Here is a 71,857-nt window from a genome sequence, read left to right on the forward strand (position 1 = left end):
GTGTGTGTGTCTGTGTGTGTGTGTAGTAGTAGTAGTAATTTATTTAGTGCAGTTTGTTCCTTTTTTGAGCGTCTGGAAACTCATACATGCTCACAAACCCCATGATGCAATCCTTGTGTGTTCATTTATGAATTCATGAAATAGTTTGGTTAATCTGTTTATGCATTCAGCTATTAATAAAGTGTTGTGTTTTCAGCAACACTGAACGATTAAATCCATCTCACAGAATCAACCTCTAAATCAGTGCAGGACAAACCTGCAGATTTCAGCCTGTAAGATATTTTAATGTTTTTGAAAGACATCTCTTCTGCTCAACAAGGTTGCATTTATTTGATCAAATATACAGTATTTTTTTATATATATTTTTGTCATTTAAATGAACTGTTTTCTGTGTGAATATCTATTAAAATATAATTTATTTTTGTGATGCTCCGCTGTATTTTCAGCATCATTCCTCCAGTCTTCGGTGTCACATGATCTTCAGAAATCATGTAAATATGATGATTTACTTGAAAAAAGTTCCAATATTTTTATGAAAACAGATGCATTTTATTTTTGAAAGACTCTTTTGGGAATAGAAAGTTCAACAGAGCAGCCTTAATTTGAAACACAAAGATTTTGTGACAATATAAATGCCTTTACTGTCACTTCTGCTCAATTTAATGCATCCTTCCAGAATAATAAAAATTTCTAATTCTGTTTAAGATTTAATAAACGGTGGGATGCAAGTCAAATGCTCTTTTTAAAAGAGAGGCACGACCCCACAAATGATGTTAGTGAACTCTGGGTTGTTCAAACAGCAGGGAAACAGCCAGAATGTGAATGATTAAACTCATAGAGAGTATAAGTAGTGGTCTGGGATGAACGTCTCCTCACATTGTGTTGAGCTCTTGCCAGCAAGACATGGCCTTCAGCGGAACGTGGCAGGTTTATGTGCAGGAGAACTACGAGGAGTTTCTGAGAGCCATCTGTGAGTTTCTGTCAAATGATAACAGTTGCATTTCCCAAAGCATTGCATATTTTTGTATGCATGCAGTGCTTTCGGGAAATAAACTGAGAGACATCTGGAGTCATTTGAATTCCTTGCTATGATTGTTGAGCGACCACTCACTATCTTGCTGCTTCTCTTCCTTTCAGCTCTGCCAGAAGATGTCATTAAAATGGCCAAGGATGTTAAACCAGTGACTGAAATCCATCAAAACGGCAACGACTTCACCATCACATCCAAAACCCCTGGAAAAACCGTCACAAACTCCTTCACTGTCGGCAAGGAAGCTGAAATCACCACCATGGACGGCAAGAAGCTCAAGGTAGAACATGTTTTTCTCAAATATTTTTATGATGTGGAACTGTTCAAGAAGAGTTGATTTAGAATACAGAAGCTCAGTTCTTAAAAAAAAAAATATAATAAAAAAAATTATATATATATACATATATATATATATAATTTTATTTTTTTTCTTTTAAATATTTTTTTTTTACATATATGTATTTTTTTATGTTTTTTTATAAAGCTATTTATAAATGTTTTGTAATATTACATGCAAATAAAATTGTGAATATATATGAATAATTATGAATAAATTGCATGCAAAATATATCATGAATAATATTTTCTTCCGGACGATGCATCTGTTGTTGTGTGTTTCAGTGCATTGTCAGACTGGATGGAGGGAAGCTGGTGTGTCAGACCGATCGGTTCTCTCACATCCAGGAGATCAAGGGAGGAGAGATGGTGGAGGTTTGTGTTGCTCATCAGAGCTCAGACCTGTCTAGGTGTGTATTACATATGAACATTTGCCATTTTCTCTTCCCAGACCCTGACAGTAGGAGGAACCACCATGATCAGGAGGAGCAAGAAGATGTGAAGAGTTACTATTTAAATAAAGCTCTGGTTTATCATCCTAGTGTGTGCTTCTTGTGATTTGGTTCATTGTATTATTCGCTCAAATAAACAATCATTTCCATAATATTTCCTGAAATATGAACAAAAATGTAAATGGTAGCATACAGAAATAGCAAACCTTTAGGCCAGCATGTGCTGTAATTAATAAATCAACATACAAAACAGACATAACCTGCCCCAATCTGACATGTCAAATATTCTTGTTATGAGAACTCAAGAATCAAATGTTTTCAAATTGTAAGTAAAAAAATAAAAATAAAAATAACATAAATTTTTAATTTAACAGATCTCAGCCCATGTGTTGCTCTCCATGAATAAATGTTTGTTTGTTTTAAAGATATTCATTAAGATAAAATGAAAAATATAAATAAAATCATAAAACTACTTAACATAAAGAAATAAGCATAATAAAACTCAGATATTAAAACATTCTACAGCTTTTTTATTTTTCATACTCAGTAATGTTTTTAGATATTATTAAACCTCTGCATTCATTACTTTAAAGGCTTATTTTCCCAAATATTGAACGTTTTTTATATAAAGTCCAACATAACGTGAACAACATAACGTGCGTAATGCGTATGTAAACCATAGACAGTAAAAAAAAAAAAACATGATTTTTTAAAAATAATTTTTCTGAAATAACAAAATATGTATATTTTATATTCTCCACTAAATACAGGCCATTATAAAATAAAAAAGTTAAAACAATTATGCAAACAGAAATCTTTGTCTCGGCTCGGCGGTGACGTCATGGCGCGCATGCGCGTGTTCCAGTGTACGTGAGCACGTCGATCAGGACTGCGGCCTTCGCGCGCTTCGTGTTTCTCTCTGCGTTTGAGGAGCTAAAGATTGCTATCTTTTTAGCATGGCGAGATACATGCGACCTCCAAACACGTCTCTGTTCATCAGAAATATCTCCGATGACAGCAGGTTAGTGCGTTTAGTGGGTATCTTCAGTAGTTAGTGCAGCGGTCTGCGTCGGCCGCGTTTGCGTCGCAAAAATATCCCTCACTAGCAGAAGTATGTCGTGTGTAATATTAATAAACGTCAAAATTCGACGGTCATCTAAAGCTAAATTAATAATTGATATGTTTGTCTGATATGTAGAATGTTTTTAGTCTGATATTTGCAGCAGGATTGGGTTTCTTCCTATTTTGGCTGGGATTAGATGTATGAATATTCATGAGGAACGCTGCATACGTAATGAGTGACGTTTCAAAGTCAAACTATCTTAATCACGGTATCTTTAGCTCAGGTTTAGTGTGAAACGCTTCAACTAATCGATTCATGTTGAATCTAGACAAGATTTTAAACGTTGGTGGGTTATTTTTTGTTTGTTTATAATGTTGCTGTTCAAACTTTGGGCCTGTATATGTTTCCCAAATTACCAATAATAAGATCTACCCCTTATACAGTATAGAACATAAAACAGAAATTATGTTTCAACAAAAGTAAACTGGTAATTTTTTCATTCCGTTCGTTTTTGTCCATACGGATTTTTATTTTTTATACTATTCTAGTTTGTTCATATATATATATTTATACATGTATGTTAAAATATTACGGTTTAATTTGTAATACAATTACATTTAATTTATTTTGGGAATGTATTTAATTATTTTTTATTAATTTAGAAATGTAATTTTTGGATGTTTTTTATTTATGGACAATTTTATTATTAAGTTTAATTTATTTTCAATTAGTAATTTTAGTGTTTCTAATGTTTACTGATATTTTTTTTTCTATAATTAAATTTATGCTCCATCACTTGTTTATTAAGCTTTTGTTTATATATTTAAGTTTAAGTTATTTTAAGTGTGTTTATGGTTTTTTACGGAGTTTTTTTTTCTTCAAATATTAATATTTGTTTTATGCTTTTTTTGTCATTTATTTATAATTTCAGCTTTGGTTTTAATTTTTTTAGTTTATAAAAAGTTTATAAAATTTATTTATTAATGTTTTATTTGTTTTCATTAATTTTGTGTTGATTTGTATTATTATTATAAAAAAAATTTTTTTTAAATACCATTACCAAGTTTCATTTATTTATATATATTTTTTCAATGTTAGGTTTTATTTATTTCCAGTTGCTAATTTGAATGCTTCAGAACTTAACGAGAATTGTGAATGTTGGCTAAATCAAAAGGATTGGCGAGTCTCCTCGTGAATATGGGTCGTTTAATTCTTCATGAATTTGGGAATCAAGCATGATTTGAAGCAAATCTGAGAGCTTACATGGTGTGATTTTCCTCAAAGCTCTCAGAGAGACGAACGAATGAATGTCCTGTGATTTCATGGTACTTTAGGCCAGAGGATTTGCGTCGTGAGTTTGGTCGTTACGGACCTATAGTAGATGTCTACGTTCCTGTTGACTTCTATTCACGGCGACCAAGAGGATTTGCATACGTACAATATCCTTTATAGACAAATGTGTAAAAGAAAGAACAGATTGTGAACTTTTAAAGGGATGTTTCATATTAAAAAAATCTGACTTTTTTTTTCTTTTGTGTAAGCCAAAAAGAGATACTGAGCAGAATGTCCAAGCTGCTCTTTTCCATATAATGGAAGTGAATGGGGACTGGAGCAGAGCCAGTCTAAAAAAAATACTAAAACACCATAAAAATAAGTCTACATTGAAATAAGCGATTAAGGGAACTACCTACAACTCCGGTCCCCATTCACTTCCATTGTAATCGGACGAAAACGGTTGTGATTTTTGGGTGTAAAGTCTCTTTAAAGCTTGATTGGACCGTGGACGTGTCCGATGTTTGTCTCCTAACCTTATATTTCCTCTGTTGTTGTCTCAGAAAATGTAAAGACATACAGTTCTGGAGACCTTCCCTACAAAGAGTATATAAAAGGGCCGATGTAGAGTAGATTCAAGACAAAGACAATAAAGAGAGAGTTAAAGCTTGAAGATTCAAAGGGGACCAAAATTGGAGTCAAGGCCTCGTTCTGACCAAAGAAAGAGGAAAAGACTAAAGGTTATTGGGCACAGACATCCCCAAGTCCTTCTCGGAGGCGGTTAAAGACAATAAAGGTCAAGCTGAAGGTCAAAGGTCAAGCATGTTAAAGGTAACCCGTTTTAATGCTGTATCCTACCATCACAGAGCACATGATTTCTGTTTGTAATCAAAGGCAGTTTTACAATCCATCATATCTTTCCCTTTGATTCGCTCCTGTGTCCTTCAACGTTTCTGGGGTTTTCTGTAACTGCAGGAACTTTCTGAACTCGGTTCATTTTCTAAGATTTAGTTTTACTTGATTTTTATTTTGATGTTATTTTTTATTTATGTCCAGTTAGTCATTATATTTTTTTATTTGTATTTATTCATAAATTAAGATTTATAATAATAGCAAATTATATACATTTATAAATTATTAAATAATTGTTCAGTTATTTATTATGGCATATATATATATATTTGTCACTTTTATTATTTATACATTTTTTTTTATAAAAATGAGGGCTGCAAAATGATTCATCCCATTCAAAATAAGCTTGTTTACAAATATATGTTTGTGTGCTGTGTATATTATGTATATAAATATACACACAATAATAAAATAAGGACAATGTTATGTGTGTGTGTGTGTGTGTGTGTATATATATATATATATATATATGTTATTATATGTAATTATTATATAAATATTATACATATTTATTTTCTAAATAACATGTATTTATATATACTTAATGTGCACAGTACATACAGTATGTAAACAAACTTTTATTTTGAATACGATTATTTGTTTTGCAACCTTAATAAAAATAATAAATTTTAGCTTTTATACATTTCTAGTGGGTTTAGTTTTTAATAATATTTTTGTATTAGTTTTTTAGTAAATTTGTCATTTTTATTATTTTAGTTATTTAATTTAGTGTTCATTTATTTTATTATGTTCGGTCTTAGTATTAAAATTTTATCAATTAGTAAATAATTCTCTATATAAGATCTTTTTATATAAAAAAAATAGTCAGTTGTGCTTTTGTCACTATTTCAATATTATATAAAAACTAATTATAAAAAAGTTTAATTTTTATAATGTCAAATTTTTTTCTAGTTAGTTTTAATATTTTTATTAATTTAAATAATTTTGTGGTTCTGTCATTTTTTTATTATCATTAATTTTAGTATTCATTTTTGTTGTTTATTTTAATGCTTCTAGTGTTTATTAATATTTAATACGTTATTTTTTTATTTTCCATATTTCTATCCAACATACGCAAACCAAAAAGTTATGAATAAAATGTATTAATACACGCAAATCATATTTTCACATCTTTTTTGCATGGACATGAAACCATTAGAATATTATTTACATTTTGTTCATGATTCTTTCACACAAAAGTGCCTGAAGTTGAAGAAACACCCTTAAATACACTTGTGTATGAATTTCTTCCATGATTTGAGAGTAATTTCATCCAACACCTTCCCCGTTGCCGTTTATCAGAATTAATTCAGATGATTATTTGTGTTTTGCTTTATGATCTGTAATGTTTTTGGTGAGATGGTGCGTTCAGTTTCTGTCATATGGATGTTCATCGGTGTGTGTGTGTGTGTCAGACCTGTAAAAATGCAAAGCCTTAACCGCATCAGCATGTTCGAGGACGTCCGAGACGCAGAGGATGCGCTGCACAACCTGGACAGGAAGTGGATCTGTGGACGGCAGATCGAGATTCAGTTTGCTCAAGGAGACAGGAAGAGTATGACGCTGGTTTTCTGCATGCCAAAAATTAATAAAACATTTTTGAACTGGAAAAATTAGATTTTTTTTATTTTTATAAATGTATTTAAATATGTTTTTCAATATATATATATATATAATAAAATGTAACTAAGTTGCATGTGTTTGTCTTTTTGTCATGTGCAGCTCCTGGTCAGATGAAATCCAAAGAGAAGCGCTCTCCTCGCAGCGACTCGCGGTATGATGACTATGAGCGCGACGGCCGGCGCAGACGCTCACGCAGCCGCAGTTATGGCAGAAGCAGATCTCGCAGTCCTTCATACGAACGCCGCCCGCGCAGATCCGGAAGCCCCAGAGAGTGAGAACAAACTCGTACTCATCTAGGCCCGTTCTATTTAAATGTTGCAATTAACAATTTTATTTTTAAACCTTTATTTGAATATGACAACGTAATATCGTGCTCTACAGTATTTCTATGTATAAAACTATGACAGAGACTATCAGCCAATCACTGAGTGCGTAGTTAGTAAGCATGCTGACATCATCCACAGCAACGAGGTTAGCCCCGCCCCTTACTCTCAGCTTCAGACTTCTCTCTTTACCTTAGTACAAGTTTGTCTCAGCAGCTTTGTAATTGGTTTTAAGAAAAAACTCTTAGCTAAAACTTTTACTGCTATCTAGAAGAACGCTTAGTGGTAAGATAAAGATGGTCCAGATTTCAAATCAGTCTAAGATACAGACAGAAAAAGTGAGTTGTATTCGATTCAAATTGTTCAGTAGAAAATCTTTATTGTAACACTTTACAGTAAGGTCCTGTTAAGTCATGTGGTGTTTCATTAACTAATAATTATCAATGCAAACATATTACCCCCCCCCCCCCCCCCCAACAAAAAAAAACATCCTTGAGCTTATTTTTATTATAATGTCTGTATTATAATATAGAAAATTGTCATTAATTAAAATTTTGCTGCCCATTAGCATTTTCTCTAACATATCCATAAACCACCCTCATTAAAGTTAAAGAGGCATTTATTTATTTATACTTTTTTCACTTTTGAATTGTACAATTAAAAAAAAAATAACTTCATTTTTTTTCCTAATTTTGAACTTTTTTTTTAAACTGCGCAAACTATAATATATTATATATAATAGAAATGCACTATATTATTGAAGCAGTATCGTAATTGGCCGATAATGGCTTCAAAAATGTAAATATCGGTATCGGAACGATATGAAAACATGATTATATGTCTTGCCGATAAGAGAAAGGAGTTTTAATTCCACAGGGGGCGCTGTTGGCCTACTTCTATTAAAAAGAATGCAAAGGTTAGAAGCTGTGGCTTAGATGAAAAAAAAAAATCACAAACATGACACTTTAATTATATATATATATATATATATATATATATATATATATATATATATATATACTGATGTATTCATTAATGTGTAATATGTTACTTTTTTTTTTAAACAAATTATGAGCTCTAAAAGATTTTCAGAATTTTTACAACTCTTTTGCTTTAGACCATTTACAAATGTTAAATCTTAAAATAAATATTAAGTTACGACTGCATCTTTCTCAAATATTAATTGATAAATCCAGTGATTGAATACAGTTTTTGTATTTATTTTAAAATCTTAAGTTTACTGCCATTATAAAATAACTTCATTATTGTTTAATTCTAACAAATAGCTCCTTGTTCAAAACTAACTAAAAATAAATAATAATCTGCTTATATCTGCACAGGAGATATTTGGTGTTGTTTCAGAACAAAAGGAAATATATCGGTATCGGCCAAATTAGTTGAAAAATATCTGCATATCAGATATCGGCAAAATCCGATATCATCCCTAATATATAATATTAATATTTTAATTTGGAAAAAAAAAAACACACCCTGATTTTCTTGACATTTAAAAAAAATATATATTTTTAATATTCTTATTATAATTTAATTATAAATAAAATGTATTTTTCATTTTAAACTTTATAAACCTAACTTATTTTTTGTCAACCTTTTTTTTTTTCCAAATGATTTTTATTGAATTTTTTATGTAGTGATTGACGAGTTACCCCACCATCCCCAAAGCATTGTTTCTTAACCACTGTTTGCTGATGTATTGCATGTTTTTGAACAGCTCTCGGTCGCACGGCAGACACCGGAGGAGCAGAAGTCGTGACAATGACAGGTAAAATTCACTGCATTCACATCAAGAGGTTGCGTTTTTCTCTTTCTAAAGGTCTATAGTTGGGATGCACGATATTATCGGAAAATTATCGGTATTGGCCGATAAAGGCTTAAAATGTAAACACAAAAAAAAATAAGCCGATACTTAGAGGGCGCTGTTGGACTATTTGTAATATAATGAAAGTAAAATACACAAATATCATTAAGATACTTGTGTTTCTGAATAAATAAAATTGTATCAATTGTCACACAATCATGAGTCTGTATTGATTTAAAGGTCAGAAGCTAAAAGCTTACATTATTAAAAATCAGTCATTTTTAAAACTTTTTATGTACTTTCATTTTAATAAAGTTTATTACATCTAACAAACAAGTTTTTGCTCAAAAGCAAAAAGATTTATAATTTCTGCACAGGAAATATTGTAGCAATAGACAACAATACATTGTATAGGCAAGGCAAGTTTATTTATATAGCACATTTCGTACACAATGGTAATTCAAAGTGCTTTATAATTTTTAAAGCAAAAAAAAACTTTCTATTTTTATTAATGAATAAGCAATTTTAAAACTTTTAAAGTTATACAACAAATTTACTTATTTAAAATGAATTTAAAACAGTTTAAAAAATTATTTTACGTAAAATAAAATAAAAAAACTGTGAAAATATATTGCAATCAGTTCGGACATTGCACAGTGCTCATTCAATAAATGCACAGCTAAACAGATGAGTTTTAAGTCTAGATTTATAGGTCAAAATTATACATAAATTTTCTACAGTAAATATATCAAAATCTTTAATTAGTCGAGTAAGAACTTAATTTGGACGACTTTAAAGCGATCACAAAAGTTACATTATTTGCATGTGCTTTAAAGCCTTACTAGTTAAACATTTCATTCTGATGTGCGCTTTTCTGAAAGTATACGCTCAAAGCATGCACTAAAAAGCTGGTGATTACTGAACTAAGTTATCTTTGCACTAATACTGTCAAAACACAATGTTTACATGTTTACTCTGTTGGTAATGTCTAAAGTAAAAAGTTAAGGAGAAAAACAGATGTGTGCAGGTCTTAAAGGGACAGTATTAAATATGCAGCCGACTCATTAAAGGGATATTTCATTAATGTTCAATAGAAGAAAGAAACCCATTCAGGTTAAAAACCACTTTTGAGTAAATGATGGTCTAAAAATAAAACATTGTGACAATTAACAGACTGATTTTTATTTTTGGATGAACGATTCCTTTAATTTTAATAAAACAACACAAAGAGAAAAATAACACACTGCTCATGACTGAAGAACTTTAACACGGTTGCTTTAGGAATCAGTTCATATAGTGTTTTATTTTATTATATTTGTTAATTCAGTTACTTGATTGCTCTGCTAAATACACCTATTGTACCTGAAAATAAAGCACTGTGTGTTTTATTTGTATAATGTGTAGTTGTAATATGTATCTTTTTTCTAATTTTTTTAAAATAACATAAAAAAAAATAATTTTTTTTAATATTAAATATACGTTTTTATCTTAGCCCGTTTTGGCCTAAATATCCACCATACTTGAATTATTTTTTTTTTATGTTTTATTTTTTTTACTTTGAAAGACTCAGTCTTTATTACAGGAAACTTAATTTGGCAGTACTGCTCGGGCAACTTGACAAAATAGTTAAACCTACATGACAATGAATAGTGGTTAAAATCGTAAAAATTAAAAACCGTGATATTATATTTTTCCCATATCGCCCACCCCTTGCATATCGGATATCGGCAAAACTCTTAATATCGTGCATTCCTATTCTCGGCGCCAAAACAATAATGCATTGAGCTCAGCATTAAAGATGTTTTCCCACATTGGAAACAATCATTAAATCAAATGTTGTGTGTTCAGACACAGGTCACGTGATCACGGCCGCAGACGCCACCGATCAGCCTCGCGATCTCCTTCACGTGACTCCAAATACAAGTCCAAGAGCCGGCGCTCTCGCTCCCGGTCCAGATCGGCCAGTCCTCGGGCGGAAGAGCTGCAGGTGTTGACCGGATCCCGTGAGGAAGAGCCCCGCGTCCGCTCTGCCTCCCGCTCACCGTCCCGTTCCCGCTCGCGCTCCAGATCCTGGGCCGGACGCAAGTCTGGAGGCCGCTAGCATCGCTCTGCTCTTAAATACAGTCTCGTGCAGCTTTCATTCAATCTTTGTGTTTAATCATGACGGCGCAGTAGCTTCTGCTTGTTCTCCTTAATATTGGATCCCAAACAAACGATGCAACTCGCTTGAAACTTGATGTTGTCAATGCAGTTCTTTTGTAAGAAGTGTGCTTTGATGCCAGTGTAAAGATGGCTTTATTTTTATAGTCAAAAGATGAGCAGAGCACCAGCCGTTTTATTTCTTTCTATGTTTGTTTGTAGAAAGATGCATGCAGAAACACTGTTAATAATGGGGGGGTTACCCATGACTTCTTTGTTTGGCGTTTGCTCGGAAAGATCGCAGTGTTAATGTTTTTGATTTTTCCAAGGTTATAATGTATTTGAAACTCAATTTGTATTTGTCAAGTCTTGATCGTAGCATCGGTTTATATTAAAGACGTAGTATTTTTTGTCATTGCAAAATAAACCTGATTCAAGCACTGTCTGCGTGATGCTTTATTTCTTTTCTGTATTGCATCTAGCCCAAAATGCACATTTTAGCTGATGTTTTTTTTTTAAATAGAAAATAAGTATTTGTAGTTTTAGCAATAAACTATTTGTAGCCCCGCCCCTTTTTTAAGCTCTATGCTTGTTGCCTTCTTTTTAGTTTGTAGGCTATTTTCTCACCATTGTACGATTTTACGAATTAACTATTCTTTTAAAAATCTTCCCGGTCTACTTTATGATAACCGCTACAAACATTACAATGCACGTGATTTTGCATTTTTGTATTTCTTGTAGTTAACTAATGTTACTATGTCGTTATTACCGCAATGCTAGTTGCTTAGGTTAGCATTTACATCAGGATGTATGTTGCATATTTAATTATTTTGGACATAAACCGCTACTTTGTATTTTCAATTACATTTAGCATTGCACTTGGTGGTCTAGTCAAATGATGAATCATAAAATTTAACACTTTACACAATTTACCACTGCATTTTAGTACAGGTCACCTGGATATTCAACACTAATAGAATGGCCATGTATTTATACAAGACTATTTAAAAATGCATATATTTCTGTAGTAAATAGGTTTCTTGTGCACTGCATGTGGATTAATGCAAACGAGCTGCTTTAATTTCCTACTTATGAATTAAATTCACAGTATCTTATATAGCTAATGTGACCAGTGAGCGTAAAATGCAAGTTTTGTGCATCTTAGAGCATTTCTTAATGTAACTTTTTAATGTGCATTTTGCAAGTTGTCCAACTTCTTGACTATTTATGGCAAAATATTCAAAACCAATTTAAAGCCTTTCAAGACAGTGAGGCAAATAGAGTTACAAATGTTTATATAAAAGTATTGGAAACACTTAGTTAACAGGAACATAGCATTAAATGATTAATAAATGCATCAACAAATAAGACCTATTTGTTAAAAGTGTTACTGAAGCACTCAAAAAAAAAAAAAGCAGCAGCACAAGACTAGTTTGCATCCAAGTTTATTTCTGAAATTCCCTACTCCCTCTATACAAGAAAAAATGACTTTCCACGAAGGCAGCAGTGAACTCTCAGTGATAGTAATATTTATGTTTAGGGTCAGGGTTGGGGAAGAAATCAATCACAGTGTAAGCTTTTTTTCTTTAAATACTCCTGCTGTCATCTTTGGCTGGGTTTGGCGGACAGTTTAACGTCAGGCCAAAGTCACGGGAAGTTACGGTTCAAGCCAATAGAGCTGCAGGCTTCAACTTCGCAAAAGCCAATGCAGGAATGTAGCATTATACTCGGATAACAGAAATAAAAAAGAAAATAAGGACAAGCCGTCCAGCGTTTGCAACGCAGACCAAAAACAAAAAGAAAAGACTGCCAGGGATGCGACAGCACTTTGTACATTTCATAAAACTGTATAGACAAAAAATAAATCTACAAAAATGGTACTAGTAATATTACACAACGATTAAACAGGGTTCATCTACACAAAACCGAAGTTCTTGGTCTTGATGGCTAGTAAAAGTTTCTGTTTGAGAATCTGTTTGGAAGAGTAGAGTGGCACGTAGAGGCGAGAGATGCAGGTGTTGGCGGTGGGCAGGTGCTGGTCGTCCGGCGGCCGGATGGTGATGGAGGGCATGGGCTGGAAGCCTTCTTCACTGGCCGGCAGAGACGGGCTGGACGTCCAGAAGTACACCTGCGGGCGGCACACACACACACACACCGATGCATTAACATCTGACACAGGTTTACACAGGGGAATCGAACCCGCAATGCTCTACCACTTGAGCTACAGGAACAATAAATAATCTCAGAACGATGCAGAACAATTACTCAATTCACAATGCATCGATTTATTGTCCTAGCCTTAATATTGTGTAGAGAGAAAACGTTTTCTTTGTACCAGGTCTTGGCGCTCCGTCATGCTCATCTTCTCAACGATGGACCAGAACCAGCGCTTGAACTGAAGCAGCTTCTCTGCATTCTCACCTGGACGATCAAAACCACACGATTACCGATGAACAACAACATACACACTGCTCATGCTTCAGTTATGAACATTACAACAAACAGATCGGATTTATTTCATTCCATAGGAGCTGAAAAAGTGATTTCATAATATTGAAAACAACAGGATATTCCAATAAAATATGCTTCATATTCTTACAAAAAAAAAAAAACAAACACCAAATTATACACTTTAACAAAGATTAATTTTACAATGCATGTGTAATAATGAAAAACATGCTTTATATATATATATTCAACAGTTATGCTTCCATCCTAAAGTTGCAAATTAAACTGGAATATCACATTAAAGATAAGCAACGAAAGCTGGGTTTGCATCTCATGTGTCCCATCACGGTTACAGGTTTCTTATTTGATTTTTTTGCTATTCTGGTTTTTAATTTTAATTAGTTTTAGGAATTTTGTTGTGTGCTTGTCATTTTTATTAATTATAGCTTTTTAATCATTTTTATATCCGTTTTTTTCTTAACTAAATTAAGACATTGGCAACTTTACTTTTATTTCAGGTTTTCCAAATAACTAAATGTTGGGTGATTAGTTTGCAATTTCACAGAAAGATAGACTTCATTTTAGATGTTTATTTTTTTGCAGTGCATGCAACATTGAATATCAAGCCTTAATGAATTATGAGTTAAGACCTTAATTTTCTAAGTCCTGCAGAAAGATTGAGAAAGATTTATCCTGGCCCGAATTGTGCCTAAAAATACAAAGGATTAAAATGCTTGAAGTCTCACAAAAAAAATACTAACTGACTAATTGGAACTTTCAAAAAAGAAACAATGTTATAATTGTAACAAATGTAATGAAGATTCCAAACTGTCACATTTTCAAATCATTCTGAATTCAAGTTCTTATAAAGGCAAAGATGTATCAGTTTCATGCATCTTGGAGAAGCCCCAAAACAATGTACCTGACTCGTCATTGAAAGAGGTGAAACTGATGAGCATCTGGACGTTGACTTCTCCACAGCCGTTGACCAGCAGTCTGAAGTCCTCCGCCGTCAGGTCCTCCAGAGCGTTCTTAGGAAGCACATCCAGAAGACCCTTCCTCATGGCCTGCAAAACAACATCCTTACACTTACACATCTGCATGCTTCTCCTCATTTTTGACAGAACTTTACAAAGCAATAGCACATGTTCTCGTATCCTTCCTCGAACAGTAAAAGTTGGCTTCAGTTCTCAAGGAGTGCATGCACTGAAAACCGTTAAAGTGTGAAGTGCACTCACATGCAGAGGCTGTTCTGCCACCACCAGCATGCGGTGTTCTGCGTATCTCCTCACGTACTCGTACACGTTCAGAGGCGTCACAGGCATGTTGACCCCGCCGGACAGGAGCTCCACCTGCAGAAGCAGCAGGAAACCTTCAGTCATGAGCACAGAAGGAGAGCTCTAATGCCTGACGCAAAGGGAGAACGCAGCTGTTACCTGTCCGGATCCTTCCTCCTTGCAGAGGTCGATGGCGAAGGCCAGGTCCATCGCTGCAAACACAGCCTCCGCCTCCTCGGTCTGAGAGTGACGAATCAGCTGCCGCAAACTCTCGTACATCACTGGATCGAAGAACGCAAAGTCGTGCCAGTTGACCTGCAGACAAGAGAACGTGGGAATGCAAACCTCAGTATGATTTCTGTGATGGAGAACAGGATCCAGTCATACAAAGGAAACTTACAGTAGAAGTATATAGATTTTGAAGGAAAAAAAACCCAGAAAACATTACATTTAATAATAAAATTTTTTTTTGGATTGCAACAATTTTGGAGAATAGATTAGAATTGAGTTATAAATTCATAAAGGAGACATCAATTGTTAAAGTTGTATAAATGCAGCCGATTAGATAGGTTTTTATTACATTTATGCCATTTAAGCACAATACAGAAAATGTTTAAATCCCAAAAAAAATAAAAATAAATCTTCATATGGCCCTAAAACATTTTTTGTTCAACTTGATAAATTGTTGAACAAAAATTAACTTTTCAATTACATGAAATCATGAAACCTTATTTGAATAAACATGAATACGGAAAAATTAAAAAAATAAATGGGGGTGGCAGGGGGTACACTTAAATTAAAAAATAATGAACAGATTTCATAAGGCAGCATTAAAAATAAATAAGTGTTAAAAAAATGTATATTTAGTTTAAGTTTCATGAATTATTTTCTAAATTTAAACAATCTAGAAAAAATATTCATAGGGCCATAAAAACATTAATTCTGTTAAATCTTCTAATAAATTGATATAGAATTCAATAACAAAAATTACCCTTTTAGGGCTCTGTGAAATCAGTTTTATTTTTCCTAAAATTCTTTTTATTTTTATTTTCAAAATCAGTTTTCCGTTTTAAATTTGAGTAATAAACAATCATGTAAAATTAATCGTAAGGAAACGTACATAATTTATCAGTTTATTCAAAGTTTCATTAATTAAATTAGACATGCTTTTAAATAAACTTTTAAATAACCATTAAAATGGAATAAAAAAAAAAAGCGAATACAATTTTTTTTTGTTGGCAAAAATGATTTTGTCACAATTAAAAAATAATGAAGATTTAGATATTGACCTTCCTGCCGAGTAACACTTTGATGACGTGTCTGTTGAGGGTGATGGGGCAAAGTTCGTTCTGTAACAGACACAAGCCAAGTATCCTGGAAGCAGAAGAGTCAGGGTTACTGGAAGTTCATTCAGTGGTTCAGTCTCACACAGGTGCTCAGGTGTCTCTCGTACCTGCCGATGTTTCGGAAGCAGTTGAGCCTGGCCTCAGTGTTCTTGCCTGGACGGGGCGAGTAAAAGCCCCTCTTGCCGGGCTGGTAGAACAGAGGAGCGTTATCGTCTCCATCCTCTGGGTCGTCCAGCTCCATGTCAACCACACTGCGGGTCGAACCGTGCCTCTTTCGGTTCTCCTGCTGCTGGAATATATGCAAATTAATATTCAAATCAGATCATAGATAAAAAAAAATTAAATGCTGAACCGAACCTGATGCAAAGGACCAGACAAGTTTTATACAAAACATACCTGTGCTTTTTCAGGAGTGTCGAGGAGGCCGAGGTCCAGGATACTGTCAGCGCCGTTCTCCCTGTGCAAGAGAGAGAAGCTTAATTTGTTTAACATTTAATGTTTTAAACAAGAATAATAATTTAATTAGTTTATCTTTAATAGCATTAAGTATGTAATAAAACGGTTTGTTAATTAAATGTTGCATGCATATAATGATGATTAAATACTATAATAATAATAAATAAAAACTAAATTATGTACAGTTAAATGTAGATGATATAGATTATTTAATAAAAAAAAAAAAATTAAAGTTTTTTTTTTCTATTTTTAATAATGTAAAGAATACATTTAATAACATTCAATAATGATGATTGAATATTATAGTATTAAAAATACACAAATTATTAACTACTATAATTACATAAGTTACATGGTTAGCTAGATAATTCATTTTATGTAGTTATTATAGTTTTAATATTTCATTTTACTCAACACTACATACACTAATTGGTAAGAACTAAAATGGTAGATATGCATGAACATAATTATGCAATACTACAATAGTAATTTCATAATTATGCACGCAGTTATTCAAGTATTTCTTCATGCCATTACTTAGATTACGAATTAAATGCATGTCTTTTTTATTATATTTAGATGCTGCTATATTCATCATGGCTAGGGTTTTGTATGTGTGTATGTGAGGTGTTCCTGACAGGTGTGTGGAGATGACTGACCTTCCGTGAGTGATGAGGAGCTCCATGGCTTCTTCCACACGGGCTCTGAGCGAGTCCTCGCTGGCCAGGAGCAGCAGCAGCTGAGCGGGAGAGAGCTCCAGCAGCATCCCCGTGATCTTACTGGCAAAAGCCTGCAGAGAAACGCACACATAACACACTTAAACCGCTTCTCAAAGCCCCATGTGTTCCTGTGATGTGAACGCTGATGGCTGCGCTGGTGTGTACCGGCTGCATGGCGTGCACTCGAGGGTAAAGTCTCTCTCCTAGAGCTTGTCTGTGAGCTGGCAGCGGCTCCGATTCATCAATCGGGTTTCCTTCTGATGCAGGTCTGAACGGCCGTGTGTCGATCGACAGCTGTCTCCTCGAGTCCCTGCAAGAAATCAGTAAGTAAATAAATCAATAATTATAAATAAAATTATATATATATAAAAAGAAATATGGACATGTATATTAATAAATACATAGTTTATATTTTAAAAATCCCCCCCAAACTAATATTTCTTTAAAAAAATAAAAATATAAAAAACAATTTTGCCAGAAAAAAAAAGAAGTAATATTTTATCTAAAAATAAATAAATAGTTAAACAGTAAAAAAAGAAAAAAAATTATATATATATATTTTAAATGCCCCAAAAAAATTAAAACAATGATATTGCCATATTAATGTATGGCATGATATTAACATAGTATGAAAGATTCTTTTAAATTATTTAAATGACATAAATATATAATATGGTTGGATTATCTCTGTGAAGGAGAAGTGCTCACTAACACAGATTTAGACAGATTTGTGAAAAATATTTGAGAAATAGGCCTTTTGTGTACATAGAAAAAGTCTTAAATCTTTGAGTCCAGCTCATGAAAAATGGGGGCAAAAACTAAAGTGTTGCGTCTATAATTTTGTTCAGTATATATATATATATATATATATAAAAAACGCTTACATTTATTAAGCAAGAAAAAACAAATATATCAATAAAGATTATTTTAAATAATTAAATAGTTTTAAATAATGGTATAAAAAAAAAAAAATAATGAAGATTATGTTTCCAGAAAATACATCAGATATATCAGATAGATTATGACAGATTTTTACATTTTAAATAATTATTAAATGATTATTCCGAACAATGGTGTTTAAAAGCGTCACCTGTCACGGTCTCGTCTGGATGCAGCTCTCAGTCCTCCGCTCCTCCTCTCACGCTCACGGTCTCTGTTCCTCAGACGCTGCATGAGATCTGCACACACACACACACACACAGAAGCATCATGACTATCCTGGAAAAACATAACTATTTAGGGATTAGAATTAGTAAAACATTTACTGAAGATGAAAAGTATCAAATGAAATCAAAGGGCTAGAAACAAAGGAAATGGTCACATACTGCTAGCCTGCATTCCCTTGCTAACGCTCTGTACGCAGTCCAGGTTGGGCAGCTTGTCGTTGGAGAGGAAGGCCTGAGCGATGGCCGTGTAAAAGCTGCGTGCCACTCCACTGCCCTCTCCAGGTTCATCCTTGAAGGTCACTTTGACGCGGTGCACTGCCATCGGTGTGGTGGTGCAGCGGCGGCCGAAGTGAGCGTTGATCTGCCGCATGGTCTGCTGGATGAGCTGCTCTCGGTCGCGGTCCACCTCCAGAGCCAGATCACGAGACTGCAGGTTCCTCAGCTTCTCCATCTCACGCCGAAACTTGGACTCCTTCACCTCGAACCCACCCAGTTCAGTCAGGATCTGCACCGTTCAAAACAGAGGTTTAGCACTCGTGGTGCAACGGATCACAAAACTCACCGTTCGCATCATATTGTGACTCCTGGATTTTTCAGATCAGCAAAAAAAATAATAATAATTTGCTTTTCATTTGTTAATAAAAGCCTACTTTACATACTTCTATACATACAGTGGGATCTGGTCTCTACAGATCATCTATTATCACTGGGAATAAAATGCAGATAAAGTGCTTCCTCTCAAGAAACTGCAAAAATGAGCTGTACTCACAGATCCTGGTTCTGCTCCGACGTCCTCCATGAAGACGCGTCCGAACAGCTCCAGGGAAAGCCGCCAGCGGCCGAGCAGCATGTCGTGGGAGATCACCATCCCCATGAAGCTGCAGTGAGGACTGGAGGAGACCGACCAGATGTGTCAGTAAAGAAGTCATTGGAAGCTGTTTGATTGAATCTGTGAGGGTGTTGACTCACATGAACGTGGGAAGCGGCGGGCCGTCGCTCTCGGTCAAACCGATCTCAGCGAGCAGACTGCTCTTTAACTGAGCCGCCAGATCATGAGGCGAAGGGCCGGGTTTAGACACGTCCATGACCTGCTCTGCAGCCGTCTGCCCCTCGCCGACCCTCTGACGAGACTCCATACTCATCACGTTCTTCATGTTCGCCGAATACGACATCTTTGTGGGTAGAATCTGGGATGAGAATTACCCGTAGTAAAATATTGTAAAAAATATTGTTTTATTGCTGTTGAGAATTGCTCAGAGAAGCATTTTGGACCGCACTGAGAACCTAATTTTATATAAAACTTTATTTAAAATAAATAAAAATAAAAATAGATACAATAAAGAGAAATAAACTAAACTAAATTTAAAAAAAGAATAAAAAGACGACAGATTAAAATGAATGAGATAAAAATGTAATAAAAAAAAATCTAAGATTACGAGACTAAAGTCGAAATGTTTCGAGAATAAAGTCGAAATGTTTCGAGAATAAAGTCGAAATGTTCGAGAATAAAGTCGAAATGTTACGAGACGAAAGCAGAAATGTTTAGAGAATAAAGTCGAAATGTTCGAGAATAAAGTCGAAATGTTACGAGAATAAAGTCGAAATGTTCGAGAATAAAGTCGAAATGTTCGAGAATAAAGTCGAAATGTTTCGAGAATAAAGTCGAAATGTTCGAGAATAAAGTCGAAATGTTCGAGAATAAAGTCGAAATGTTTCGAGAATAAAGTCGAAATGTTACGAGAATAAAGTCGAAATGTTCGAGAATAAAGTCGAAATGTTCGAGAATAAAGTCGAAATGTTCGAGAATAAAGTCGAAATGTTTCGAGAATAAAGTCGAAATGTTCGAGAATAAAGTCGAAATGTTCGAGAATAAAGTCGAAATGTTTCGAGAATAAAGTCGAAATGTTACGAGAATAAAGTCGAAATGTTCGAGAATAAAGTCGAAATGTTCGAGAATAAAGTCGAAATGTTCGAGAATAAAGTCGAAATGTTTCGAGAATAAAGTCGAAATGTTTCGAGAATAAAGTCGTAGTGTTCGAGAAAAGTCGTAGTGTTCGAGAAAAGTCGAAATGTTAGAGAATAAAGTCGAAATGTTTCGAGACCAAAGTCAAAATGTAACATTTTGACTTTGGTCTCGAAACAATTTGACTTTGGTCTCGAAACAATTTGACTTTGGTCTCGAAACGAGATGAAAGACGAAATGTTACGAGAATAAAGTCGTAATGTTACGAGAATAAAGTCGTAATGTTCGAGAATAAAGTCGAAATGTTACGAGACGAAAGCAGAAATGTTTAGAGAATAAAGTCGAAATGTTCGAGAATAAAGTCGAAATGTTTAGAGAATAAAGTCGAAATGTTTCGAGAATAAAGTCGTAATGTTTCGAGAATAAAGTCGTAGTGTTCGAGAAAAGTCGAAATGTTAGAGAATAAAGTCGAAATGTTTCGAGACCAAAGTCAAAATGTGGCACTAAAATGCCATCGTATAAACCTGATTAAAATTAAATGGATTTTTTTTTAAAGTTAAAAAACAAATATAAAAACGGATTATAGAAATGTATAGAATATTAAAAAAAAAAAAGTTTTAAAAAATCGCTTTTTTCTAAATGTGAATTAAGCTAAATTTATCTTAAAATGATTATTTTTCTGACGAAATGAATTAATATATAAATAATATTTATTTAAATAAATACTTAAACTGAAATAAAATTTTGAAAAAATCTACATTAGCTTGACATGCCACTTAAGAGGACAATCTGTCTGACCATTTTTTTTTTTTTTTTTTTACATTTACTTCAAATCACTTTGTACAAATGGAAAAGGCAGCAGTTATCAGTATTGTAAGCAAAAATGTGAGACCCATGTTAACCTGCAAGCAATTCATGTCCACACTCAGATCCGTCAGGCCTTTACTGGCCATGTACGAAGACGAATACAGACCCTGACTTGGCCGTCCAAACAAGTCCTCTTTTCTGGCATTGGGCTGTGAGATGAAGAAAAACAGAAGTGTAAAAGATATACAACCCTCTGGAATAACCTCTAATAGAGGAAAGGGCATCTCTGACCTGCAGGAGATGCGGCTGGTCAGCCAGAGGAATGGCCTCGGCGAGGGGCACTTCGAAAGGATTGGGAGGGATGCATCCCAGGAAGGTCATGGAGTCCGAGCGGCGGAAAAACGGATGGTGCTGTCCGGTCTCAGCAGGGAGCGAGTCCTCGTCCTTGTCCTGCAGGGAGGAGCCTGTGGAGTAACGGAGCAATCATCTGAACCTGTGAGTTTCACTTCAGCTTGTGTGGAGCGTGCAGGGTGCGAACTGAAACAACTACAACAACAAAAATACAAATACTCACTCTGATTGGTGTCCTCGTCGTTCTCGTGCTCAGAGTCCTCATTGTCCAGACCCAGCTCCAGCAGCTCACGATTTCTGAAACAGGATGAAAAAAGTATTTAGAAATCACAACAGAGATAGACAGCTCTGGGCAATTAGTGCTATTTAAGTATCACTGAAATATTAAGTTTTTATTGGTTTTGAATCAGTTTGTATTTTTATATTGTGGGATCCCATTTAAATTTTAGTCTTTGTTTTCATTTTTAGTATTAGTCTTCGTTTATGTCTATACAGTTATTATTTTAGCTTTATTTTATTGTATTACATCAAGTTAAACTAAATTTAAAAGTGAAATGCGGCCTCTGAAACTAGCTGAAAAAATGTTATACCCTATTTTTTATGTATTTTTTTAAGTAATAAATTTTTTTATGTTTTATAACATAGTAACCCTGCAATATAAAAAAGGCAAAAATAAAAGACAACAATAAAATGAGTTTAAATAAAAAGTATAAATTAAAAAATATTAATATAAATAAAACAATCTGACTACTGTAAACCAGTTCACTCTTTTAAACCAGTTAAAAAATATATATTTTTTCTCAATTGTTAACAAATAATTTCATTAAATTAGAACCAATATTAAATTAAAAAAAAACTGCTAAAATGACAAAAAAAGGAAATATAATTATTTTTTTAAAGATTAAAAAATGTAATAAAAAGCGAATTCAAAGTATTTAAATCTAATAATACATTAAATATTATACATAAATATTTTAGCCTTTTTTGTTGATATTTGACAGGGATATTTTCTTTAAGACATTAATTATCCACACTAAAAACAACTGCTCATATTAGCACTTAAGAACATGATTTTAGTAGTTTACCTCTTCCTGTCAATCTGAGTGGTGTCGAGGGTCGTCTGCAGATTCATGGCTTTAATCCAGTAGATGAGGGCCTGGAACACATACGCCACGTGTTTGAGCGAACACACATCCAGCACAGGAAGAACGTCTGAATGCTCGTCATTATGGGAACGCATCAGAGACAGAGCGTAGTTCAGGAAGTCTCCTCGAGCCGACATCATCCCCTGACGAGCCGTCAGAAGAGTTGCTGCGCGTCTGGGACACAGAGAACATAATTCATCTATAATCAAGTGCTGCAGGAATTGTGTGTTTTTGTAGACCAAAACACGTAAAGGAGTTTGCTTCTTAGCGCTTCCAGTTAAATCATCCCAAAGTCACTGGTTTTTATTGAATGGGTTTTTTGGTTGAAAGACTGAAATAAGATCTGTGGAGAACACAATCTTACGATATTTCACATTTTATTCTACAACAAAATACTTCATATAAAAAAAATAAAATAAAATCTAATTAAAGTTAAATCCAAATAAACTAAAAAATAAAAAAATACGTTTACAAAAATAAAATATTTTATATTTATGTGTTTAATTAAATTTTTGATATATTAGTTTAAATATCTGTGGTGTTAACAAGTGGTTAAATGGCAATATTAAAAAAAGTACAAATTAAAGCTAAATAATTGTGTGTGTATATATATATATATATATATATATATATATATATATATATATATATATATATATATATATATATATATATATATATAAAAACAAAACAAGAAATCTAAAAATCTAACTTAAAATAACCAAAAAATGTAAACTAAATAAAATAAAATAATGACTGAACAAGCAAAAATGAAACCAAAGACAAAAAAAAAAAAAAAAAAAAAAATGATATTATATATAAAATTATAAAATATATATGAGAATAAAAAAACAAAAACAAATAAAGCTAAATTCATTTATTTTATTTCTGCGGGAATGAACAAGGGCTAAATGGCACTAGAGAGGTTGTCAAGGACATTAAATGTGATAACACCAAACAGGTAAACTCATCTACTTTCACAATTGTCACTTCTGTTAAGGCTTGAAATCTAAGAAATCAATTTTCTGCAATATTTCATTAGCCAACGGAAAATTCCTATTGGGTTTTTGTTGAGGGAATCACAGAAATGAGAAAACGGAGGGGTGAATTGTCATCAAATTTTAACTGCTCGGGCATCTTACCTTCGTCCTTCAAGGGTGCGGAGACTGGCCTCCTCTCGCGGCGTCATGCGCTCCCTGCGTCCCGTGTGCTGTGAAGCGTGCAGCGGGTGACTCGGGTGTCCAGGATCCCCGGCTGAGGACAGAGCAGAGCCGTAACGCAGCTGCGCTTCAGTCGAATCCATGATGGACACCATCCAGTTCCAGGTGGGGATCAACTTATCCTCCACGAAGTTCTGCAAAACCAACAACAGAGGTCTCAGACTCTCTCTCTGTGTGTGTGTTTGCATTAATCTAAGCAGTGCATTAATAAGGAACGGTGATGACTTGGAGCTACCGGTGCATTAAACGGTTTTAGCCAATCAGAAACGAGTATTCAGACAGACCGTGGTATAATTCTCAGTTCTGACCTGCAGACTGACGGCGTCCTGATAGGTGAGTTTGACGGCAGCGGGGTACTGCGTGTAGACCAGGTGGTTGTATTTGGGGATGAGGCTCATGAGGTCAGAGATCTGGCGGATGACGATGCTGTAGGCTCGAGCCAGGCTGCTGGCGGAGGTCAGGTAGCTGCTGGAGTTACTAGCCTCCAGAGCTGCTGCTGCGGCGGCTGCGCTGGTGCTGATGGCACTGCTGCGGCGCAGGTTTGAAGGATCGATGTAGATCAGGCCTGTGGAGCTCGCTGGAGGGAGACGCCACAATTAATGCCACTATTAATAAATAATATAAGTTGTTTTTATCAACTGAAACATGATGTTGTAAATTATGGTGAATAAGTTTGTATTTGTAAGTTTGGAAGATGGCCATGTATCTTTTCAACAAGAAAAAGACAACATTTTTAAATCAAGAAAAATGGGAAAAAATAGTGCCACCATTTGTCAAGGTTAACTAAAACGAATCAAAACGAATTACTTTTTAATTAAAAAAAATTAAATAATCATGAACAAATACATAAAAGATGACAATTTTAATTTTAAATAAATTAATTTAGGTTTGGTGTCATAATGAATAATGTTTATATCAAATGCCACTATAATTTGTGTTTATTTTATATGAATTTTTTTTTTTATATCATGTAAATGTTTTGTTGTGGAGTGACGGCAACTAAAATGCATGGTCAGTGTTTATAATGTTTGTGAACATTATATATATCATTTCATTTACTGGAACTTTACATAATTTCTGAATGCAATCTTAAAACTTTGACATGTACCGTATTTTTCGGACTATAAGTCGCACCTGAGTATTAGTCGCATCAGTCCAAAAATACGTCATGATGAGGAAAAAAAAACATAAGTCGCACTGGACTATAAGTCGCATTTATTTAGAAGCAATAGAAAACATTACCGTCTACAGCCACGAGAGGGCGCTCTATGTGTTCAGTGAAGACTACAGGAGAACTGAGCAGCATAGAGTGCCCTCTGGCGGCTGGAGACGGTAATGTTTTCTCTTGATTCATGTCAAATTAATTTTGATAAATAAGTCGCACCTGACTATAAGTCGCAGGACCAGCCAAACTATGAAAAAAAAAAGTGCGACTTATAGTCTGGAAAATACGGTACACTAATAAGACTTATCAGTGTTATATTTAGTTTCTTTTCAACAATGCAATTATGAGTTGGTGTGACTAGGGCTGGGCAAAAATAATTTATTTTTATTAATTCACCATTTGTAAACTGAATAAACTTTTAATACAAGTACTATTGATATTTCTCAGCGAATGTAATAAAATCGAATCGAGAGCTTGCAAATCTAAATCGAATCGGGAAATCTGAATCAAAACCCAGCTCTAGATGTGACATAGTCGGGAGTGACTTGTTTTGATTATTTGTTTTTGTACAGGTGGAGTGAGACACTGACCAGCAGGTGTGGAGGAGCTGGACGGGGCGCCGCCGGAGGAACGCTGGCTGGGTGTCGTGCGTACGGCCCACTGCATGGACCGCGGCGCCTGGGCCGCACTGTTAGCATGCGCTGAGCCCGTGGTTCTCTCTAGAGGCTCGTCCAACAGGAAAGTCTCCTGATCCACATCATCACTCTGACTGCTGCTGCTGTCCGAGTCACTGGAGTCATTCGACTGGGAGTCGTCCTCGGAGAAGAAAGCAGGAACGCTGCTGGCACCTGCAGGAAAAAACAGAGTGGAAGGTTTAAAAGGTGAAGAGTTTGTTTTTCTGCACCATAGTGGCATCAAACAATTACATCAGAGTTGGTTTGAGTGACATGTGCTCAACCAATGGTGTGAGGTTTGGGCGGGGCTACCTATTGCAAATGGGAGGAGTCACAAAAATGTTTGAAAATAAATTTTTTGCTAATTTATTTGATGACACTCCAGGTATAAGAATTAAAAAAAAATTGTCCCTCTATTTTGCTTTTTTTAAAATAAAATGAAAAATATATTTAGGGTAAATTAATCAAAAGTAAAAAATAAATAAAAAAAAATCCAGATTTGTGGACCACAAAACCAATCATAAGGGTCAATTTTGTGAAGTTTGTGAATTTGAAAATATGAATAAATAATATTTCTATTGATGTATGGTTTGTATAATTGGAGACAACTATCTGAAAATCTGGAATCTGAGTGCAAAAAAAAAATCTAAATGGAGAAAATCGTCTTTAAAGTTGTTTAAATGAAGTTCTCAGCAATGCATTTTACTAATAAAAAATTAAGTTTAGGTATATTTACGGTAGGAAATATACAAAATATCTTTATGGAACATGATCTTTACTTAATATCCTAACGACTTTTGGCATAAAAGAAAAAATGATCGATACAATGATTTATAAATAAAGAGAAGAATGTATTGTTGGCTATTGCTACAAATATACCTGTGCAACTTATGACTGCTTTTGTGCTCCAGGGTCAAACTTAGACACACTAGTTAGACTAGTATAGACTGGTTAGTCTGTAATTTCCGCCAATATTAGATAAACAAAAGGCACCTAACTTGATAGAAAAAAAAATAGACTGTTTGACCCACTTAATAGAATTCTACGAGTGTCACAGGAACAAATTCAAAAGGAAATGCATTTATAGCTTCCTGTGTGCTCAGAAGGTCATGTGGAGAGCAAAACAAAACAGGAGGGAGCAGCACAATTGCAGTAATTTCTGTAGCTTTGATGAAGTGATGCACCTGCTTCAGATCCGGCGGTGGCTGCGGTCACTACGCTCCTGCGGCCGCTGGCATTGTCCTGATTGCTGTGATTACTCTCGCTGTCACTCTCAGTCTCCGCAGCAGCCAACAGATCCAGCTCCATGTCACTCCCTGTGAGAAACACCATTAGCAATCATTTGTGACCTCAGAATTATCATCTAGGCAAAAGGACAATGAGCAACAGTGTTTCTAACACATTTGTGTTTTTCTGGTAATACCGAAATTATGAATAGTGCAGAATGAAATGCAATATGAGCAAAAATATTACCACAGTATTTACCATTTTATTCGATATCGATATTTATCGCAATATTCATTTCATACCATTAACGGGAAGGAAATACATCTCTCATGTTGGTTAGATGTGAAGAATTAATGTAAAAATAAGTTGTCTGTTTACAAGTGAAATCAACACAGTAAGCTAATAATTTAGGGCCCCATGAAATCAAAATATTCTTTTTTTTTTCCATTTTATTTTTTATTTTTTTGGATTCTGTGTTGAATTATCACACTTGTATAATTGAAAATTGTCTAATTAAACATTAATAAAAATTTAACAAATTAATTACTATTACAAATTAAAATAAAACAATTCACAAAATATTTTTATTTTTGGTGAAATCATCAGAAATTAATTGTCAGAAATATCTTGGGTTGCAGAATACTCCTTTTTTTTTTTATAATTTATATATATATATATATATTTTTTTTTTATGAGGACTACGTTTAACTATTAAATAGGTCATACTATTCTAGATGAAAAATATCTGTCTTTTATTGGCGAGTCCTGTAAAGTGTATAGTCTCTGTGCGATCTTGTGTTTACCGTCTTCATCGTGCTCATCATGCTGCCCTTCGACCTCTGCGTTCTCCTCGCCCTGCTCCTCCTGGTCATCATGATGATCCTCCTCACCTGCAACACCCTCCACCACCTCCACCTGAACAGGTGAACATCCAGGAGCACTGAGACAAAGAGCTTCAGGCGAAACGCACAAGTGATAGAACTAACTATACAGCCTCGCACCTCTTCTACGTCAGCAGAAACGATATCGTCCTGCTCCTCGTCGCGGCCTCGGGTCGTTTGGGACTGACTGCTGCGGCGGGGCTGAGGGTTCCTGATGATGTAAGAAGAGGCTGACTGACTGGAGCTGAGAGGCACAAGACAGCAGACAACACCTGCATTAATGACAACTTCTGAGTGCTCTCAAATAGCTTCAGTGTATTCTTTATAGGATGAAGAAGAAAAAAAAAAGAGCTGTACCATAACTTAAATCTGTAACACATCTGTAATATGGTCTGTTATAAATAAACTTCCAAGGTGGTGTTATGATGACTTTTTTTTAAAATAAGCTTAAAAATTGCTTAAAAAAAAATTGTAAAACAATTTTTTATTCACCCCCTCAAATCGTCTTTGAAAAATGTCTATGAAACCTATAAATGTGATTTCTAGACCTGAAAACTCACGTACATGCATTAATTCATTTTTTTATTATACATTTTTCTAGTTATGCCAAGCTATAAAATTATTTATTGGTAAGAAAAAGCTCTGTAGTTTTAATTTTGGGGGGCAAAATATAATATAATGCAATAGAATGATGATTTGGAGACGAAAAAGCTTTTTTTTTTTTTGTTACACTGAGCCCTAAAATATTTTAATCTGGGAAAATAGAGTCAAGTATTCATAATTTTTTATTTATTTTAATCTTTATTTTTTTTCCAGTAAAGCACAAATGACTGAAAACATGTAAATTCACTGGTTACAAAGAGAAGAAACCCATAAGAAGATTCTGCTCTTAAAATTTCTGCTTGTGATAATTATTATATTTTAGTTACAAATCTATTGCAGGGCATAGTTCGCTCTTTTCCGACTAACTTTCTCAGTTGGTCGCATGAACACATGATTTGGTCACAATTTTTTTTTTTTTTTAGTGCATGCTGATGAACTTCTATCATCGTTTATAGTTATATGGAAATGAACGTTGTTAACATTAAACTCGTTCTTTTCCATCAGTACTATCTGTGATTTGAATTTTGTGAACGGGAGTTCCTCTTTTGCTTTGTTATAAGCAGGGCTTCGGGTGCTTTCGAATTCGAGATCTTGTCATGTTTTGTCTGTTTTGCTAACATCTACAACACCTTGATGGAGCTTGCATGCATTTTTCCCCAACATGTTCAGAAACAAGAACGGTTTCCTCATATGCAACAGAAATGGCATAAATCGCGCCAGTTTGACCACACACAAAATCTAGTTGCACGGGCAGCTTTGAAATTAAACTTTGTGATTGCAGCAGACGTACCAGAGGAAACCTAAAGAGTCCACATTTTAGTCTGGGAGTTAAAAACGTTGAAAACCACTGAGATGCAGGAAGCTACAGGTATATTTTGGGTCGTCTCACCTGCTGGACTGATCCGGAGAGGGTCGTGGCGGCAGCGGCTCCACGGAGAAGAGCTCCTCGCTGCCCTGTACGGCGTCGATGCTGGTGCTGGCCAGAGTGAAGGGCGCGGTGGGGCGAGCGATGCCCATCCGAACCGGCACGATCAGAGACTCGGCCACATTACAGAGCTCCTCCACTGCGTACGGCAACAGAGCCTGGAAAACACGCCTGCACTTCCCTATGGGCTGCGGGATGAAGTTACTGAAGGAACAACAAAAGAGAGAGAGATCGTGAGCATGACGATGCGATTATTATTTATTTTATTTATTAACATTAAACATGAAAGACCACCATATTAGCGTGTTTTGATTTTGCTGATATGTTTTCTTAAGACAGACAGACATGTATAGTGATGCATGTCAAAATATTAGATAGATGAGTAATCCACTGTTTTGTAGATGGTGGTCAAAATGGCAATTGTCACCATTTTTTTTCAAAATGGAGATTCAGAGCCAAATTATAAGGGAGTAAAAATTTTTTTAGAAAGATGCCAGCATCATTTTTACACAGAGATTAGTTAGTAAAATCTGTTATGTGCCAATGGTGACCATTCAAAAATGGGGAAAACGCACTTTTCAAGTTTTTCTCCAAAGATTGCATGTCTGTAAATCAAAAAGTATTAAAGATATTTTAATGCCCTTTTAGATTTGGGGTCTTAAACTTTCATTTTGGTATCTTCAATTTTAAGGCCCTATCTGGTTCGGTTCCTGAGATGTTGGAATTTCAATATGGCTCCAAGAAAAAAAAAAAAGACAGCTTTTCTATGACAGCACATACTTTTTCTTCTTGGAAGATGCCATCTCCACACTGAGAATGACAAACACTCGGGCCACAGAGCGCAGGAACCTGCGTGTGACGATGATGGCCTCCTCCCTGCGGCCTGGAGTGTATTTATTCTGCAGCTCCTTCACCAAGGTCCCCAAAAGAGTATCAATAAACTGGAGATCAACAAGAACAAGAGGAGACGGTTGGCAAAACTACTGCTATTACACTGAAATAATCATGTAGATATAAACAAACATAGCCTGCTATTTTTCGAGCATCCTTTTATCACTTCCTGCAATATCAACTGGCAATCTCTCAAGTCTAATGGAGTCACCAGGCTGTACCAGTTAACTAAGGCAAACACACCACATAAATGTTCATTTAAAGAGATTTGGCTACAAAATGATCACTTTCAAACTGAGTGTTAAAAGTAGATGACAAAAGCAAAAACTAAACGAATGAATGGTGAACTTTAATGTCAAAACAGAGAGTTTAACCCCCTGAAAGCATAAACACCATAAATTAATTTCTGTAGAAATAGTACAGAAAAATATCAAAGTGCATTTAATAGGTAAAAGCAATCAAAATAAAAAAAATGTTTATATGCGTTTAACTTGAAAAAGTAAATAAAATTTGCAAATGGATATGCTTGTAATGCTGTCTTTGGTTGTTTTTTTCTACTCTGTGCTAAGCACAACAGAACCCTGAAAGTAATGAAATATTCATTCATGTAAAAGCACAACTGCAGTTTCTTTGACTCACAGTGATGTCTGGTGCACATTTGACGATGAGGCAGTGTGTGAAACAGTCCAGCCTGATGGTGCCGCTCTGCTGGTTCAGGTACATCTGCTCCTCTGGCAAAAGGTGAGCGATTCTGCTGCTGGCGCTCAGTCTGAAACAATACGACACGTTATGACCGATAAAACGTCTTGAAAGTTGAATATGAAATTTGCCAGTGTTCAATGTTCTACTCACGGGTCTTTGTTTTCTTGAGAGCCAAACATTATCATGGACTTCAGCGCGTTCCAGTCCTGCAACACACGCTCTAGAGCCAGCTGGGCGAAGCGAGGAGGCTCCAGGTCATGATCCGGCATATCAGAGTCTGAGAGAGAGACGGACACACATTAAAGAACACTAAACAAAAAAAAAAAATCAATGTTCTCAATACATTAACTAATCAACCATGCATAATAAAACCATGAACGTGTTAAGTTGTAATGGCCCAACTGGCCCGGTTAATGGTCTTAAATTACATTTCTCTTGACAGATTCAGGGAAACCCAAGGCTCTTGTCCTCTTAGACCTAAGTGCTAACATTCTTCTGTCACACCTGGAGTCTTGTGTAAGACATTGTGGTATGGTTTTACAGTGGTTGTGCTCTTATTTGTTTACAGCTGTTTTACTGTTCGATTAGGGCCAATACTCTTCTTCCCACATTCTTGGTTGTGGTGTTCTGCAAGGTTCAATCCTAGGCCCGTTGTTATTTTACAAGTTTTTGCTCCCCTTGGATATTTTTTTTTCTTTTTTTTTAATATATATATGGCGTCTCTTTTCATCTACACGCTGACGATAACCAGCTTCATCTTCCCTTAAGTTATGGCTTTCAAACCTTTCTTAAACCTGAATGAAAAGAAATCAGAAATTATCTTCCAGAAATGATCCTAAGGAAAATGCTTTTTATTTTGATCTTGGCTTCCTCACTCCATATTATACAGTGTGCATGAAACTAAGGCACTCTAGTTTAAAGTTTGATAAGCAGATATCAGCTGTAATCAAGTTTTTTTTTTTACCAACTTTATCTTCCCAGTAAGCCCTTTCTATCTAGGAAAAACCTTTAAACAGCTATCCATACCTTTGCAATAGGGCTGTGCGATGTGGACAAAAAAAACCTATTGCCATTTCGATTTTAATCACGATTTTGACAAACACAGACATGCTTTATAGTCATAAATGCATTCAGTATGAATTTGAAACATAAAAAAATAGAAAACCAATAAGAGTTTTATCAAAAGTTAAATTGTATTGAAACATGAAAGCACATTAAAATAATGCGCGTGGGCGAATCTCTCTGCTCGCACGCAGATTTCCTTTGCTTCGTCACAAAAAACAAGTGCTCACGCCCGGAGAGAGTGCGAGCACTTAAGACGCGTTTCCTCTCACTCAAACTGCGTCCTGTGCACTCACAACTCTCTCTCATGTGCTAGATATTCTTTTCGCACGTTTCTTTTTCTAGCCTTTTACCGCGTGCGGTGTCAATGCTCTGATCCGTTAACAAGGGCTCGAAAAAAAGACGCATCACAAACAGTGTGTGAACCAGGAGTTACGTAGGCATATGCCCAGTCCATTCAGTTCTCGCGCTAGGCGCATTTCATTCTGATTAGTTCGGATAGCATACTGCGGCAGGTCAGCGATTTAGAAATAGTGCACTCTCAAATCGTGATTTTATGATGATTTCTATTAATCGCACAACCCATTTCTTTGCAGCAAAAGTTTAAGGCATTGCAAACACAGTTTCATGTTGCTCCAATTAATCCAAGCACCATATTTATAAACATTCTTAAAAATAGAAACTGCTTTTTTGCCACTTCAGAAAAAAAAAATTGAATATTTTGTATTCCCAAAAAAAAAAGCTATGAATTTTTTTGTGTGTGTGATTTGTTCTCTTTATACATTTTTTTGTTATCGTTTCTGCTCAATTGTTGTAATTTAGCCTTACAACACAACACTACATATACCTTTTACTAACAAGAATGTGCACAATCACTCTGAAGTGAGATGAATGATTGATAATGTCAACAATGATAATGCATGACAGTTTTGACTGAATTCTAAATGCAGTAACAATACAATAACAAATTGGGCAAAAAAAATTACAAGCCTCTTAAGATTATATATAATAACTTAAGAATTTCGCAACAATTGCCCTTAAAATAAGTTAAAGATGTTTTAAAGAAATGTCTTAATCCGTCCCTACTAAAAGACACACCTTCAGCGCTGGCAGCCTTCCGGTTCCTGTCCTCTCGAATGCGAGGTGGTCGATACTGGCAATGCTCCACGCTCTGCCTTGCAACAGTCTGCACCAGGAACAGCAAGATGTGCTCTCCCCTGCCAGACACACACAGAGTTCATGACACAGAACACTGACTGGACACTCAAATGGTTTAACAACAGAAGATAGCTGAGGACTTAAAGCACTCATTCCTTGAACATACCTGCTGTTAGGAGTGGTCACTAGATTAGTGGTGGTCAGCAGCCTGTAGAGCAGATCTAAACGAGCTGCTTTCTGGCCCGCGATGAGGGTCTTGCATTTACACTTCTCCCAGCAATCACAGTATGCAGTGGGAGACGTTCGCTTCAGTCTGGAGATGAAACAAGAGAGATTACGGTTTTACGACATAGTAAATATTATTATAGCAGAAACAATCATGTAAGTAACAGTTTTGGAAAACTTCAGTAAGGATATGCGAGTCAGATCCACATTACATTCAGCACAGGCAGCTCTTAAAGAAACAGCAGCCAAAAAACCTAATGACCAACTGATGTGAATCAAATTAATCAATTTTGTAGCTTTAAGGATTCATCAATATTTAATTTAGAATTCAGTGTTTCATAAATGTATTCAATTTCTGTAGATTTCCTAAGGGCACACAGGTAAATGACATTATAATGGGTTTAAGTTTTTAAGTTCACTTAAATTAGAACTTATTTTAAGTATTTTAATAAACGTTGAGATTGCTAGCTTTGTAACGTTGATTGGCTAATCACTGGTTAACTAATAGGGAAAAAAACTTTCATAGAGACACTTATCAGAGTGAAAAAAAATATTAATAATATATTATACAAATATTAAAAATGTACCGTCGTTATGTTGATTCTATGTTAATTTAAAGATTGAATGTGAAATAATTTCAATGTAGATTTATTTAAAAAAAAAAACTTTAATGTTAAGTAGGATTAATCGCGATTAATTTCAGTAAAAAAAAAAAAGTCTAAATTTTTTAATCGACTCACAGCACTAATCAAAAACGTCTTATTTTTGTATTAATTCTACCATACTTCTATAATTATTTATTTTTAATTACCTTATTTTTTAGAGCATTTTATAGTATACATAATGTTTTCATTTTAATTTTAGTAATTGTTACAAGTGTGTCATTTTTATTACATATCTTTTTAGATGTTTTTATCTTTAAGTTTGAATAATTTTAGTACTTAAACTGATTTTATTTCAGTTAGTTGCCAAGACAAGATTTCTAATATTAATTAGTTTTACATTAAACATATATTTTCTTTCAACTTTTTTTTCAATTAATAAGCTATGTGTAATAGGTTGGTTTAGTCACAATGCATTCAAGGTTTGTGACTATTGAGGTAATGCAGAAAATTAGGTGTCAAGTTTAAATGGTTTTATAGCAGATGCACTCACTTGCAGTCGTGACCCTTGTGACAAACTCTGGCGCATTCAGTGCAGCAGCACAGAGACTCCAGCAGGCCACAAGTTCTGCACTCAAAGATGTCCTGCAAACAGACAAGTTCAGTTAAAATCACACTAATTCCATAATAATGTGTATATATGTGTATATATATATATATATATATATATATATATATATATATGTATATATATATATATATATATAGCTGAAGTTTGTACCTGGTTGATGTGCTCAGCTCCCGTCCAGGTGAAGCTGCAGGTGTCGTTACAGCACAGGACGTAGAGGGGAGAGTCATCTGGGTTTGTTCCTGAAGGACAGATCATCTCCATGAACACAGACGCTGCATCCTCCTTCTCTCCGAGACTTGGTTCACCTAAACCATATAGGAGATCCAGAAAAGATTTATAAACAAATAGGAGAGGAAGGAAGGAAGGAAGGAAGGAAAGGACGTGAGGCCAAGTACGGTGTCCCATACAATCCCTTCCAGACCAGACACTCGAACCTGTGACTTTTGGGTTACGACTCTCTAATCATTAGGCCACGACTGAGCCCAAAGGGCATATAATGGTCTCTAAACATGTTAAACCAAGGCTGTTAAAAATATCTTAACCCATTAAAAAATGTGTTACTTGAAATAAAATCATACTAACAGAAATTAAATAAAATATTGAAAAGAAAAAAAAAAAGTTAAATTGTAACAATTTTTAAAACAATTTTTATTTTCATTTAGTTAAACTTGATGTCCTAAAATAAAACCAAAATAAATACAAACTATGTAGACAATGTAAAAAAATAAAATTAATTGTAATAAAAAAAGAATAACTGAAATAAATATTGAAAAAAAAGGGTAAAATTTTAATTTTTCATTTAGTTTAACTTGATGTCCTAAAATAAAACAAAATTAAATGTAAACTATCTAGACGAAAAAACTAAAACATAACCGCAAAATTAAAATTAAAAACATTTAATTGTAATTTTTCATTAAGTTTAACTTGAAATCCTAAAACAAAAATAAAATTAATACAAACTACGTAGGCATAAAAAAATAAAAATCTAAAGACACAAAAACCCAAAATTATAATAAAATCATAATATAGCTTAAATAAATACTGAAAATACAAATAAAAGTACAATTTTGTAATTTTTCATGTTCATTTAGTTTAACTTGGAATAAAAATGTATTTTATTTCAATCTAATCAAAAACTATACTGTACATTATTAATCCTAAAATAACAGTTAAACTGCAGCCGTATTCTCACCTTTGGCTATTTTCTGTGCTGCTTCTAGAACAGTAATGGCTGCTGGGTAAGTTCTCCCGCTCACAGCCAACATGAATGGAGTCATCCCACGAGCATCCCTATCAAACAACAGCAAAACCATCACTCAAGCTCTGCTAAAGAGAGGCACGCTATCATTCAGAGCGGCAGGAGTGTGACGTACTTGGCAGAGAGCAGCTCTCTTAAGTGAGGTCTCAGGACGACGCTGTCACACATGAGCTTCAGAATCAGATGTGCGTTAGCCTTCCGGTCTTTAGTTTCCACTACTGATGGTTCAGAAGAAGGTCCTTGAGAAGACATGGGAAATATTGAAAACATGCTACAAGAGATAATTCAGGGTCACAAGAAATAAAACATAAAAATGTACCTGGGATGGTGGAAGTGCTGGGTCCTTGGTTAGTGCCTGTGGAGGCGGTGGTAAGGGAGCCCACTGCAGGGGCCAGGATGAAATCAATGTCACCGTCTAGCAGAGAAGATGGTTTTGTAAGACATCAGGCAATCACATGCATGCAATGCATCTGTTACGACCCAAAAACCACTGAACTCACCAGGATCCATTGGTGGAGGGTCTGGTACCCAGCTGGGAGGTGCAATAGGGGGTGAAACAGGGTCTTGGTGGTCGCTGGAGGAAGGGCCAGATTCGTGACGGCCCAAACCTGCAGCGCGGAGGGAGCGTCTCATCATCTCCCTCAAACGCAAGCTACAGAAACGAGAACACAGAACGTGAAACAACTGTACAACAAGTACAGAAGCAGAAAAACATTCAGTCATGTTGCAGAGCTCCAGACTTTGACCATTTGTATAAAGTTAAAATTTGACGTTGTCACATTTGTGCAAGTGCATGGTCAGCTCTACTCCATAACATCTGCTATGTATTATTAAAGAAATGCATAAACTGATCAAATGCATAATGTGTCAAGATAAGACCAAGATCAAATTAACAAATAAAATGTATAATGCATGGATTTATAACAAACCCATAATCTCAAAATAAATGTTTAAATACACAATCCAATGTTTTACTCAAAATATACACGTATTCAAAATTGGTGAATGTACTGATTTAAATCAATGCATATGAATTACAGATTGACTGCTATTGGCTTTTGCTCAAATTATAATGTGTTTAAAGAAAGGCAATTAAAAGTCTGTCTTTGAAATCAACAGAATGAATGAAAAATTATTTACAGTTTACATTAAATTAAATGTCCTTCTGCCCTCAATTATTCCTTTTTCCTTAAATCTTTGTTGTTTGTATAAATTGCCTAATTGTTAATTTTAAATAGTGGTTGACATATTTTTTTTGACAACTGATACTGTTGTATCTTGGAAAGCATGGTGCCCCAATGCAAATATAACGATTTTAATTAATATTTAAGAAATTTGAAATAATTTAAAAATGGATATAAAAAATACATTTTAAAAATAAACAGTTATTTGTTAGATGACAAAATTACATGAATATGGCAGTGGGCAAACGCATAAAGCGCAGCATAATTTGAAATCACAAATGTAAATGTTTAAAGCATTTAATTCACATCGATCGTCAAAACATCACAAGATCTGGATTTGACTAAGTTTGCAAGGTTTGTAAAATTAAATGTTCATTAGTAATTCAAAGATTTGTTTAAATGATATAAATGCATATCTGCGAAAAAAAAAAAAAAAAAGGTATCCGCTAATGCCGATAATCAAAAAATTTCAAATATCGGCCGATATATCGGTCGACCACGTGTTTTAAATGCTCTTCAGGTGAAATGTTTTTCTGTATGCCAGTGGATCTGAACACTGACCCGCGGCTGCTGGACGATCCTGTGCGGTTCCCAGAGCTGTTGCTGGACACCACTGAAATGGCATTAGCGATGGCCTCCACAGCAGACAGCCTCTCAGCGAACGTGTTCCTTTCAGACCGCTCTGCTTCTGAAACACAGTGCACAGCACTCAAGTCATCTCAGACCAGGTTTGGAGAAACATCCAACATCGGCTGCGTTGCAAATCCTAGTGAGCTGCCTCACTGGTCATCACCGAAGACAAGTACATGATTGTCTATACAGCTCCATCTTAAAGTGATTTCATCAATTTTGTTACTTAAAAATAGAAATGCTGCCTTTAACTATTAACTGAATTAAAATGAACTGAAGTCCATTTAATTTTAAATAAACTACAATTAAAACTAAAATAAACCATACATAAAAACAAAACGACAAACTGACTAAAACTTAAGAAAACAAAATTAAAAACTAAAAATATTAAACAGATGGTACACAAAAATGAAAATTCTCAAGTTGTTCCAAACCGGTTTGAAATTTCTTTCAATCAATATGTAATTTATGTATATAGTGTTTTATTATTAATTTCTTAAATGCTGCTGGTAAATACATCTACTGTGGCCCACTGTTTGTTTTATTTGTATCTGTAAAGTGTATCTTTCTCCTTTTTTTTAAACCAATAAAATTGACAGATTTTTTATCTCTGCCCACTTTGGCCTAAATCTCTGCCATTCTTTTTCATTTGACATTTTGTAACACTTTGTTTTTAAAATAGGGCAATTAATTTGACAGTACTGCTCCGACCTCTTGCAAAATAGTAGAACCAACATGACAAAGAATTGTGATCAAATCGTGTAGTGTGATATTTTTGGAAAAAAATAATAATAATTTTGCCGTATTTCCCAGCTTTATTATGTGATTAAAAAAATAATAAAGATAAATAAACTAATATACAGGTTTGGAACAAGTGGAGGGTGAGTAAATGATGACCTTTACATTTTTTGGGCAAACTATCCCTTAACGAAACTCTATGATCCTAAAACAACACTTACCTTCCTCCTCCTTGGTCTCCTTGTTGCTGACGGGGAAGCAGACGGAGACGCAGGCGTGGAGGATGTTGCGGTTGCCGTCGCAGCGGTGTCCCAGGAGAGCGTCCAGAGCGAGAGGGTTCTGCTCCAGCAGCACGGCCTGCTCCAGATTGATCAGGTACTGTCTGCACGCCTCGTAATCACAGCGCAGCACGTGCTGCATCAGCGTCTGCTTCTGAAACACAGAGACACAACATACATCAACCAGAAACATTTCACTTGCATCGGAGACTAAAAACATGTGCAAACTGCTAAATGTATTTAGTAGTGTTTTCAAATTCAAGGTAAGTGTTAAGCATTACATCCACAGGTTTTTAAAGTAAAAACATAGCAGGCTTGTCGTTTCAGAGCAATTCACAATCACTGAACATGCATATTTTATGCCAACAGATTGCTTGTGATAGAAAGGAATCTTCCTCTGATGGGTGTTTACATATAAGAAGCAGACATTTCAAAATGTTTAATTGAAAACTCTTTTTTTTTGGTCATTATTGGCATTTACGTTACTCTGTGTATTTGGCATGTAGTTGAAAACTTAGGAGCGTATTAAAAAACTTTAGGGGTGCAATGAAAATGTGTAAAATATTTATCTTAATAAAGGCATAAAATTTGATATTTACAAGCAAAAACATTGTAACAAAAAATTATATTTATATAAAAAAAATGTAATACAGATAATATAAATGATACTCTGGGTTTTCAAATATTTGCTTAAAACTGTATTTAATAAATTATGCAATTTTATATATAAAGTGCTTTAGTTTGCTTTTACTTAATTATATAATTATTGAATAAATGCAGTTTGCTGTAAAGTTTGTGTACATTTTGTATTCATAAAAACCATGTAACTTTGCGTGCATATCTTGTCTTGTATCCTTTAATCACTGAAAAAAACTTATTTTTGATGCATTTAATTTCTCGAATTAGAAACGCATGTGCTCCATGAGGAAAAACAGTAAGTGGGCAGTAACTGAAAGTCTAATGTTTAGCAGGTTGGTGCATCATACCTCCACAGCCATGATGATGATGGCTGCTTTCTTTTTGATTGTGGAGTTACTGGGAAGGTTGGCGAGCGAATGGACTCCCATGCCTAGGCTAGCAATCGGCGGGAGGTCGAGCCAATCAGGGTCACGTATTCCACCCATACAGTCTTTAGCCATGGGATAAATAGTGCCATTACCGTCCCTCAAAATGATAGGGCTCTCCTGAAGACGCAAAGACGAGAGAGTTAAAACAGGTGTACAGAGAAACGCATGGAGGGCATCAGACTGTGTGATGTCTGACCTGGCCAGCAGTGAAGATGGCCACGTTACGCTCACTCTGACCCAGAAAAGCCAGATTACTGGTGGGGAAGTGGTTCTCCTGCTCAGCTTTGCCGGTGGCCAAGTCAAAAACACAGTAGCGTACCCAGCTGCCTGTTTTCAACACAGCATGAACTCCTGCAGGACGCAAGACAACAGAGGAGTGAAGCAGATGCACAGGGGAAATTCACAACAAGATGTGAGAGAGATCTAAGCCATAGTCACCTTTGGAGTCAACATTCACAGCTAAAATTTCAGCTTTTTCTGGGACACAAAGTTTTTTAGGAGTGCGCTGAAAACAGTCTGGAACTTTTGGTGTTCCACCAGTTTTAACAACCTGTTAAAAGAAAAGAGAAATGTCTCCGCTACAAAATACAGCAATATTTGTTTTTATCTTTACCATTAATTATAGACAAGGGGTTTACAAACAAGGAAATGCAATTAAGTGTTCTCAACTTCTTTATTCTTGATTTCTTCATCTAAAATGGCATTTTTATTTTTGTGTTTACCTGTAGCTCATCTATTCGGAGCAGTCGACAGTCTTGCAGCAGTGAGGACGGGTCAGAGTCAGTGGGAGCTGCGCTCTGGCTGCTCACGCTGCTCGACGTCCCTGGAAATTTCACAGCAACATATGCACCATCGACTTTTAGCACCTTGAGTTCAAAAGAGAGAGCTGTTGCAAATGAGGTGTCCTAGCAAAGCATCACACACAGACAGCAACATCACACCTCAAGTAAAACACAGTACGCTTGCATCAAATCTCATCCATCACTGGTGATTCTTATTATATTAGGAGGTTGCAAACGTGATGAAAATATGCTTGTAGTTTCAGTCTCCACTGGATCGACGTTGTAGACCTGCACCCACCTTTCCCACAGGGACGTTTTTAACGTCCTCCACGAAAACAACCTCTCGCAGAGGCCACTGCTCCTCATTGACTTTCTCCTCCTCTTTTGGAGCCGGCGTCGAGCGCCTTCGCTCTGTAGCACAGCAGGTAATAGGTTAGCAATGGCAAAACACTGCAGCCACATCTCACACACACAAAAAAAATGGATGTTTAAACTGTTCTAATTTAAGTCAGCTACTCAGAGACTACATATTTAATAACATAGATATGAGGATGTTGGCGTTTTAACACCGTATTTGCTTCCTTTTTTTTTTTTTCATGGTGATTAACAAAGCTGAAACAGAATAAAAATGGAAAACGTTTTGCTTTGGATCAAAAGTAAACTAAAGAATGAGTGTTTTTGTTTTTGCGCAGAGTAATATAATTTCTTAGAAAAAGTAAACCATGCAGAGTTTAATAAAATGTTACAAAGATGTGAGAAAGCAAAACAAACAACGGGTTTCACAAACAAACAAACCGAATCATTCAACGCAGCACACGTCAATGTCAACTTTATTTATATAGCACCGTTAAAAACAACAACTGTTGAACAAGGTGCTAAACAAAAAAAAAGCCTTCAATAAATACAACAACATACAGATAATACACATTTAAAAATCACTAAATACACAAATTAACTGAATGCTAAAGAAAATAAACATGTTTTGAGGTTTCCTTTGAAATCATGTACCATAGGCGCAGTTCTAATGTACACAGGTAAACTGTTGCAGAGATTCAGTGCAGCAATGGGAAAAGCACCATCACCTCTTAGTTTCAACCTAGCCCTCAGAACATTTAGTCGTCTCTGATTGGATGACCTCAGAGACCTAACTGGATAGTAAATCAGCCAAATATGCAGGTGCCAGACCATTCAAACACTTAAAGATCAGTTGCAGCACTTTAAAATGGACTGGGAGCCAGTGCAAGGAAATTAAAAGTTCTCATTTCTCAACACCTGTAAGAAGCCTGGCAGCGGCAATCTGTACCATCTGAAGACGGGGCTGATTAATGCCCATGTAAAGGGAGTTACAGTAGTCTAATCTTGTTGAGACGAAGGCATAAATCACGTTTTCAAAGTTCTTAAACGAGAGAAATGGCTTTACCTTGGCTAGGATTCTTTTTTTTTTTTTAATAAACACACCCATATTCTTCACTAATAGTTTGACAAATTCAGACATCGGACCAAAATCTAAACAAGAGGAGCTAAAGGCTTCTGAGTATTCAAAAATTGTAATTCTCAGTTTTGTTTTCCTTGAGATGAAGAAATGTATGGACATCAAAGCCTTAGAGGAAGCATATACAGTGAAAATAAAACCGGAGCAAGGATAGAGCCTTGCAGGACACCACAAGTAATAGGGCTGTGCATTGCCAAGAATCTGGCGATACGATGCGCATCACGATACCGTGCATGCAATACTATAAGCAAGGCGATATAGTGGGATATTTCTAATTGTAGGAATAGTATATATTGTTAGGAAAGCTGTCATTAACTGAACTACATCAAAAGAGTCAATACGGATCAAAAAAAGAATTGACTCAAGAATTGACTGGACCGCACAGGTGAACATTAAAAACACCTAAAATTTAAAGCCTACAAAGTTAGGAATATTTCCCCCTAAAAAAGACAAAAAAACGAGAGAACTCATAAATAAAATCTTTGTGTAGTTTAGGTGGAGAAAATGTACCAGATCAGTGAACGGACTCAAATCCCCCGAACTAAGCCAAGTTTCAGTGACAAACAAGTCAAGGTTGAAAGAAGTCAAAAAACAAAAAACAAGTCGTTAAGGATAAACGTCTTGTTTACCATTGATCTATCGACGATCAGAACCATCCTGATCTGCAGCGAGTCTACGGTCGACTGTGGTGTCTGGCGTAGTGAGCGAAGTTGGCTGGAATATACTCCACCTTGGCGTAGACGAGGTGAACGAAGCACTGGAGGTAGATCTGGCCGATCCGACACAATTGGTAAAATCCACGTATATTCTGGCTCCAGTGAACGTCGCACAAAGAAACGATTGAAACACGCCTCATAAGTGTGTAGGCCCACGCCAAACCTGGATCCCAATTTAAACGACAGAAGCCGATTGAGCTCGACTGCGATACATCTTCGTCGTCCCCGTCTCCTGCGACGCTTCCATGGTAAAAGGCATGGCGCGCATTACAAATAATCAGGTTAAGCCGTCAATGATGGCGGTGGAAGAAACGGAGTACCACTTTGGACATGATTAAGTAGCTCTTTGGAGATATATTTAATGTCAAGCAGAGTTTGGCTATCATATGTTAAAAGCGACAAAGAATTTAGTAAAATATCAAACATAAAACATAATAAAATAAACAAACGGGAAAAAAAACAGGCAGTAAACGGCAAGCCACATACATTGGCGCCATCACCAAATCCATTAGGTAAATGACTGCTTCAATTACACACTGATCGCAGGCCATCTTTATCGTTGCATCATGACTAAGACACTTATTTTATAGGAAAATGTTATGTAGAAATCCAGGAGAAATCGAAATATACAAATTTCACTCAGAAAAACGGTTTCCACTTGAATTTTAACAAATTTGATTTAGAAAGACTTCAATAGTCTTTGTTTTATTTACAATTTTGAAAAATCTGTTTTACAGTGAAGGTTAGTTGTAAATTACTTTCATTTTACAAGAAAGCACTAATTTCATATTCCGTACAACCTATTTCTTTGTAATTTGTAATTGTAATTCTGAGTGAAAATTCTTTCCACGTCAAATTTTAGGTCAATATAAACCCTGCATAACTGTGGATGGGTTAGTGGTCCAGTGTACATACTGTAGGGCAGAGAAGCACTGCTGGCGATGGAGGAAGTGTCACTGCATGTGGATGCTGGTGAGGGTGGAGGGCCCATTTCAGTCTTCACCAGCTCTGGTTTGCTCTCAGTTCTGGTAATAAGATCAAACACAATTGTTAGAATAAATACTTGCATGCATGTGTCTGGCCACAGAAGAACAGTCATCTTACTTGATCTCCTGGGTCTTGGTGTTCTTCTCCATGTTCTTCAGGCTCTCGGGCGAGCGGAGCTGGAAGCGGCAGCTGTCGTTCATGTTCCACACTGACTCCAACAGGACGCCCACTTTAGGGATCCCGGCATTTACCGAGAAGGCCACGGCACCAGCGTGATATAGAGGGTTATTCCTCAGGCACACCTAGGGGAAAACGTGACGTCATCACTGTAATCCTCAATTGGGGTGGGCGTTAAAGCAAAAATATATTTTTTCATGATCTTTAATAACTTATGTAAAACAGTCTTATGAACTAACAGAATTGTGATGTTTCTGAACCACACCAAACTAACTACGCCATTTAAAAGAAGGAACAGATCATATTTGACACATCAGGGATGGGTGATGTGATCCTCAACATGACCAAAATATACCCAGTTCACTTTCAATGATTGAACAATTTACTAAATGATAGAATAATGATAGAAACCTTAACAATAATTATGTTATTAGAAATAAAATCAAAAATACAAATTAAAAAATTAGGGTTGGATATTGTTTACATTTTTTCAACTCCATTTAATCAAAAACCAAGTCTCATCAAATTTTGGCTTTAATTACAACAGGTTTTATGTTATAAAAAAATAAAACTCTAGCATTAACTTTAGCATTCACAGTCTTCACTGTGTGACTTACAGTATGCAATGTTTTTTATTTTTATTTTATTAAAGCAACTTAAGTTATTCAGTCAATGAGTGATCTTTGGTTGTTTAATTAACATTAATGACAGACAGCAGAAGATATTACGCTGCTGTCACTTTAAGACCAAAAGTGCAAATCTAATATACTGACGCTCATCTGATTTCTTTCCCAACTGTTAATATGTTCAATTAAGACAAAACCGATTGCGTTTTTGTGAATACTTCGCAAGTCAGGCGAAGTTATTTTGTGTGCATCTGGTTTCAAGCCCATTCACACTTCTTATTGCAACAGCAATATATCATAAGATCACCCAGCCCTAATAATCAAATAAAAATAAAAAAATCTGCAAACACCAATAGCATGTTCCTCACCTGAGTTCCTACTGTGATGTTGGGTATAGAAGAGATGCCTGCACTGGACTTTGGCTTTTTATTCTTGGCTCTGGCCTTTTCAAGCATCTTTTTCCGCTGACTAAAAGGCACAACACCCCTAAAGGGAGAAAAACTCAATTTATTCACGGATAACAAGCAGACTGGCTCAAACTATCATGCATGCTCCTGCCTGCTCACCACCAGTAAAGACTGCTCTCCAGCTGGGCGCAGGTGTACAGAGCACAACAGTGCAGAGAGATGATACGCTCTCCCTGCAGCTCCGGGAACATCTGTGCACCATGTTCTAGTTTAGCAGCAACAGTGCTAAGAGTTTCATCCACCCATGTCGCCACCTACACAACACAGGTTAACAGAAAATTGAGATGAGGACATTTTTTGGTGCAGCTGATATTAATGTCCATGATATTAATAAATCCTGTCCAATGATTAGTTTCTCACCCACTCCCATGTAAATAAATAAATGTCTTCTACCTTGTTGCTTTCGGTGGCCACAGTGGCTCGGATACTGTTGGCAGACAGGTGGGTGATCTTTTCATTGGTCAAGCCAAGGAAAGGGACACGAGGGTGATGTATAGAAGGATTCTACGAAAGCACAAAGATTCATGAGATTCAATTCAATCAAATCAAAGTGACAGGAATTCTTTGGAAATCTTACTTGTGCGTTTCTGTAAGGTTCAGGCTCATTCCACTTCCACTGGTACAGTTCACCTTTGGTACTGACAGCAACCATCTCAGAGTACAAAGCCCCAATGCTGACAAACTTGGTTACATAGTCCTAAAGAATCACAGAACCAAGGATATATTGTATAGAAACTATACAAATAGAATTATAAAATATTAGTGTCTGAAACTTGTTCAGAACACTTAAAAGTTGGTTGAATGACTCTAAAAATCATAGTTAATTTTAATTTCAGTTAACAAAAATAACCAAAAAATAAAAAAAGCATTTTGTTACTTCTACTTAAACAACATACATTTAAAACTCGGTTGCTTTATATCAGTTAGGCGCCAATAATAATAATGTAATATTTCTAATTTTCGTTTAAGCTGGAGAACTAGAATAACTCAAACTGAAATAAAAATTTTATACTTTTAAAAATAAAATAAGACAACATTACTAAATAATGTTAAATAATGTGATTACAAAAAAATAAGTAAAACTGAACTAATCTTGCAATCTCAAAAAGCAAAAAAAAAAAAAAAAAGGTTTTCTTGACATCCAGTTAGGAAAGAGGAAAGAAGAAATCTGAAGAAGGCATGCACCAAATGTTTGGCAACCGATATTATTCGACTAAAAAAAATTACAATTTTTTTTAAAAAAGCACAAAAAAAAACTGTTTGAAGAGAAAAATTGTTCGAAAAATTTGAAGAGACCAAATTAGTTGTACCAAACAATGACGTGAATTGATCAAATTAAGGGTATGCTAATGCAGCAAACATGTCGGCAGTGTGGAGAATTTCAAAATGTCTGAGAAAGACACAAAAATCAATACATCGAAAGACAAAGGGGTGATTGTTGCTGGTTACTGTATGATGACTGAAATTGTGAAATGGCCTTTAACAATTAGGAAATAGATTTGTGCTTTCGCTTTACAACCTGCACTCATTTAAAACACAGGTACGCATTCAGTTTCTCTCTGAACGGTTTACTTTCATTTGAGTCATAACCAATTGGATGTGCCTATGTGATATGTACAACAAACATCTGCTGCCAACAAAAAGTAGAACTGAGGACCTCCTGCGGGTTTCTACAAAAACAGCTCCGTCAACATTCATAAATGTTAGTATCATAAATAATAGTTTTACTGTTGCTCTGTAATAGTGACAATATTAATAATTACAACAGCTATATTAATACATTATTACATTCACAGATAGCGTTCAAATTTTTAATAGATTTGTATTTGCGGGATCTGAAATATTTTCTGACAGAACAGTAAAAACAGCGATCATTTGGTATTTCATTAATGTAATGGTGTAAAGCATTGACTAAATACATGGGACAAAAAAAAAAAACATGTTCGGCCCTGTGTTTTTAATTTTGAAGAATTTTCATTTTGGTGCATCCCTAATCTGAAGTTCCACATTTTAGGACACGGAAGGCTTAAAGTTTCACCTTATCAGGCCACCACTGGAGCTCTTCGCCCAGAGTGACGGGGCTCTGCAGCGGCACGCTCTTCTTGTCAAGGCTGGGCTCTCCTTCACGGCTGGTGGAGCCACGCTCCGCATCGAAGGAGGCTCCATCCAGCCACCTCCTCTCACGCAGCCTCAGGACCGACTCCCGCTCGCGGAGCAGCTCAGAGTCTCGCTCTAGGGGGAGAAGGAGAACTGGTATGCAATGGGGTCACACCAGTGGGATAACAGTAAGCCACTCTCTGGGAAAGACCCTCGGAATAGTGAGATTTCATACAAATTACAATTAATAAGACTGTGTTAGTTAAGTCTAATTCTAGTGTACTTCTGTGACACCAACCACCATAAACAACTGATCGTGTCGAAAAATACGGGTGAAAAGGATACATGACCATTTTAGGTAATGATCCAGAATTTATTAGAAGTAAAATAGGGCTACATATGGACGCTGTACAGGCTGGCTTTATCAGTTGGTAGCTTGCAATAGCAGCGAAACATCTTGTTATCAGGGGTGTCCAGAATGTACGGGTATAAACTGCAGTGTCTTATGGGTAACTGTCTGCACTGCAGGGCCTTTCGCAGAGAGCTCTCTAGGGTGAAACGACGACTTTGACCATACAGGACAACTGGACACACTCTCAAAAGCAAGGAAACACTCACACACAACACAAACATGCAGCAAGGCATCTCAAAGGATTTGATATCCAGAGAACTCTGTTCACAGAGGCTGGTTTATGAACGTGTAATTTGAAGAGAAATTAAAGCATATTTCTGTACTGCGATATTCGCATGTGATACGACGCAGGGCCTAACCCAAACTTGTTATTAAGTTCTGTAATTAACAGCTGTATAGCAACACTGTAACCTGGTGCATTATTGTAAAACTCTGGTTTGAATCAATAATTAGTTTTACCGTTTTGGTTAAAGTGTTGCATAACGTGCATCTGAATTCGCAGGGATTAATTTGTTATGATTCACTTTTTGTTTGACTTCAGTTTTAAATCAACAGCATCTTTCGCATCTGCATGAATGTGTTGCAAGTTGTGACTTTTTTTTAACAGTGTTAACGATGTACGTAGTGGTTGTGACACAAGCATTTCCACAAATCTTGCTAAATGGCTTCATGACACCAAGTGTGTGCAGGCATGACCGCGTGTTTCAGCCTTTACCTCGTGAAGAGCCGAGACGAGACAAGGAAGAGCGTCGGAAAGAGGGGTAGCCGAAGTAGCTGATGTCCTCAGAAAACATGGCGTCCGCGTCAATGATCACACTGGGGTGTGCGGAGTGAATGTCTGCGTCTAGCAGTGACATCAAGTCTTCTGTGAAAGTATGAAAGGTAGTGTCAGAAAGGTTTGTTAAAATGTCAGTCTTGAGCATCATAACTGTGACCCATCATCTGCATCTGTTTACCTCCAGGTAAGTAGGACTCGCTGGCCGTGTCATCTCCATCATCACCGTCCTCGTCGTCTCTACTCAGCAAGTTGTTCACAGCCAAGTTAACGTCAAGGTTTGTTCGCTGCAGCTCTCGAATGATGACACTCCTGGACTTTCCCTGAAGAACCACCTGAGCCTGATGGGGTTAAGCAAAACCAATCAGTCATGAAATTGCAAACCAGGTCTGGGTCACAAAATGAATTAAATATTAACAAGTTAAATTAATATTAAAAATATAGTATTAATTTAGCATATTCTATTATTTTTGTTAAGTGCATAAAGCAGAGTTTTATTACCTGCATTTTGTTGAAAACTATCATTCGCAATTAATAATTATAAAACATGCAATGAATTTTGAAAAAAGTTTGTTGTAGGAACACATTATTTTACATTTAGTAATTTAGCAGACGCTTTTATCCAAAGCGATTTACAAATGAGGACAATGGAAGCAATCAAAATCAACTTTATTTTTAAATTTCGCTTTATAATGTAAACTATCATGTTTCAAAAATATTATTAATGTGAAAAGCTATATTAAGTGTTTTGTAGTAATTTTCGCATGCATTTTTATTTATTAATACATTTATTAACATATACTGCAGCATTTATATTTCAAACCTTTACACAATGATTAGCATGCTTATATTTGTTAAAAAATATATATGTTCCAACATATTTGCTAACTATATTGTACATTATATAATACACATTATGTAATATTGCAGTAACTAAATTTCAACCTTTTGCATGCATCATACTTGTTAGTTTCAGCCCTAGGGGTATTAATAAATGACCAAAAAATTATTTCAGCTTTTGTTTATTTTATTATTTCAATGTAATTGTATGTCTAAAGCTTAAAATGGTATGAGATTCTCAATTGAGAATAAAGTTCTGTTCAAGATTATAATTTACGAAAATGAACGAAAAAATTAAAACTAGGTGGGAAAAAACATTGTCATTAACCGAAATAAAAATAAAAACGATGCATTACAAAGAAAATGAACTAAAACTGTTAATACCTGTTTGGCCAAAACAACAAAAATAAAATAAAATTATAGATTAAATGTCCTTAGTTTTCATCTTTGTCATTTTCTTTCATAGAGCATGTATGTACTGGTTTTAGCTTTGAATTAATATTTTCTAAAATTGCATGATGTTTTCGTTGAGTTATCACACAATACTTTTTTTTTTTTTACCTTTTTGAATATTGCCCATGACAAATAACCCAAACTACAAAAAAAAACGATTAAAACTAACACTAATAAAAACTAAAACTAAGCATTTTCAACAGATAACAACAAAACTAGCAAACCCACTTTATAAACTAATTAAAATTAAACTGAATTTAAAAACAAAAAGTCAAAACGAAATAAAAACTAATGGAAAATGCAAAACTATAAAAACCTTGGTTCTGTTCTATAAAAAGCTGAATAATATACATATACAAACATTACATGGACGTTATTAAGCAGAGCTGTTGCCAGAGCATCCAACTTAAAACAGCAAATAAATCAGGAATGTGGAGGAGGCCCCTGAAGCGAGTGCTACCTGAGAGATGAGCTCCTCTGGGATGACGGAGGCTGGAATTACGGGCTGTGGCTGACTGCCCAGAAGGCCGGAGCCTCGATCTCTGCCAGTGCGGATCACACGGGTCTGTCTGCGTGAATCACGGGCTGCTGTGGAGGATCGACCTGAAGATCCTCCTCCTCCAGCGGCTCCTCCAGCGCCTCCTCCGCTCCCGCTGCCTCCTCCTGCGCCTCCACCACTGCTGGCTCCGCCTCCACTGCTGCCTCCATTAACTCCTGAACTCCAGCGGCTCCTGTCAGACACAGCGACTGTCAGGATCAGTGTAAGGCCAACAAGATCCTCTCAGCATCTGATATTAAACTCCCAACAGCCCACTTCTAAAGACTATACTTTCATATTATTTGTCTTGTGACAATGAGAGAATTAAGATTGATGTTTTAATATTGATTTAATCAGTTTAAAACTCTAGCTAATTATGCATTCATATATTTAAATGTAATACATTGCATCTTAAAAGAAGTTTGATTCCTGTGCATATATTTAAATGTTTTGGTAATACTGTATAATGATAAATATTATATAACATACATAACATATAGTATTGTCATATATCATTATAAAACTACATAATGTATGAATATTTCTGTTCGATACTGTGCATAATCAGTGATTCATTAAATGCAAATTATTAAATATTGTTCCCTGTTCATTCAGCTAAAAACTAATGATAATATACTTTTTTCTTTTTTCTGCATTTTTCTTTAAAAAAATTTAATAGCTAATATAAAGCTACAATGGCTAATAAAATATAGATTATCTAAATTATTGTAATTATAGAATATACAATATATACATAATATTCTTGTTTATGACTTTTTGTATCTTGGTTCATATGAAAATACTTAATACAGATTTCTCTCTCTCTCTATCTATCTATCCATCTATATAAATCTATCCACCTATATATATGTGTGTGTGTGTGTGTGTGTGTATGTATGTATAGCACACCACTGAAAATGGGTTTGAAGTGTGAATATTTTCAGGTGGGGATTTTATTGCATGCAAACAAAACAGCAAAATCATCTTTAAAAAGGCTGTTTATACCTAAAGGCAGCAATGCACAAGTGCCTGCCGACGTTACCTGATGGCTGCATTTCTGATAGCCCTGGCACAACTTACCCAAGGGTGTTGCCTGCCAGTCTGCCCAGTGTGTCAGAACCAGACAGGAACCAGGGCGGATCACTAGTCCTGCCTGGCCTGGAGCTCCTTCCTGCCCCTGAGACACTGCTCAACTTTGAACTGGAAACAAAAGATGGGAGATCAGTTACAAACCTATAATCCCACATGTGGGACCATCACAGAGCCTGGAGAGCCCAGGCCTACGAGCCAAAAATGGGGCGACTAACATGGCAACACCCTTGGGAATCAGAACTGACTGCAGCTCATTCCTCAGGCAAGAGCTGTAGGAAAGGCTGGCAGGGAACTGCTAAAGATTTCCCCTAAATCATGTGCCATCATGCCCGCAAAGTATTAGGTTCTATACAAACACCAAGGATTTCTTGAGGCTCACAAAAGGGGATTTGCAATGCTGCAACATGGCTTCGATCCCAAAAAACAACATGACAAGAAAAACTAGCCCACCTTCTCAGTTCAAACAAAAATGCACAAACAAACCAATGCAATGAGCATTCATCGTGAGCATAATTCATTTTTTGCAGTTTACTTTCAATAAATGGTCTTTTGGTATTTAGAAGCTTTGAATTTTATGAGTTACAATATATTTTTAGGTCTTAAAATTAAACTTATGCACCACCAAATATTAAAGTGTTTATAAAGTAGTGTTGCAACATGCTTGCATGTGTATTTGGTTTGCCACATTTCAGTAATAAAACACCACCGCTGATAAAACCAGACGACATGAGCTGGCCACAACTAATCTACAGGCTTCAGACTGACTGAGTTCCTTCCATTTGATCTACTTCATAAAATTCCCTCGCTACCATCACTAAGAATATAATGCAAGCTTTCCATGCAACTGTAAGGCTACATCTTTGTAGTGTTCATATTTAAGTGCATTTAAACTACGTGAACAAAAAACCATCAGTGTGTCCTCACACCAGCACCCCACAACACAACCTTTAATCATAAAAGGAGAGTAATGGCGGTGAAAATTCAACACAATTTAAACAGAATTAAGACAAACTTAATGTATAAACCCAGAGTAATTATAACAAGAAGGGACAGATCTAGAGTTATTCTGCATGCCAGCGCATACATGCATTTTCCATGCATCTATCAGGGGTATTAATTTCTCACCCATCATTTCCATCGGGCTTGCTGAGCTCCAGTCGGTCGGGCTGGACGGCAAAGTTGATCCTGCAGATACGTCCATCCTGAAATAAAAGATTGTTTTTTTTTCCTGCATTGCTTTGTTTTAAATAAACAAAAAAAACATATTTTCATATTTTCGTTTTTTTTTTTTTTTTTTTATATGCAACATAAAAGGAGGATTTTGGAAGAAATTGTGCATTGCTCTTATATACAACAGTAACTGATAAACTTCAAACTCACACACAAAAAAGTCCTTTTGAAGCTTAAGAAACAGTCTCTTTGAGATTCAGCATTATCGAAACAGTTTCTAATTCAATGCAAGTCACTCTGGACAAAAAGATCTGGCAAATGCATAAATGTACATATAATGGATAAGAGCAAAAAGATCTAATGCATTGGCTCATGGTTTGTCTAAAACACCACATATACAAATAAACAACACTAAATTGATTTTCACTACGGGGGACTTTAAATACAAAACTTGGTAAAATTATTATGTTTTTGAACATTTTCAGCACATTTTAACAATACCGTGATAACACGTGATATTTTAGATTAATCATAAGAAATTGTCATACCGTGACATCTCTAATTCATATTTAGAGTAAATTACTGCTCTAAAATATAATGACTCACATGAAAAAACAAAACACTTCAGGTTTATGAGAAAGCCTGAAATAATGCATGATATAAAGTAACAGTGCTGCATAATAAAGGTTACCTCAAGGAGAAATCCGGCATGATTTGGTCCAACCACACACTGCTTTAGTTTGGCCTGCTCCAATGGAATAAGGTGTGGATGACTGCCGTGTGGACAGAGAAATATAAGTCAAGTGTTTTCACAAAACTCAATACTTCATTGATGTGGAAAGAACTATAAAACCACTGGGCTTAAAACACAAATGCTTGGTAAAACATACCTGTTACAGTTGTATTTGTTAAGCTTTTCTGACACTTCACGGAGCCTGTAAGAAACAAAGGCATATGATGCACTGGGCTTACAAAACAGAGTCAATGTCCACAGTGAATACAATTCATCAATATCTAAAATAATAATGTTCATGCCGCATTATCAATGGCGCAGCTGAATGTAGGGAGTCATCATTTATATTGGCTTGAGCAATGGCCAACACCTCTGAAGCGAAACATGCCAAAACCTTGGCAGGAGACAGGATGACTATTACGGTTTGAATAGAGGAAAACTGTGGGAGACAGAAGAAAAAAAACTATTGCTCTTGTGGGTCATTTTACCATTCACTTTATTCTAGGCATTTTACACTCATTTCTGTCATGTTTAAATACTAATAATTAGTGGTGGGCGGTATGACCAAAAACTAATATCACTGTATTTTTCTAAATTATACTGGTTTCATGGTATATGACGGTATTTTGTTTTTTGTTTTTATGCATTACCACATGTAAACCAATTTTTTTTACTGATTGAGAGAGGAAATAAGCTACTGTAGTAGATTAACTTAGAAAATTACACTTTAAATTTTAACGAAATACCCGTTAATACATGTTAACCTCATTTATATATCGTGACATTGTCTGATACATACATATATAATATACATATGCATAATGCATTTGTAAAATGCAATTAAAAAAAAAATCCATCCATCAGAATAATGAAGGTTCAAATAAACCTGGAGGCCTAGTTTGTTCACAAACAAGTGATCAAACATTTGTAATAAACGTGCAAAGATTTGTAATGCTTTCACTCACTATAATGATTTCACAGTTCATCTGTAAAATAATTAGGCTAAATTAGTTATTACTTGCTAAATTCAGTCAGTGTTAATTACAGTTATGCATAAAAATACCACAGAAAGAAAGTTAGTCAATATCACATGAAGAGTGCCAGTTTTCACCTCTAAAAGTCAGCATGATTACAAATGTGATACCGATTTAATGCAACAATAAATACATTGTTAATATTGAGAGACTTACGTTTTAGACACCATATTGCCTGTAGCCGTTTTTGCTTGATTATGCCAACAAAAATTATTTTCCAAACACAACCACAGCACTGTTTGGCGTCTCTGATCAACATGACCCGGTTTCGTTCCTGAATCAATCAACCATTAAATAATTTGGTTCAATCGCAATGACTCACTTATTAACAGTGACTTGCTGCCACCTACTGGCGGTTTTAATAACACATCTTCTTCATTCGAAACCGCAGGTTAAATGCATTCATGTTCCTCTTTGAGCTGAATTATATAATGTATATAGGCCTACATCTAAATGCCTCTTCAGACACAGATTCTGTGTTTCCTCTGCATTTCAAAAATGAATTTTGATGACAATTTATTTATTTATTTGGTAACAGTCCCAATGTCTTATTATTCAAACTGACTGATTAAACATAAGAATTGGACTCAAAGAAGATTCAAATTTTTAGAAAAAAAAAAAAGTTTTTATAAAAGGTCAAAATGCCTAGAAAATGTAAAAAATGTTGTAGAAAAATGTGTTCAGAAATTGTGTATGGACTCGTTATTGTTCCAAGTTACACAACTTTTCATGCCACGAGATAAAAGCCCTTAAAACCAATGACTGGGTATGAAAATAAAGAGATTTTTAGGTCAAACAATCAAATATAAAAACAAACGCATACAATTTCCACCAGGGAACCTTGTGTATGAGTGCCTCGGGGACAAAAGAGCACTTGCAAGGCCGCATGGTGTGCCATAGCTTTCATGAGTAAATGCAGATGCACAGCAGACAGTGACATATGAGGAAAGCAAACAGCTCCAAATTGGCCGAGGAAAAAAGATCTCTCTCGGATGTTGGCCAACTTTAGTCCTTCAAGCTCATGGACAAAAAGTGTGTCATAAACCAGCAGTAAAACAGTAAAAATGGCTGCATACCAAAATCTAGTACGGCACCATACACTTTTTGTCTAGAAATAATTTAAAAGACACAGGGCTGCTGTCCATGTATCACATTCCAAATAAGTCCCTTATGAGGTTTCATTTCAGTTAGGATGCTCACTTAGTAGGCAGCTCACTAGGTTTTGGAACAGAGCCAATGTTTTGCTTGGCATACTTGGCACACTAGTACAGCATCATCTGAACAATGATAAACGATAGAGACACCATGATGTTTACAAACGATAAGTCATTTTTAAATTACATAGTCAAATTATTACATTTAAATCACCTAAACCTGTCAGTAAGGGCTTCAGATTCTCGTCACATTTCAATATGAACTCAGTATGAAAACATGTGTAAAGTCAGGAAAGCAGCTGACGCAAAAGACCTGTGTCCAAGTACTTTAAAAACAAACCAAAAGCAACATATAAATACCATAATGCACTGCACAGCATATAATATAAGTATACAATCCAAGTATAAAAATTTGGCACAAGGCAAACACATGCATACACAAGCTTTTCAAAGCATGCACTTCATGATACAGACTAAAAAGCCTAAGATCAGCGACATCTTACTGAAATGAGCACAGAGAATATCTTTGCACAGCAGCAGTCTAAGCTACTGAGATCATGCTGAATCTAGTATGAAGGGGACACGTGTGCAGAAAGGTCCCTATAGTTTCCAGTCAACGCAGCGCAAAAGAAAGGCCTTCAAGTCACGGCTCATTATTGCAAGACATATTGGAGGACAGTGAAGGATGGAGGTCTCCCTGTACACACTGAAACGTTAATGACTAGTGCAAGTATACATCCGCTCTGGGATGACAGATAGTAATGAACAAGACACCCTAACCATAGTGGAGAGAAATGCAAGAACTTGATAAACATGTAGGGCACTAAGAATTTAATCTTGATGCAAGACATGTTTTCCCCTTTGTTGGAAATGATAACATTTTGATGCATGACTGAAATGTTTTAAATGCCATAAAGTCATTTTCCATGCACTAATTAAATAAATGGCTTACGATTCTTTATTATCTAGACTATCAATTGCACTATTTACCATAAAGAATAGCACCAAAAATATGCTGCATACTAAGATACTGTACTTCTGACAGTGATTCAGCATGCCACGGTCTTATCTGAGAGTTTCAGATCCAGAAATATTGTTACACTTCTATAATCAATCTAAAAGACCAACATATTTTCATTATGCAGCTGTCATCAGACAAAATCACCCCCATCTGAAACCATTTTGACTAGTCAACTTAACGAAATGTAGTTTGTTTATAACATTTCAAGAAATGAGACGTCACTGAAAGAGACTATTGAGGTTGTATTATGACCACAGCTTTTGGAATTTGATTTTTTTTTACGTCATGAAAAACGAAAAACAAACAAAGCGTAACATTAAACTGAAACAATCCGTTATCTATATCATCTTCGGTTCAAAATATCGCAAAATAAGTGTTAAAATTAATTGTTCAGTCATTGAAATGAAATAAACAAAAGAAGGGGAAACGTCTAAATACTGTTCACACTAGTTTTGATGTGATTTCCACCGACTTTATGAGGATAAATTAATTAAACGGATGAGCTCGCGCAGTGCTAAGGGCTAACCGGCTAACCTGAGGGGATTTTTAATCAGCGAATCTCTTCGCATACACTCGGCGTATCATAAAAAACATAAATTGAATGTAATAAATAAGTCGTAGATTTAAAATAAAAGTCTTGATTTGACGTGTAAAGGCATTTATTTATCGCAGTTCCCTCTCTTTTTTCACCTCCCCATCCCCCAACCCGCATTGTGTCTCCAGTCAGACGGGCCTCGGTATTTTTAGCCCCGAATGTCCAACCTTGAGACATAAAATACCACATATGTTTTATTAACAACATTTGAATGCGCTTTCACCTCTTTCAGAGGTGAATATAGATCGCAAACTGCTTCTTTCACACAAATACCTGTCATTTAGCTGGTCTTCGGTCCCGGGTAACGGGTGAACCACGAAGTGAATGGACGTCATGGGCTCGGTCCCGGGTAGATTATTGTGTGTTGGGCTTTTCTCTTTACTTTAAGGGTTAGGTTTGAGAATGTGTGATTTCTTCGCTGAAAGCAACCTAAGAGCTGAAATATACACCCTCTTCATCCACATGCCGCCATCTTAACTCTGTTTAAGCTTCTTTGGGTCTGTTGGGGAGGATGCGCGTGTTACGGCGATCCTGATTGGTTGAGAGAGAGCATGTGTCGGCGAAGCGGATTGGTTAGAAGGGATAAAGGAACGGAAGGGGGCGGTGCTCACTGGTCATTTCCCATGTGTTGTCATTGTGTTGGCGAGGAATGATCTGTGTGTCATTGTAGTAAATAAACGACTGTTATCTGCGTTCAGGCTTCTTTGGCTGCTTTACAGATTTAACTGTATGAGCCAGATCGATCAGGAATTCAATACTTATCAGATAGAAAATCTAAATCTTGATTGAGCCCCTGAGACATGATGCTTTGTGGCGCATGTTGGCACCCATAGGAATTAGGCAATGATGTCATGCACACCTGCCTTAAAAACACACACCTTTTCCACCTGTAACTGTGCTTTTCATGGATTCAATGTTAAGAAATTATGTTAATGTGAAATTTACTGTCAGAAATTCACTCAGATGCCAAAATTGATGTTCTGTATAGGCAAAAAAAAATGATTAGATCAAATTTGGCTATCAAAAAAAAAATAAAAAATAAAAATTATATATATAGTATTGACTCTTTGCATCTATGTGTCAAAAAACTTTTTTTTTTTTGGCCCGTTGTATGTACATTAATAACTAATGAATCTAAATCTTTTAATTTTAATATATCGTCCAGCAGGTGGCAGGGTTTGCTTCATTTAAGAAGTATATAAGTATATTTAAATCTATATTTATATCTATCTATCTAAAGGCTCTTATCTAACCAAAACATCTATTTTCTTTTGAATCTTTGGCATCATTCTTAAATACATTTTTTTTAATCTTTATGATCAAATAATAATTTTCTATTTATTTATATTTCATTTGATGCACTTTCAGTTGCCTTTGCCAAGCTGATTTTAAAGTCATTTTTCTACTGGATATTAGCTTTAGGACAGTGACCTCTGTGTGAGTTCAACTCTCTGAAGGACACTCAGTGGAGGATGAAGTTATTTTAACCAGAACTCTGTTTAATGAGTTAAAGAGTGCCCTTCTGTAAACTCATCACATCACACTGGGAATCATGGGAGCTCGGGTTTAGTGCACTCTGTGTTCGGATGAGAATCTGCAAACAGGAAAGATTCAGAGAGCTAAAAATAGTGAACAGCTCCTGATGAAATGTGCTTCTGATGCTGGATTGGTCGAACACTGGATCTGCAGTCCAATATTATTGTTTGATTGAGCATTGACTTAAAATAATGCTATAACTTAAAAGAAAAAAATCATTATTTAGCATCACTGAATCAACCTAAAATAATCAAATGCATAACAACAAAACTCGTTTTATTTGGTTTAATCAAATGAAATAATTTAAATAATCTCAGGCATCTGCTTACTAATAAAGTAAAATAAATAACATTTAAATTGATTCATAAATGTTACCCAACGTCAAAGTAATTAATTTACGTCTTGAGAAGACACAAATGATGAATAAAGAAATGCAGTTGTTTTTTTAAAGTCGTCAAATAATCAAAAATCAATAAATAAATACATTTTTAAAACAAAAAGAGAAGTCACTTAGAAAATAAAATTGGACAAACATAAAAAATTCGAACTAAATCTCTCTGTAAGTGCATTGCCCAATCAAATAAATGAAGTCTTCAGCAGAAGGACAAATACTGCAATTCACTTCAATGTCTGTCGTATATTTCCTTAAAAAGGCTTTAGTCGGGAAACTTTTTTACAGTGCATGGCATTTATTTTAATGCTTATTAACATCGGTTGTTTGTGTGATTGAAACATGGAAGATGTGAGCAGGGTAATAACTCTGTCTGTGACTCATTCTCTACAGATCAACGTTATGCGGCTGAATCATGTAAAGCACATCGTGCTCATGCTCTCATACAAATCTAGGGCAAAGGTTCAGTCCGGGGATTCAGACCAGTGCTGCAGAGTGAACAGTCTCATGAAAGATGATCAGAGTTTAAGAGAGAGAGAGAGAGAATAAACGCACGTCTCTGATAGACTGTCTGCTGGGCTTCGGCTTATTGCTTATTTAACATTTACTGAACTGACGAGTATGTAGCCAAAATAAACGGGGAGAGTTAATGCAAAGGTTTAACAGTCAGCCGCATGAACAGATGAAGCACTTCTCTGAATGCTGGAAATCATCTGTGATTTTCTAAAGGTTTGCAATTTTTTAATTGAAGGTTGTTGTTTTTTTTTTACAATTACAAATATTAAATTTTATTCTCTCTCTTGCTCTTTCTCTGTAACTAATTTCTCTCTCTCTCCCTCTCTCTCTCTCTCTCTCTCTCTCTCTATATATATATATATATATATATATATTTGATAGCCTGAATGCACTTTAAGTCGCTTTGGATAAAAATGTCTGTATATAAAATATTCATGTTTTGTTAGAACTTTTACAGTGCGTATATATATATATATATATATATATATATATATATATATGAAAAAAAATTACATACTATTTAAACTGTAATGTATTTATGCATAGGTTTTTATATTGCATTTAATTTAAGATTTAGGCAAGACATTTGTCAACATTTTATACTGTAGAAAAAAAAAAAAAAATATATATATATATATATATATATATATATATATATTTTTTTTTTTTTTTTTTTTTTGACGATCAGAGCTTACAGCTCATAAACATCAGAAATCCATTATATCAAAATATTAGAATATTTACATTTGAATGTCGTTAAATGTCTGTCCCTACAGTATAAATTGTGGGTATCTCTTGTTCTTTGAAACCACAATAATGGGGGAAACTAACAACTTGGAAATGGTCCAGAAGACAATCATTGGGTTTTCACAGAGTGCTGTATCAAAGCATATTAAATGCAAAGTTGACTGGAAGGACGATATTGGGAGGAAAAGGTGCCCAAGCAACAAGGACGACTGAAAACTTGAGAATACTGTCAAGCAAAGCAGATTCAAACACTTGAGAGAGCTTCACAAGGAGTGGACTGAAGCTGGAGTCATGGCATTGAGAGTTTTATAAAATAAAATAAAACACAAAATAAACCTGGACGTAAAATAACATTTTTTGAATTCAGTAAAGAAAACTGAAAAAAATTATAAAAACATCTATATAGACATATTATAGACATTATAAAATATTGTGAAAATATTATTCAAAATAATATAAACTACAAATATCCAAGTGAATAAATGACCCTGATAAATATTCAGATTTTTGTTCTGGAAATGTTTGCAAATAAATTAGATGCCTCATTAATGATTTAATTGCTCATTTGCATATTTAAAAGTCATTGTAGTGCAGTAATACAATAAATACAGTAATAAAAAGACTGCATTTCAGTACTCTAATTAGATTCCCATTGAAATAGCAAAAACTAAAACATCAAGGACACAATAACAAGAGTTGCATGAAATTAATGGTACAATATGGCATGAAGATGTTTTAGTGAGACTGACCCATACATTTATCAAAACTAATCTGGCTAAACTGGTTTCAGTAGTGAAGTACTATGCAAAAACAGATTATTGTTTGCACTGATTTTACACTGCAGAGTTTATGAAATGTTAGACATTCCTTGAAATTATTTCAAGTTCAAGGAATAAATATAAGAAAAAGTGATACATCAATGTTTTCTAAATGTAGTCTACGCTAGGAGTTGTTTTAGCATTGCTTAAACCTTAAAAAATACAACTTTAAACTGATCTCCATTGCTTTTTATTTTACAAATAAAAACAATGAATTAATAAAATAAAATAAATAGCTTAATCCTTGAATACCTCAGTTTACAACTACTAAACAGTATTATGTTTGAATCATTGATATACTATAATAAATAAAAAAATATTAGGTTTTAGTATCTTTTTTATTTTTTTCAGTTTTGGAAGTAAATATGTTTATATAGTTTTTAATTATTAGTTTAAGTTATTTTAGATATATTATATAGATATATACTACTGCTCCAATGTTTGGAATCATTAGGATTTTTTAATGTTTAAAAAATTAATCTCTTAAAAAAATATATAAAAAATTAATAAAAAATACAGTAAAGTCAGTAATATTGTGAAATATTATTATATTTTTAAAAAGTTTTTTTCTATGTCAATATATTTTAATATACAATTTTTTTTTTTGCATATATAAACAAGCCTTTTTTTAAACATCTCTTTATTTTCTCATTACTATGGAAAAAAATATGGGCTTTAGATTCAGTAATCAATTCCAAACCAAAACCAATCAAGAAATTAGTTTGCTGACTCATGTTTAATTGTGAACTCTCACAGTAAAGCCGATGCTTTACCAGACACTAAAATGCAAAATGAATCCACAAAGCCATTAAAACCATTTTATTGACAGCTGATCTTTGTCAAGAAGGTAAATGCTGTAAACGGCAAACAGTCAATAATTTATGCTCCGACACTGAACAAACGTTTCATTTGTCTAACTCCCGTTCGGTGTTGCACAGTCCATTGCTTTCTCTTGCAGGTAAAGAGCATTATAACAGCTTCCTCTCGCTTCAACCAGCAGCACTTGCTCGGACCGTCTTCAGCACATTCTCAGACAAACTTACACAACACCAGAGACATCCTGGACAGAGCACACGTGTGATGCTGAGATAATGCACAGCACGACACGAATACACTACTGCTTACAAAAGGCCTGAAACAAGCAAGACACTTCCTAATTTTGTGTAATACTGCTTTAAAAAATGCAGCCGCACACGTCTTTTCATTTCAATGTAGGAACTTGCTTGTCACGGCAATGCAAGCATGTGAACAACTAGACACTTTGTGTCCACATTTGCATACCTAAAAAGGAATAGTTCAAAAGCAATGCATCAGTGTCTCATCAATGGATGCTCTGCAGTGAATGGGTGCCGTCAGAATGAGAGTCTGATAAAAACATCACAATAATCCAGCAAAACATTAAAATGTTTTAACTTTCAACTGTTGTTTCTGGCTAAAATACCAGTCCTCTGCATACATTTTTTTTTAAAGTTTGTTTTGTCTGAATCAGGAGAGAAATCTGCACAGATCAAAATGTCTTGGTTTCATCTTTTGTCTTCTCCAGATGTTCACTGATGGACTGCTGTGGATTATTGTGATGTCTTTATAAGACTCTCATTCTGACGGCACCCATTCACTGCAGTGCATCCATTGATGAGACACTGATGCAATGCTACATTTCTCCAAACCTGAGGAAGAAATATCAGTCGAGTACATGTGCAGCAAATTTTCATTTCTGGGTGAACTATTCCTTAAAAGTGCGTTTTATGCCTAAGATTTCAACAGTTTAGAAAGTTTCCCTTGTATTTTGTCCATATCACAGTGCTCTTCCTGAACTATTCCCACAACAGTTTCAAACAGGACAAAGATCACAATTTTCCAGTTCATTAATACAAATAACAAAAAACAAGTGCATGTCTCTTTAAAAGCGTCTAATGGCGTCATGAAACCAGACTTTAGTTTTAATAAATAACTTCGCCTTTTGGGTACATGACTGATTCCTTTAGTAAGTGGAAATACTGTGTGTGTATACATATTCATAAAATGGATTGAATGTAATTAAGTGTATCTGTATACACCGACAGTGCCATTTGTTAAAGCTAATCGCATCTATCTGCTGTATATCCATCAGTTATTGTTAAGATCTGGTCGCAGTTAAACTTCTTCAAAGCAACTGAAGCTTCTTAGAAGATTCCAGGTTCGTAAGTGCTTAAACTCAGTCAAAATAATGACTTTTAAGAGGCTTTACGTCACGCCGGGGTGGAAAGGGATGCTTCAGATATGTTTGCTTGCAGGCAGCATGGTACCAGAGAGAAATTCTTCATCCTCACGTCCAACGTGATGCCACAATTATGAAGCTCTTGCCTAAAGAGAGGAAAAACAGCTTGATTAAACCACCAAAACAAATGCAGTGGGCATCACACTGAGATTCACTCCGTACCAGTCGGATTCAGTGATGCTGTAGAAGACGGGTGGGTTGTGCTCCTCTCCGTTACTGAATGTGGCTCCAGCGTTGCTGAAGAGCAGCCAGTCTCCGACACTGAGCTCCGGCAGCAGACATCGCTCCAGGACCTGATCCAGATCATCATCAGACGGACCCCACAGACTGCTGGAGAACAGCGGCTCTTCTGCGCTCACCTCCTGACCAAACACCACATGATCGCATCAGTCTAACAGCTTGTGATGGACTCAATCACATAACTGTAGAACACTGTGTGCTTTTATTCAGAGGACAAATAACGGCTCCGTGCAACTCACATCGTCAGTGTCACACTGGGGTTTTTATAACATACATGTAATATATGTGCAAGCTTGTATTTTTGAGCTTTAGTGAAGTATTATCTGTTACTATTTAACATCTTTAATATAAAAAAAAATCTTTCTACTTCACAATGCATTTCAGTTTAGCACTTATTAAAACGTTCACTATAAAAGAGATCTACTGAAGAAAACGGTGCATGCATGAAATGTCTTTTCATGCATACAAAAAAAAAAGTTAGTTGTAAAAGTTTACTGATGTTTGTACATTGCATCAAGGTCACAAAAATATTTACCTTGTGTGCCAAAGGCATCGATATTGAATCTTCACACAGTAGCTTACTGGCAAAAGACCCATAAACCCCATCGTTCATGTAGTAGAGAAACTCAGGCTCATCGTTTGCAGACAGTGCATCTGAAAAAAACACAAACTTGAGTTCAATAAACACATTATGATCACTATATCACCTATTAAACATTGAAGGATGGGCAATATTGCTATATATACAGTACTGACCAAACGTTTGGAAACATTACTATTTTTAATGTTTTTGAAAGAAGTTTCTTCTGCTCATCAAGTCTGCATTTAATTGATCAAAAATACAGAAAAAAATGTAATATTGTGATATATTATTACAATTTAAAATAATTGTTTTTTAAATGTATTATACTTTAAATGATCATTTATTTCTGTGATGCGAAGCTGAATTTTTAGGATCATTATCACATGATCCTTTAGAAATCATTCCAATATGATGATTCATGATCAAAGATGGAAACAGTTCTGCTGCTTAATATTTGTTCAGATCATGTGATACTTTTTTAGGATACTTTGATGAATAAAAAGTAAAAAAAAAAAAAAAGGAATATATGTTTTAAAATATAAATATTTTGTAATAACAATATACACTACTGGTCAGGAATTTGGAGTCAGTCATTTTTTTCTTTCTTTTTTTTTTTAAATAAAATCAATACTTTTATTCAGCAAGGATGTGTTAAATTGATAAAAAGTGATAGTAAAGAAAATATATTATTAGAATTTATTTATTTATTTTGAATAAATGTAGTTCTTTTGATCCTTTTATTGATCAAATATATTAGACAGCAGAACTGTGTCCAACACTCATAATAAATCAGAATATTAGAATGATTTCTAAATGATCATGTGATCGACTGATGTTACATGTGACACTGAAGCTGGAGGAATGATGCTGAAAATTCAGCGCTGCATCACAGGAATAAATTATTTGTTTTAAGTATATTCAAATAGAAAACTATTATTATAAGTTGTAATAATATTTCACAATATTACTGTTTTTTCTGTATTTTTGATCAAATAAATGCAGGCTTGATGAGCAGAAGAAACTTCTTTCAAAAACATTAAAAATAGTAATGTTTCCAAACTTTTGGTCTGTACTGTATATATACACACACACACACACACACTCACACTCTTTTGATGATTCTGAACATGATATGATGACTAGCACTCACTGTGTGGTTGACCACTGAAATCACGAGCCACTGTTTTCTTGGCGATTATATTCACGGCCAGCGTGAAGGCAGAAGACACATAATAAGCTCCGGGTTCAGCGATGATGGTCAATCCGGTCGAAAGAGGGAAATACATGTCCAGCATGGGTTTCAGCATCTGGTTGACCTGCACAAAAAAACAACACCAGAAGCTGAGCGTCAGGGGCGATGCATAGAAATGAAAAAACAATCTTACAAATGTACAGCAGAATACAGCACCTCGTCTAACTGCACCTCACTTCCATCAAAGCCACCTCCGACGTCCAGAACACTCATCTCAAAGCCCAGCTCCTCCTAAGATCACATTCATTTCCAACACGTTACCAAGAGGGAAATAAATACTGGAAGTGACATTTAGATGAATAAAGATCATTCAGCAGGGAAGCTCGTGTCATGATCGGATCTGAATTCGATCCATGACTGCATGAGTGATGACTCACCGCCATATCAAAGACACAGCGGGCGTCAGAAACCGCACGGGAGAACGCTTGTGCATCCTGACAACAACTGGGAATGTTGAATCTGTGAGCAGAGCATGAAATTAAAACTCAATCACTTCCTGCATAAATGTCCTTAGTTGTAACTGTGCAAGAATCATTAAAAAAAGAGAGAGAGAGTGAGAAAAGCTCAATGGTTAATTGTTTACCCACTAGCTTTGATATCTAATGCATGACATAGAATTATACTTGCCCTTAAACTGATTTTAAGAAGCATTTGACAGTTCTTATTAGATCTATGCATCATCTTTTATGTCAAATGTTTACATTTAAACAATACATTAAATTAGAATTAAAAACACTGTTACCAATCAAAAGAAATCAATATCAACAAAACTCATTTTTCCATTACAGAAGAGGCACAGAAACTATTTTTTTTTTAAATAAAACAACACTTAAAATATTGTAAAACTAAAACTGCCAGTAGGTGGCAGCAAGTCTCCGTTTTAATAAGCGAGTCATTTACTAAAGCAATTTGTTCACAGGCTAATTCGTTCATTAACAAATCGATTATCTTAATGAATGAGATTTCATTTAGAAACTAAATGTTTTGAGACCATTATAATTTGCAAAACTGAATAAAAACGATGTTCGATGTTCTCTTCTTATTTACTCCTCAATGCATGTCTTTTTGTTTTGCAAAGTGAGAGACATACTTGATAATGCCAACTCATCACATTGTAAAACAATTGCATGCCTCTACTGTACTGCGACATCAGAAACTGTGATGTCCAAATAATCTTTGAGGTCACTTTAACTTCTAAATGATATCTTCCAGGCTTCTTCTGTATTCTCTCAAGTCTCCGGAGAGACTCACTTGACTCCTGTAATGTGCAAGCTGAGCTCTCTGGCACGCTCCAGCAGATGTCTGCAGTCCTTTAGTGTGGAGCCGAACGGTAGGGCCGTCTCCTCTCGATCGCAGCACCTCTCCGATGTCAACAGCAGCAACACCCTATTGCGAAAAAACCAGTTCAAGAAGAGAAGATTCAGTATTGAAACAATCCAGTGCATTAGTGTGAATCCAGCCAATCAGAGCTGCCTCTGTCTATGACATCATCAGTGATCAGTCTAGTCACTGCAAGTGTGATGACGTGACGCACTTTGCTTTGGGATGGCATCGTGCAATCTTCCTCAGCTCCACCTCGTTATCACAAACCAGGAGGGGGATGTTGTGTTTAGCTGCGTATTTGATATGGGAGAGCTGTTTGCACGTGCCGCCGAGAATGATGTCCTGAGACGGGACGCCAAAGTCTTTCACCAAGTCCAGCTCATGCTGAAAGACAAGCACAGCAGCCAGAGATGACGACACACATAAAGCAGCAAACAGAAGTAATAATACATTTCAAAAATAGCTTTAGAGAGACAGAGAGTGTAGAAGCAGACTGTTATTTCAGGATAATGAATAGTCTGTTTTTAGTGAGTGAGAGGAGACTTTATATTTACTTTGTTTGAACAAACGAAGCCCGTGCCGAGAGCCGCCAGGATTTCTACGACCACAGGGCTGCTGTTGCTCCTGATTGTGTAGAACGGCCGAATCTGGTCCATTTTAGTTCTCCAGCGAACTTGCTGCCGCACAATCACCCCTAAGTCGGCAACCAAAAATGCACTCTTCAGTGCCTAAAGAAAAAAACAACATGCATCACGCTTTGGTACAACAAAAAAAGGCACAATAAATGCACATTAAAAACTTACAAGAGTTTGATCGTGGATGTGTTTATCGATCACATCTCGGAGAGCTGCGCTTCCTTCCAGCAGCTCAACAGAAAAGTACGGATCATCCGGCGTTCCCTTCATACTCATCCGTAATCTGACTGGCATAAAACAGGTCACCTATTTATGAGAACACTCAGAGCTCTTGGGTCCTAGCGATATTCACTGCAAACACAAGACATGCAATAATAATGCAAGCTTATAGCTACAGACTGAGGGTGATTTGTAAGGGAAATCAGAACTTCCTCCTGCATGAATACATACAGTAGCACACCAGAAGTGAGGATACAGCAATGTGAACCTACAGGGACAGGTCAGAGGTCGACCTCTCCAGCTATCAGCTAGGATCCCAAGGGGGCTCTGCGTTGAAATCGAACCGCTCTCGGTGGACACAAGCCCCTGAGCTGTTCTCGCAGTTCACGTACACCTGCAAAAGACAATAACAATCATAAATGAGGTGTGTCAAAGAATAGTAAACAATGAGTAGAACAATCAGCGTCACTGATAAAGTATACAGAACTAGAAATTAAGAAAATAATGCTGATAAACTGGATGGATGAAGAAACAGAACAATCTTTCAATGCAAATTGTTTTATATTTACACACACACATTTTTTCTAATATGTTCCAAGGATAGTTTATATTATTAAGTGTATATGAAAAATGTGGAGAATATATATGTACACACACATATTGTTAATATATATATATATATATATATATATATATATATATATATATATATTATATATATATTTTTTTTATAGATATATTTTTATTATATTTAATATAATTTAATTGACAGAAAATAATTTTTATATAATATAAATCACAGAAACGACAAAAAAAAAGTGTTTTTCATTCTCAAACAAATTATTTTAACTGGTTATACATACATTTTCAAGCTGTTTATTTTCTGAAAAATAATTATATATATACATATATATACATATATATATATATATATTTTTTTTTTTTTTTTTTTTCACACACACACACACACACAAGTAATTTATACAATACTTATCGAAATTAGACGCCCGGAAATGAATGAGGCGCCAACTTCACAAGTATTTTTCATCGATATGTTACAAAAATATATATATACACCTTTCTTTTAGCGGTTAACGAAAACTCCTTGGTTTATCAAGTGATTATGACAACATTAGTGTTTATTTGTGATGATTACACAGCCGACATTCACGATAAGATTTAAATTACAGTGTACTTTATTGCTAGCCGTCACTTAGCCAGCTAACGTTAGCAGCTACCGGTGTTCAAGTCTTACGCTATTTATCTTAATAACACTCAAACATAACGAGTTAATTCAGACCGAAAGCAGTCAAGTGATAATAAACAACTCGAATATCGTCGTCAAACATAAACAAGAGCCTAACAGATACACGTTAGCTTATAAACCCAAAGCTACTCACGCGGGAGAAATCGCGAGGAGCATCTGAGGTAAACCGTCTTCTCTTTTTTGGCGGAATTTTTACAAAATAATAAAAGCACTGATATGAGAGGTAACATTAATGTTTAGAGCCATATATCTGAGTTTAATCCAATGTGCCTCGGACGGTTGTGAAGGTTGAGGGATGAAGCGCGTCAAAGAGGCGGGGCGATCATTAACATGAAGTGGTGAAGGGAGTGAGGAGGCGGGGCTGTTATGTTAATTAGGCGGTGAAGCGGGCTGTTCATTGCTTTACGTAGAAAAGTGGGTGGAGCTCCTGTTTAAATAATATGAGCGAGTGAAGAAGCGGGTCTTAATTTATGCGGTAAAAGGGGCGGAGCTTTTGTTTAAATAATTTGTTGAGAGTAAAAGCAGCAGGACTGTCAGACCCCGTTGAAACAAAATAAAAGTTTAGTTTTATTCTCCTTTATCTTTTTATAAATATACATTGTAGGCTTTTATACTTATGTTTGATACTATTTTATCTTTTGTTCTTTAATATTTTTAATTGTTTTAATTTTAGTTTTCCATACATTTTTTAAATTTTTTTGTATGCATTTGTCATTTTGAATTATGAATTATTTAAAATGTGTATAGTATTTATATAGTTTTAACTTTTAGCTTAAGATCTGATAGTAGTTGATTTAATACTACAATTGATTGCTTCCGTTGTCCTCATTCGTGAGTTTTGGATAAAAGCTTCAGATAAATGACTATATATATATATATATATATATATATATATATATATATATATATATATATATATATATATATATATATATAAAATCCACTTCGAGTCTATCTATATGCTAGTGCAGCTGATAAGTGTAGGTTTATATGCATTCAGCTGGTCACAAACTAAACAACAACCTTATATTTACCTGCTAAGAGTTAATCTTAAGTATTTTTTTTAGAGTATATTAACATAAAAATGAAATTAACATTTTCAGATGAAATCATAATACAGCACCTATTTAAAATAATGGATGAATCAAATTAATTACCTTAAGTCAACAGTGCAACAACAAAACGCCACAATTTAAACGTACAAAATATACATGACGTAATCTACATGCATTATTTCAAAATTGTTTGTTGAAAAATCGTCATACATTATCTAGTACATGCAAAGCATAAACAATGGCAAACAGAATCTTCAGTGAACATTTCTAAATCATATGTACGTTACAAAATATTTTATCTGAACAAAACTATTTTTATAACTTCCTTGAATAGTATAATGCATAGACTACTATAATATAGTTTATTACATGGCATACAAATACCTTCAAATTCCATCATTTTAAACTTTTCGTTTATGTTTGCTATTTAAAATTATCCAAATAATCAGATCAGTTTGTTGGTGTTTTGTAGTAAAATTTATATTGAAATGTACTGATAAGAGGGAAGAGAAACATCTCATACCTGAATGCCCAAAGAGCCTTCATCACCTCGCCTTCAAAGTTCCTGTCAGAACATTGTCCATTTTGCACTTTTATAGCATGATTCTGGATAAAACATGATAAATAATTCTGAATTAATTGCACTGTGTGTTACTGTCTGGAATGACAGAATTTCCTCTAGAGTGTCTTGCTCTCTTCATATAGACGAGCTGCTGCTTCAGTGTCCAGATTCTGATGAAATGAATCCACACTTATATCCACAGTTTATAGAGGGAGGCGCGTTTACCCTGCTCTCTCTCTCTCTCTCTCTCTCTCTCTGTGATGATAGTCACACTATTCAAAGTTCTGATTCACCACACTCTCTAGAGTGAATGATAAACCTAATGATGAAGACGCTGACTTAAATAGCACTTTTTTTTAAATATATGAGTTTGTTTCTTCGTCAGATTTGGAGAATGTAGCATTGCATCAGTGTCTCTGTAACTGCAGTGAATGGGTGCCGTCAGAATGAGAGTCCGAACAGCTGATAAAAACATCACAATAATCCACAACACTCCAGTCCATCAGTTAACATCTGGAGAAGACAAAAGATGAAACACATCCAGCGTTAAGGCATTTTTGCTTGCGGTTTCTGGACAAAATACGAGTCTGTTATTTATAATAACACTTCCTCCAGTGAAAAAGTGCATCTGCTGTTGTCTCTCACATCAAAATCCAGCCACTTATTTGTTTAGAGCTGTTTAAATGCTGCTTGATCTGTGCAGATTTCTCTCCTGGTTCAGACAAAACCACTTTTTGACTGGAGGAAGTGTATTATGGATTATTGTACTTTTGTTAAAAACATCTTGATGCACGTGTTTCGGCTTTTGTCTTCTCCAGATGTTCACTGATGGACTGGAGTGCTGTGGATTATTGTGATGTTTTTATCAGACTCTCATTCTGACGGCACCCATTCACTGCAGAGCATCCATTGATGAGACACTGATGCAATGCTACATTTCTCCAAATATGTTCCTATAAGAATCAACCTTAACATTATGTACCACGATATGTTACAGACACAAATTCCTCTTTTGTGTATATATTTTCCATTTCTCCAATTGCTGACTCCTTTTACCAAAAATAGTTTCATAAGAATGCCAAATGAGCCAATTGAGCTTCACAATAGCTCTGTTTGTTTTACTCACATCAGTGTTGCTCGGACTGCTACGCTTGTCATTGAAAGTTTCTCTTTTGCAGCTCACAAAAGCAGTTCCGAGTTTTGTGCCGACTCCCTCTGGACTATAAATGAGCGCATGGCATCTAATCTAACATAACATCTACAGCAGCTCGGAGTGAACGACGCTGTTTGATAACCATTGTTCTTAGTATAATGGTGATCTGCTTCTGTAGGCTTGTTGAAGGAAGGACGTGTGGTTTGCCTGCCATATGCAATAATACTGCTGTTGAGCAACAGGAATTCTCCTGAGCTTTAAGGCCCTAAATACAATACAACATAAAGGAACTCTCCAACAACCTAAAGTATTTCAGATAATCTGATCTGAATCTTAGAAAACAAAGGACATTCTTGTAACAATAAAATTGTGAA

At 35.3% G+C, this 71,857-nt stretch overlaps 4 protein-coding genes across 23 annotated transcripts; 2 read left to right on the top strand and 2 right to left on the bottom strand.

Moving 5' to 3' along the window:
- The first annotated feature begins 805 nt into the window (after window positions 1-805).
- fabp10a (fatty acid binding protein 10a, liver basic) lies at window positions 806-1,907 on the top strand. The gene is made up of 4 exons (XM_052579402.1): window positions 806-970; window positions 1,138-1,310; window positions 1,652-1,741; window positions 1,818-1,907. Exons 1-4 carry the CDS (start codon window positions 904-906, stop codon window positions 1,866-1,868), a joined length of 381 nt encoding a protein of 126 aa, XP_052435362.1. The 5' UTR covers window positions 806-903; the 3' UTR covers window positions 1,869-1,907.
- Window positions 1,908-2,671: 764 nt separating this feature from the next.
- srsf10a (serine and arginine rich splicing factor 10a) lies at window positions 2,672-11,410 on the top strand. Of its 2 annotated transcripts, none has more exons than XM_052579399.1 (6): window positions 2,672-2,839; window positions 4,216-4,320; window positions 6,517-6,620; window positions 6,788-6,959; window positions 8,744-8,794; window positions 10,679-11,410. In XM_052579399.1, exons 1-6 carry the CDS (start codon window positions 2,775-2,777, stop codon window positions 10,929-10,931), a joined length of 750 nt encoding a protein of 249 aa, XP_052435359.1. In that variant the 5' UTR covers window positions 2,672-2,774; the 3' UTR covers window positions 10,932-11,410. The 2 variants fall into 2 exon arrangements, with proteins under 2 accessions (XP_052435359.1, XP_052435360.1); XM_052579400.1 differs by lacking the exon at window positions 4,216-4,320 and adding an exon at window positions 4,717-4,984 and having other exon boundaries at window positions 2,674-2,839; window positions 6,481-6,620.
- A 988-nt stretch (window positions 11,411-12,398) lies between these two features.
- ubr5 (ubiquitin protein ligase E3 component n-recognin 5) lies at window positions 12,399-57,425 on the bottom strand. 11 transcript variants are annotated; one of them, XM_052579396.1, is made up of 58 exons: window positions 57,203-57,425; window positions 53,283-53,327; window positions 53,084-53,165; window positions 52,348-52,424; window positions 51,211-51,330; window positions 50,053-50,323; window positions 48,481-48,640; window positions 48,240-48,389; window positions 47,054-47,247; window positions 45,593-45,712; window positions 45,409-45,519; window positions 45,115-45,269; window positions 44,917-45,034; window positions 43,863-44,047; window positions 43,674-43,783; window positions 40,849-40,961; window positions 40,491-40,634; window positions 40,207-40,318; window positions 39,965-40,119; window positions 39,688-39,885; window positions 38,645-38,855; window positions 37,617-37,743; window positions 36,372-36,523; window positions 36,191-36,286; window positions 35,987-36,110; window positions 35,806-35,903; window positions 34,764-34,918; window positions 34,536-34,627; window positions 33,322-33,468; window positions 33,096-33,214; window positions 31,086-31,212; window positions 30,873-31,002; window positions 30,123-30,283; window positions 29,307-29,546; window positions 27,935-28,058; window positions 27,737-27,848; window positions 26,891-27,022; window positions 25,623-25,880; window positions 24,176-24,444; window positions 23,790-24,001; window positions 22,588-22,821; window positions 21,726-21,799; window positions 21,443-21,615; window positions 21,247-21,360; window positions 19,351-19,553; window positions 19,151-19,271; window positions 18,541-18,886; window positions 18,306-18,393; window positions 17,381-17,525; window positions 17,156-17,286; window positions 16,437-16,497; window positions 16,148-16,326; window positions 15,984-16,068; window positions 14,854-15,009; window positions 14,656-14,769; window positions 14,340-14,484; window positions 13,305-13,390; window positions 12,399-13,097 (listed from the first exon to the last, which is right to left on the bottom strand). In XM_052579396.1, the coding sequence occupies exons 1-58, from the start codon at window positions 57,262-57,264 to the stop codon at window positions 12,885-12,887; spliced, it is 8,436 nt and encodes a 2,811-aa protein (XP_052435356.1). In that variant the 5' UTR covers window positions 57,265-57,425; the 3' UTR covers window positions 12,399-12,884. The 11 variants fall into 11 exon arrangements, with proteins under 11 accessions (XP_052435356.1, XP_052435354.1, XP_052435353.1 ...); XM_052579394.1 differs by having other exon boundaries at window positions 16,148-16,329; XM_052579393.1 differs by having other exon boundaries at window positions 19,351-19,568.
- A 4,316-nt stretch (window positions 57,426-61,741) lies between these two features.
- Window positions 61,742-70,489, bottom strand: azin1a (antizyme inhibitor 1a). Of its 9 annotated transcripts, none has more exons than XM_052579025.1 (12): window positions 70,292-70,489; window positions 67,719-67,840; window positions 67,396-67,510; window positions 67,147-67,320; window positions 66,804-66,976; window positions 66,521-66,655; window positions 65,647-65,728; window positions 65,426-65,500; window positions 65,168-65,333; window positions 63,970-64,088; window positions 63,357-63,556; window positions 61,742-63,280 (listed from the first exon to the last, which is right to left on the bottom strand). In XM_052579025.1, the coding sequence occupies exons 3-12, from the start codon at window positions 67,501-67,503 to the stop codon at window positions 63,166-63,168; spliced, it is 1,347 nt and encodes a 448-aa protein (XP_052434985.1). In that variant the 5' UTR covers window positions 67,504-67,510; window positions 67,719-67,840; window positions 70,292-70,489; the 3' UTR covers window positions 61,742-63,165. The 9 variants fall into 9 exon arrangements, with proteins under 9 accessions (XP_052434985.1, XP_052434986.1, XP_052434984.1 ...); XM_052579026.1 differs by having other exon boundaries at window positions 67,396-67,578; window positions 67,678-67,840; XM_052579024.1 differs by having other exon boundaries at window positions 67,396-67,514; window positions 70,292-70,488.
- Between the last annotated feature and the right edge of the window lie 1,368 nt (window positions 70,490-71,857).

The sequence above is a fragment of the Carassius gibelio genome, chromosome B16 (assembly GCF_023724105.1).
Source record: "Carassius gibelio isolate Cgi1373 ecotype wild population from Czech Republic chromosome B16, carGib1.2-hapl.c, whole genome shotgun sequence".
Lineage (NCBI taxonomy): Eukaryota > Metazoa > Chordata > Actinopteri > Cypriniformes > Cyprinidae > Carassius > Carassius gibelio.

Coding starts and splice junctions, on each gene's coding strand:
- fabp10a (XM_052579402.1), top strand. CDS start 904: ATGGCCTTCAGCGGAACGTGGCAGGTTTATGTGCAGGAGAACTACGAG. Junction 971..1,137: donor GGAGTTTCTGAGAGCCATCT/GTGAGTTTCTGT, acceptor TCTTCCTTTCAG/CTCTGCCAGAAGATGTCATT. Junction 1,742..1,817: donor AGGGAGGAGAGATGGTGGAG/GTTTGTGTTGCT, acceptor TTCTCTTCCCAG/ACCCTGACAGTAGGAGGAAC.
- srsf10a (XM_052579399.1), top strand. CDS start 2,775: ATGGCGAGATACATGCGACCTCCAAACACGTCTCTGTTCATCAGAAAT. Junction 4,321..6,516: donor AGAGGATTTGCATACGTACA/ATATCCTTTATA, acceptor CCGCATCAGCAT/GTTCGAGGACGTCCGAGACG. Junction 6,621..6,787: donor TGCTCAAGGAGACAGGAAGA/GTATGACGCTGG, acceptor TGTCATGTGCAG/CTCCTGGTCAGATGAAATCC.
- ubr5 (XM_052579387.1), bottom strand. CDS start 57,264: ATGACGTCCATTCACTTCGTGGTTCACCCGTTACCCGGGACCGAAGAC. Junction 48,390..48,480: donor CGAGTCCTACTTACCTGGAG/GTAAACAGATGC, acceptor ATACTTTCACAG/AAGACTTGATGTCACTGCTA. Junction 21,361..21,442: donor ACCAGCCGCATCTCCTGCAG/GTCAGAGATGCC, acceptor TTCATCTCACAG/CCCAATGCCAGAAAAGAGGA.
- azin1a (XM_052579026.1), bottom strand. CDS start 67,521: ATGCCAGTCAGATTACGGATGAGTATGAAGGGAACGCCGGATGATCCG. Junction 65,501..65,646: donor GCTGTGTCTTTGATATGGCG/GTGAGTCATCAC, acceptor ATGTGATCTTAG/GAGGAGCTGGGCTTTGAGAT. Junction 63,281..63,356: donor AGCATCACTGAATCCGACTG/GTACGGAGTGAA, acceptor TCCTCTCTTTAG/GCAAGAGCTTCATAATTGTG.